The sequence below is a fragment of the Strix uralensis genome, chromosome 15 (genome assembly GCF_047716275.1).
Source record: "Strix uralensis isolate ZFMK-TIS-50842 chromosome 15, bStrUra1, whole genome shotgun sequence".
Lineage (NCBI taxonomy): Eukaryota > Metazoa > Chordata > Aves > Strigiformes > Strigidae > Strix > Strix uralensis.
In genome coordinates this window covers 21,161,425-21,232,895 of record NC_133986.1, presented here as the reverse complement: position 1 = coordinate 21,232,895, position 71,471 = coordinate 21,161,425, and the positions used below count along the sequence as shown (strand labels likewise).

General features: G+C 42.5%; 1 protein-coding gene across 6 annotated transcripts; it reads left to right on the top strand.

The window, feature by feature from the left end:
* Positions 1–20,914: 20,914 nt before the first annotated feature.
* On the top strand, positions 20,915–51,776 carry KMT5B (lysine methyltransferase 5B). Of its 6 annotated transcripts, XM_074884252.1 has the most exons (10): positions 20,915–21,612; positions 29,514–29,759; positions 30,569–30,716; positions 40,419–40,584; positions 41,837–41,946; positions 43,906–44,072; positions 44,694–44,713; positions 44,882–45,018; positions 47,438–47,634; positions 48,928–51,776. In XM_074884252.1, the coding sequence occupies exons 2-10, from the start codon at positions 29,600–29,602 to the stop codon at positions 50,394–50,396; spliced, it is 2,574 nt and encodes an 857-aa protein (XP_074740353.1). In that variant the 5' UTR covers positions 20,915–21,612; positions 29,514–29,599; the 3' UTR covers positions 50,397–51,776. The 6 variants fall into 6 exon arrangements, with proteins under 6 accessions (XP_074740353.1, XP_074740358.1, XP_074740357.1 ...); XM_074884256.1 differs by lacking the exons at positions 20,915–21,612; positions 29,514–29,759; positions 30,569–30,716 and adding exons at positions 35,614–35,659; positions 35,978–36,101 and having other exon boundaries at positions 40,419–40,519; XM_074884253.1 differs by lacking the exons at positions 20,915–21,612; positions 29,514–29,759; positions 30,569–30,716 and adding exons at positions 35,614–35,659; positions 35,978–36,101.
* The last annotated feature ends 19,695 nt before the right edge of the window (positions 51,777–71,471 follow it).

Here is a 71,471-nt window from a genome sequence, read left to right as displayed (position 1 = left end):
AGCCCAGGAGTCTGGGTCTAGGAGCTGGACCCTGGGTCAGGCTCTGCTGATAGTTGTCTGGGCCATTAGGGCAAGTGATTTCTTGGTCTCACTTTCTTCTGTCATTATTTGTGTTGTGTCTTGCAAGAGCAAGTTCTCAAGAACAAAGCGCTGCAGAGAAGCAGTTAATATGTACCTACAGTGCCTTCCCCCATGGCACCCTAACCCCAAGTTTTTCTCCAGGCTGTACTGTAATAACAGCAATGTACAGAGATTAGCCAAGCCATGATACCAAAAGCACCTTGAACATGCTAAAACAACTTCCAAGAGAGCAAAGTAAAAGGCAAATAAAAATGATGTATTTTGCTTAACAGCCACAGCAACAGCATCGAACCCATCAGCGAGCAGGAGATTTAATAGCCAGGGTGTTGTCTCATTCAATAAGCAGTATAAATATGTATTAATTGGCAAGCTCAGAATAGAATTCCTTGAGTTGGGGCAGCAGGGCTTCAAAACAGAGGAAGGTCAGCACTTGAGCTTTCTCCAGTTACCTCAGTTTATTTAAAGTGTACCAACTCCTTACCCCATGCAGGTCAGATTTGGATTCAATGAGACCCAGGGTTTATGCAGGGCTGCAAACTCTGCATTCCTGCCAATGTTTAGACAGGATTGCTGCTGCTAAGTGGCAGTCCCCACAGAGTGCAGTTCTGTCTGCCATTTCATGCATCGTATCATTGAATGTAATCTGACTGCACAAGGCACAATTAAAGTACGGAATGACTCTTGAGTACTGGACGTCCAGCTTTGGACGTGCGTGTGTGCAGGTGTATGCTGATTCCTGAAATAAATGGAAAGTGAGAAAGTGCAAATATTTAACCTCCATTTTCCTGCCTCTCCATAAGAAAAGTGGTGCAGAACAAGGATTGCACAGGTTTTCACTTTTTCCATATGAAAATCAGAGGTCTCAGGGTAACATAAGAGCAAGCTGAGAAGGCATGGGCAAAACAGTAAAATTAACAAGTAGATATCGTGAAAGAGCAAGACCTTTTCGATCCTGCCTCCATAATCTAGCTGGAGCATCTGCTATCCAAGTTGACACCAGCAGTCCGTCTAAGAAGAAATGCCTCCTGGCCCTTACAGCTTCTGCTGTGCTGCATCAAATGCTGTCAGTTCAAATTAAGCAATGCTGTTTTCACACTGCATCCTGCCCGACTTGCTGCACTTCAACATGCAACTGCATTGTACCCTGGCAGAGGCTGGTACTGCCCCGCTCCCTGGAGAGTTTGAGGAAGCAGCATGGCCAAGTCAGCAAAGCAGTGCAGTAAGGATCAGACTTGCCCAGCTCTGCAGCTCTCTGGAACTAGCCCCTTCACTCCCGGTTTCTCTCCAACTTTTTGTTTAGATAGAAAGACCGCTAGCCATTCAGAACAGGAGCCTGGGGCTTGTGCAGCCCACAGCAAACAGATTTCCAGGCTCAGCTAAGTACATGGTCCCAAATGAATAGCAGCAGCCCTGAAAATAAGTGGAGAGTGCCCAGCTTCTGCTACACTGTGTGTTTAATAGTGTTCCATGGCCAGATGCTTCTACTTTCTCCACAGACCATTTTTCCATTAATTTGAAATGGCAACAGGGAACATTCAAAAGGTACAAATAGATGCAATACTGTAGCAAGGATTTTTGGGGGAGATTAAAAAATCTCAACTGTCCCGGTGTAAAATGATGTCCTTTTGAAAACTCGAGGAGACAAACACCATACACAACCTCTCTGGCCCCTGTGGCTTGCCCTCCCAATCTCATGGTCAGTATCTTCTTGGATCTTGAGATTTCCTCTCAACTGTTAAATGAAATTACTCGACTGTTGAGCACAAGAGATTAGATCACATCAAACACACATTTTCCCTCACTGAGGATCATCTTTTACACCATGCCAGACTCTTAAGGGCTACCAAACTAGTGCTCTGTTTCATCTCCTCAAACTAGCAGACACTGAGTTTCCAGGACTTTTAGAAGCTATATGCACAAGGTTTCAGCCTGGCTATTTTAGGAAGACAAACATGGGCCTTTTGCTTCAGTGTGGGTTGGAAAAAATCTTTTCTCTCTCCTGATTTTAGAAACCATCATCTTTTTCCAGATGCTCCAATAACATTTTAGGGCTTCACCGGTTGGACAAAATGAAGTCTACTTTGCACAGCTACAGATTTCTTGAGCCAAATCCTTATGTTCAGCTGGAAGGTGTTGCTCATTCAAACATCCTGCCTTATGTAGCCATTGACTTCAGCTGCAATTATGCCCCTAGGTTCATGCGGCGATGGGAATTTCTTCACAATACTTGTATTTTTTATGGGCCACTACACTTATCTCATAGGAGGAATTCCTTGCCAGAGCATGTTTTATTTCTTCTTTGTCAAGACAAAGAAGTTCTTCACTGCAGAACAGTTCTTTGTGGAGTGTCAAAGGAGGCTACCTTGTCTCACAAGTACAAAACAAGTGTCTCAGGAGACATCTCTTCTCACATTTTATTCATGAAGCCTAGGACACCTGCCCCAAACAAAAACAGATGGACAAAGGTTTAGATGGTTTAGGTCCCTTAAAGTGTCCTGGGAATTATATACACTATCCATTTGGATAGAGTCTAGTGTGATATGATGGGAAGCACCACTGGAGTCCCTAATGAGCCCATAGCTCACATCCTAGCAATTTTCCAGCCTAAACGTGGAACCGTAGTCTCTTGACTACTTAAGTTGTATTTCTTTTTGCAAACTTTCTCTGGTTCCCAGTGCATTAATTTATCTTACCCACAGACCTGAAGAAGCTCTAAATACTGTCTTCTCTGCCTGCCTCCTCTCAGGTGGGGCAATGCCTTACACCTGAAGACTTCAAGAGGGTGCCCAGTCAAGTAAAAAGTAAAACTTGCACTTGCTGGGACTTGCACATACAACCACACCCTTTCAAACCACTTGGAAGGAGTGGCTCAGAGCAGGTTTTCCCACTGAGAGACGTGATCTTCCACCAGTTGACCTCTGGCATGGAAATTAAGAAGGAACCTGTCTCAGTAGACCATGCAAGTGTTGTGAGAAACCCTGTTCCTGCTACTGCTGAGAAAATCCTCTCCTCCTCTTTTCCTTCAACCCTTCTTCCCAAATTGGAGAACACTTCTCATTTGGCATGTCTATTACATTTACAGACAACCTGCTGCATAGGAAAGGGTGACGCAATGAAAGATTTCTGCTGTCTCTTTCCAGAACTTCATGGTGCTAAAACCAGTAACACACATTTGCCATGGAACACAGAAAAGCTGGGAACAACCCAGCTCAAACTGGCCATGACGTAGGAAAAACCTCATTTACAGCGAAATGGAGATTGAAGACTTGTGGGCTTCCAATGTTATCATAGCATGGAGTATTAAAATAGCTAGCTCAGATCCTGAAAGCCATAAAGCATAATCAGCATAAAGATTCGTAGAGGCTAATTTACAACTTCTACTCTGCAGTTAGTTCAAGTATCTCTGTGGAGTTTCAGTGAAGACAACCACTAAGAGGAAGAATGCCAGACACTTAACAGACTTCATCCTACCAAGATCTTTCTGTGACCATTATTCCAGAATAAATGGTTTGGAAAGAACAGGCAAGAAGTGTTTGTTAAGGCAAAGGAGGTTTGGATTTTAATCTTCCCTCTGATTTTTGCATAGTTTTGGCACTTATATTTAACAACTCTGTTCCAGTGCCTCTCGCTGAACAAGGAGCTAGGTGTTACAGTAAGCCTATGTCAGTAATCTAACTAAACACTTGTGATCCTGAGCAGATGGAGAAATGCAGCTGCGTGGTATCATATGCATTTTACTCGTTTCTCCTTTCCTCTTCTCTCCTAGTCTCCACTATCGAAATAAAGATTGCTGAATCCACTGAGTCCTGCACCATTTAGGGTCAATACCCAATTGCTTCTGTAACATTTTCTAGTGCTTTATCAGTCCAGTCCTACATGACTCATAACAAAGCTTTCATCACTTTCTTCATGAGATAATTCAACAGTCTCCTAGACAACATGATAGCAGTACATAGGTCCTAAAATTAAGCAAGAGAAGCTGTATTCTAATTTCTCTGTAAAGACATCCTGTGAACGAACCTGGCTCCACAACTTTTCTCTTTGCATTTTTCAACCCCAGATAGTTATCAAACCTCTATAGTATAGCCAAGCTCTTCTTTATCTAGTCCTTTTTTCTCATTGTCTTGTTTGAATGTAAATGTGACTCCTGGTTAGAATCAGAAGCTGAGAGTTCACAGTGCTGTCTCTAGGTAATTTTTAGTCTTGTTCCACAGCCGCTAAAGTCACCAAGCATTTCAATTTAATCCAGATGCTCCTAGTTGTTTGTTGAAAATTGCTAAGGCAGATTTGAGACATTTTTCTAACCATTCCAAGTTGCTCTCATGTTTTCTCTGTTTCCTGTCTAGGTCTTTTGCATTCAACAGAGCCCTTCCTCTGGCAGAGTAAAGCATGTTGGATCAGACATTAATCTTTTTTAAGATGACTAGCAGTTGGTCTTGCTAGATCAGAAATCCAACAAACCCAGGTAGAGAGAATTCCTAGCTGTGTAATAAAAGGTCCTTGTTTAAGTCAAGATTGTAGGTATGAGCAAAGGCTTCTACAGAGCTGAAGTTGCAACGTTGCTTAGTTTAGCAGTAACCACACATTCTCTGGAAGTCTTCAGTGGCCCAACCCACCAGTGGCCTAACCAACCCTAAGAGGTTGCTTAAGCAACTAAGTGGAAATTAGAAGTCTCGTTAGTCATGGATCTGTGATGAAGTAACATATCCAAAGTGGTGACATTTAGCATCTCTGAAATTCAGCCACGCTCAGGAACTTCAGGTCAAACTCTATTATAAAACAGGGTGAGTCACGAAGAATACAATCACCTTGAAGGTCTCTCAGTTAGAGACCACTGGGAGCTTGGCATGCCTACACAGAAATAATGAAAAATAGGTTCATCCTTGTCAAGATTTGAACTGCAACTCTGTCATATAAGCAGCTTAGAATTAGCTGATAATTATTTAGGTAGGTATGCAATAGTGTGCGCTACATGTTAATATGGGGACTCAAATCAACATAACAGGAAGAAGGTAGCAACTGGAAAGAAAAATCAGTGGAGAATGCTGACAGGATAGTATATCTCTATCATACTTATTAGTGAAAGAAATTGTCTCAAACAGACAAATACGAATATAGACTTGTGTCACTCCTGATCTAGAGAAATTTAGGTTCAGTGCTATAACATGAATCTGTAACACAAAATGCTTATTAGGTAGAATTTACTAAACTGCTTTGATAAATCTGGAAGATGATTGCCCAGCCTGTTGACTTTGAACCATTTCCATTGCCTTTAAAAAAAAGAAAACTTAGTATCTTATTGTTTCCCCCTACTCTTGAAATACTTTTCTTCTTCTTTAAATGGGGTTGTCACTGGGAATTGCAGAGAGATGCACAAAGCAAGAAATGGTCTAATGCAAGCATCCATTTCACCCTCCATTTAAAACATACTACCTATTAAAGGTAGAAAACACATCTATCTTTTTTGTAAACTTATTTTAGCTTCAGCTCATCAGTAGTTTGCCCAGTCGATTCAGAGATTCAGGAATTAGTTCATCTACGAGAGGGGAGAACAAAATGCTGCAGATGAAGGGGGGGAAAAAAAGGGAGGGGAATGTTAGATATGAAACATAATATCCCTCAGGCTATTATGTTACCTAATTGTGTTTTCATTAACATTCACTATTTCTTCTTTTAACTTGCAAGTTGTATGCCCCGTATTTTAAGGCATCAAATTATACTGCCATATTGAGGATTATTTAAGCAGTCCCAGTAAGTAGGTCAGCCAGTAATTTACTCTTGGTTTATTAGAGGGTGCTAAAATAAAAGAGCAACACCGTTATTTGTTAAATGAACAGCTGGACCCAAATTGTTGAGGGAGAAAACCCCATTAGTTAAGAAAGTGTTTTGTTAAGATTTCTAGCGTAAAGGAAAGTATGGCAAAGTCTTTGTTTGCCACACAAATTTGTGTAGCAAGCAAACACAATTAGAGCAGCTTCTTTTGCACAGCAGGTTAGATTAAGCATCAGGAGGAACAATGCAGAGAAGAGCTCTGTATGACCCAGGGGACGAAGATGGAGGATGCATTTGGTTTTGTGTAGCCTGATTAGACTAGGTTTTTCCCCAACTGTGTTACCAGTCCAGAAAGCTGCCACTGAAAGAAAGAGAAAAGGATCCCAGTCAGATTTCTTTATAATCACAAGGAAGAATCATTCAGTTATGCATTTGACATACATAAAAGCAAAAATTATGAAGCTGTGCTCATGAAACTAGAATAGCCTTCTGGCACCAGACCTTACATATTTACTTGTGAACTAATCTCCAATTTCCCAGTGTTCCCACTGGAAATTCTCTCCAGTACGTCAAATGAATTTTAAAGAGAAGGTATTGATTTTGATGCGTGGCTGTAGGTAAATATGTAAGGCTAGCATAAAGCTTTTAAAAGACACTAACTGAATGGCATAGAAGGGGTGAAAAGGGCAAAGAGCTGGTCTTAAAGCTGTCAGATCAAAGCCCTAACTCTTATCCTTCCTTCTGAAAGCAGTATCAGCAGCTCCTCCACATGAATACTCTGTGGTGAGGGATTTTCATGAGTTTGGATAAAGATGAGGGTAATGTCCTTACTGTGCATCGTCATCCCCAAAAAACTGTCACAGTCACCCAGAATGGGCAATTGTGTATGTTCATACTTAGCATTCATAAAGGAGGTAGATGGTAATTCTCCTGTCTCAGTTATTTTACAACAGTGCAACTGTGCCTGGGCTGTGGTGGTGAAAAGTTTTGCTGATGTTGGCCTCACGGTAGCTCTCAATTACAGTTTGTCTTTTCCTTTACTTAGGAACTTTGCTCCTTAAAAACAAGTTTTATTCATGAATCTAGCTCTAGCTGGCCTTCCTCAGTGCAAGAGACTGATTTCAGAAGTTCAGCTTCCCTTTCCCCTTCTCTCTCCCTCACAAAGAAATTTTTTTCATAACCTCCGGAGCAAAAACATCATTAGATTTCCAAATCACTGCTAGAGGGTTTTATTGGAGGCTTAACTTTCCAAAGGAGCCTGCAAGAAATCACAAAGAGGGTTTTATTAACAGCTAATTAAAAGTATCCTGGTAAATTTTCATATTTATAAAAATGCAAAGGTCATGTTGCTCTGCTATAGAGCAGAGAGAATTTGGGGCAGTGAGCAAGAAGAAATGGGTATTCAGAAGGTCAATATTGGGACAGTCCCTGGTCTCTATTTAGTTCTCAGTTTTCCAAGTTCATAGCTTGTGGTGGATAACAGGATGTTCCTATTAAATACTGGTGAATGTTAAGCAGTTACAGAATACATTTTTGAACATGTTACAAGGACCAGCTTTCCACAGAAGGCAGCATGTCCAAGTCCCCACTGTTCAAAGCATTAGGAAACTTTGGGCAAATGCATCCACACAGGCATCCCCATTTTTAAGGGTTCAGGAAAAACAAGTATAGACTCAAAATATGCACTGAAAGTCAATAAATTAGGGCTGTACCAACCTGATGGGGGAAACACATTTCATCACAAATTCCTCTTCAAGAAAAGTCCTAGATCCTTCTCTGGCAACTGTCTTGTGACTGAAGAGTCTATTAGCCCAGAAACCTCAGACAGTCTTGTAAGCAGCTGTATCAGTCTCTCTCCTTCAGGCAGCCAAGAGTCAACCCATTCAGGACATCATGCATCACATTCCATCTGATAATCCAGAAGCCAGCAGAGATTGCACAGCACAAATAGTTGTTTCCTGAGGAAAACTCTGCAGTCAATGGGCAATCATTATCAGTTGGAAGTTCATGTCTAGTCCTAAGGCACAGCCCTATGAAGAACCCACAGTTCATATGACATCCTTCAGGTGGCACAAGCACGGGCTGCTGCCTCATCATGTTCTCCAAATTCCTAACCTAATTTCATTGCTGACAGCTGTGGCCACCTTCTCTGTGCCCCGGCCCTGCTGCCAGCAGGATATTGCATAACTGATCAAGCAAACCAAAACAAGAATAAGAAAGAATAAGGCCATTAAAGAACATGTCTAAGCATGTCAGTACTTCCATGGTCAAGAGAATCGGAGAGAGATGACCCAAAAGGATCAGTGTTGACAACAGGGAGCCAAAAAACTAATGCAGTCACCCACAAACTACCCAGGCTCCAGAGAGTCTCCTAAAATAGGAGGATTAAGAGTAGAATCATAAATAAGATTGCAGTCTGTCCTGTGTACCTACTGTCTCACCACAAGACATTACGGAGACACATGCAATCCATTAATAGATTCCCTCTGCAAAACTCCACTTCAGAAAACCTTTTGCTTCCAAAGAAACTGGAATTTTTATATCAAATCATCTTACCCACAAGATACGACAAAACCTTCCACATCAAGAAACAGATAGATGAACAGCTAGGCAAATGCAGCTGGATTTGGCAAAATGTCTTCTATATAGTCTGATACCATGAATCCATCACTAAATTACTGGCTTATGACCTGTGGAGTTTCCATTCCCTTACATAGCAGAGGAATATGGGCTAGAACATGCTCTAGCAGAACAACTCAGTAGCACAGCACTTAGACACTAGCCACAAAATGCTGCTGAAAAATACACCAAAAGTAGAACCACCCCTGTTCGTCCTGCAAATACCACTTGTACTTTAATCAAATAGATTTTTCTGCCTTGAGTAAACAAACGTATGAGGAAAAACTGAACAGCTAAGAGAGGTTTGTTTGTTTTTTTCCTTTTTAATGTCTAGTTTAAGGAATAAATAGATCGCTTCTAGACTGATGACTTCTCAGTCAGGAAGGGCCATTTGGTTTTTAAGAGCTTACAGGGACTGTAGCTAGACCACTGCTGCTTGCTTGTCAAATGTAGTTGTCACTTAAAGTTTCATCCCCAATACAAAGCAACTGGAAGAAGAATGCAAAAAAGGTATTTGCATTTCTCTGGGAATGCAGAAGGTATCACCTGAAATCCACACACAGAGCTTAGGTTCAAAGATGCAACAGCCTTAAAGTATTGCCCAACCTGAGGAGCACCAGATGGTCAGAGCAGCTCTGGAGGGAGAGGCCATCAGTGTGGAGTGGCCTCTTTGGGGCAAGGATGCATGAGACTGGCCAGCCCTGTCCTACTAGCCCTGCCTGCTATGCCTAATGGATACTGGATGAAAAGGAAAAAGACCTAGAGAACAGGTTAGCAGTTATTATGGGGTGCAGTAAGCCTGGCAGACTGGGGACCATATACAGACTGTAGCCTCCCAAAGGAGCTGGTGCAGGATAGGATCTTGTGAGCTAGAATTTTGGAGTTCAGCATTAAGCTTCATTTGCAACCCAAATATCACTTTAAGCAGGTTTAAAACTTTTTTTTTTTTTTTAAGCATCTATATTTTAACTGAAATCATTGGTCTGTTTGTGTATCTATCCTTTCTGGACAAAAAAGGATGGCGGAAGCCAAGAGCATACCTATATCAGATATTAGGTGCTACTATGAAAAAATGAAAGCAAATTTATATTATTTGACCATATTGGAAATAAGGCCTGTCAGGGAGCTATAGTAAAGAACAAGTTCTGGTTTCAGTCGTGCAGTCCTTTAAAGGGGTTGCTCTTCCACACCAGCTCTTCTGCTTTCTTGTGGAGATGAACACACTATCAAAAGCAAAGCTGGACTGGAAAAAAGGATGATTATTCTCTGCTTCCCAGTTTCAGCATAGAAGCTATTTCAAAGTGAAGAATAAACTTGTTGTATTTCTTGAGGCAGCTGAGGAAAACCTTCACGGTTTGCTGTCAAGGTACACTAATCCCTCTGCATTCAGCACAACGCTGCACATGCAGCAACATCTTTGGCAGCTGGGATTTACACACAGTGCCCTTTATGCACAGGAACACAAGGCAGTCCTTAATGCCCGATCTGGAGCCTGGAATTCTGTTGTGAGTACATAAGGCAGAGTCTATCAGCCTAATTAGACATTTAATAAGGCATTGCTCTTACCCTCAAGGTCCTCAGTGAAACCAGGGCCTTCCCACTGCCTTCAACTTTCCCTAAAAAAAATCACAAGCTGTACGCATCCTGCAGCCACCTAGACAGCTCTTCCCTGCCAACTCCCCTGCCATGTCGCCTACAGATTTGAACCTAGTCGTCTTTCCTTGGGACTAAGCATTTATTAGCTGCCTGGAAGCCAGCAAGTAGTTATTTTTTCCAGGGTAATTGGGATGTGAAGAAGGCTGTATTGATAAATTGGGCTCTGGACTCCCTGAGAACAGTCACTCTCTGCTCGTGGCAGGTCAGGCTGATATGACCTTTGATGTTGGCAGACATCTGTTGGAGAAGCAGCTTTCTGACAGGATGGTACAACGGACTTCTGAAAGCAGAACTACAAAGTTCCTCTTCATGTGAAAAACCACTGACTAGAAAAGCCAGGGTGTCCTTAAAAGAAAAAGGGGCTTCCCATCAACATTCAGAAGTTTCAAGGAAAGTTTCCCTATCGTCAGATGTTCTCTTGCATTCAGGTAGTAGCAATGAGGAAGGACAGCAAATCACAGACAGGAAAAGCAAGAGCCATTTGCTTTCTGTATGTAGACATGTGTGCAAGCATCTACTCTGATCATCCATGCTCTCACTAACCTTGAACATGAAAACTCCTTGTTTACCCTGGTGCATTACTGAAGAAGTTTCTCTGTTCCTCTCCACCTCCCCTCAGAGGCATCTTGGAGTTCTTCAAAGAAATAAATGGGTTTGGCATTTAAGTGACTGGCCTTCAGCTACAGACTCAGAGCCCTGAAGTATGTGAGCCAGACCTGCCCTCAGTCTTGGGGCACAGGCTGCTTCTTTGTCAACACTTCATTAACGCAGTATCTGCACACTGGGGCCTCCTTTCTCCTGCTGGTAAAACTACACCCTCCTATAAACCTGATCCAGCTCTTCAAAACCCGCAGTGATTTCAACAAAGATGAAAGTGCCAAATCAACCTTCATCTTGCAAGACCCATCACCTGCACTGCTACCGCCATGGTTACTTCTGTCAGGAAACTGAGAAGAAATGTCAGAAAGTCACATCAAATCAACGAACATATGTGGGTATGATCTGCATTTGCAATTGAGGAGCAAGTCTCCAGATTATAGCTTCAATACTTTTACTTCTAGATGGTCTGAGCAAGAATGACAATTTTTGTCTCCTAATAATACTAAAGAACTTTTTTCCCCAGCTCAGATAAAAAGCTGGATGAAAGTCTATTCTTCCTCTAAATAAAGGGAGAAGAGGAGAATGTGAAAGGCTGAATTTCAGGAGGACCTTTTACTTCATTTGCAATGCGCTTTTAAACACTCTTAAATCACATAGCAAACTTTTGGGGTAGATTTCATTAACTTCCTGATAGGTATAAAAAAGAGGATTAGAAAGACAATGAACTAATAGAGGGAGACGGGAGATTAGTGAAGTGTTTCACAGGCAAAACTAGAACGCATTGAGGAATCTGTCATCCCAGTCCTTCCCTAACCTCTAATGGCACCATTTTCAGCAGAAGGAGCTTGCGTTTTCATAATGCTTCCTCCTGTAAACTGCTAGCACTTCACGACTAAGTGGAAAAGCAGACAGACAGCTTTTGAGATTGACCAAGAGAAAGGTGTCTTCTGCAGAAAAACAAAGTCAGAAGAATAGGCAGGCACACCTAGAACACATTATACCCCAATTTTTTGAGTTCGATCCCATCCTTCTGTCATTAAAAGTATTAGCCCCACTCACCAAGTTCAGGGCTTGCAACACTGTCTCTTACTTCTGCCATTTTGCAGTTTCACACCAAGGCCAAAGTCATCAGCATGGAGCCCATAAAGGAGAAAAAAACCCTTTCAAGCCAAAAACTCCTTGTTGCCAAAGTAAAGCCCAGTCCAGATGTGTTGGTGATTTCTCACTTGCCTGTATGGAAAGATGCGTATAGCCAAAATTTCCATCTCTTGCCTTCCATTCAGCCTCAATGACTAACAGAGTCTTTCCAAAGCTTAGAACAAAGCCATCAAGCCACCTTCGTATCCATCCATGACAGTAGCCAGATGCTTTTCTCCAAACTTCAGTTCTAGACAGAACTGAAAGGAGAGTGAAAAGGCCATTTCCAGTGACATATTTCAATGTGTTTTACAGTCAGCAGGAAGCAGGTCAATTATGACAGCTCCTGAAGTAATAATAACGGAGGCAGATTTATTGCATTGCTCTTTGGAATCCAGAGAGACTTTCCGTCATATTTAAGGAAGGATGTTATCAAAGCTGTAATTCCATTGCACTGAGATATATATTCTTATCACAGGCACACTGAGTGAAAGCCTCAAAAGTAAGCGTAGACAAATGAGCTATTTTTCTTTCCACTCTGAGTAACCAAAGTAACTCATTATCTATCCCAGAGACTCCAGCAGAACCCACCACTATACAAACAAAATAGCTAACCGGGCATTATGACCAAAATTTTCAAAACCAGCTAGAGACAGAGTGCCCACTTTGTGACATTTTACAGCGATCTCTAATTACAGAAAGAGCAGAACAACAACCTCTCTCAATCAGCCTAAGCTTGGCACCTTAAATAGCTAGTGATTGAGAAAATCAAAGGGAAAGTCACAGAAAATTCCATCTCTACAGGACCTTCATGGACCTCTCCTGAGGCTGAGAAGGTACTTCTAGGGCCAATGTCCTGTAAAAGGGTGTGACGCTCCCATCTGCAGAATTGTAAGGGTGGTACAGCAAAGCAGATACGTTGCACCCATAGAATCGTATCACCAAGGAAACACCAAGATTGGTGTATGTCTTTCTACCTCAATTAAAACCAAAGTGGTTTTTCCCACATAACTGATAGCTGGTTACTGTATCCAAATGCCTAACAAAAACCCTCTGTCTTTTAAAGAGAATTTTTTCTGGCTTCCTTCCAACCTGGTCTCAAAGCTACCTCTGTAAGACGTTAGCCTCCATCATAACAGAGATGCAATAAAAAAAGATGCTCAATAGTAGCACATATTAAATCCTGAGCCATTTTCATAGCATCATACAATCATAGAAAGAATGGTTTGGTTTGGAAGGGACCTTAAAGATCATCTAGTTCCAACTCCCCCTGCCACGGGCAGGGACACCTTCCACTAGCCCAGGTTGCCCAAAGCCCCGTCCAACCTGGCCTTGAACCCTTCCAGGGAGGGGGCAGCCACAGCTTCTCTGGGCAACCTGTGTCAGGGCCTCACCACCCTCACCGGGAAGAATTTCTTTCTATACCTAATGTAAATCTACCCCCTTTCAGTTTAAAACCGTTACCCCTCATCCTATCCCTACACCCCCTGATCAAGAGTCCCTCCCCCCTTTCCTGTGGCCCCTTTCAGTACTGGGAGGCCACTCTAAGGTCTCCCCGGAGCCTTCTCTTCTCTGGGCTGAACCCCCCCAACTCTCTCAGCCTGTCCTCATAAGGGAGGTGGTTTTCTTCTGTTGCAGGTGTTGATAAATCATCCAGTCCAAACTTACTTCAGCTCATACTTTTTTATTCTTCCCCAAAACAGATGAATGAAGGAGACAAGGACAGAATTTTTTTAATTCCTCATCCTTCCCTCCCCTAAATTAACCTCTTGCGCGCTTCTGAAACGTGTAATCACATTGTGGAAGACAACCTTTCCCCTTTCCAAGTAAGTCATGAACACAGTAAATTTTGCTTGATGGGAACACTGCAGAGATGCACTCATTCTTTGACAATTGATAGAAATGCTCCATTTTTCTAATTTTTAATTTTTTTTTTTTTTTTTTTCCGGAAGAGGAAAGATTCTTATGCCACCCTGGGACATGAAGTTAAAATTACAGGCACACAAATTATTCTCCTCTCACTGCACCATTGCTGGGTAAAGCAGCCTCTCTGGAAACAATAGCTAGAGCTTGAGGTATCCACAGGGAAAACAGAACATTGTGCTTGATTTAATGTCCTTCTCAAGGGATTTACTCTTGGCAAAGTGCCTGTGTGGTTTCTGTCAGAAGGGATACATGATTCGCATGTGGATCCAGCGCTCACTGTGAGGTAACTCTTTAGTACGGATAGAGCATAAAAGGAGTCAGCGTCCCATGAATTAAAAAATAAATGCACCTGAAAACCACCCTCTATCAGGAGGAAACCAAAGGCCTGCCGGACTCTGGTAGGAGAGGGAGAAAGATGAATATCCACATATCTCTCCAATATAACCAAAAGAGGTGATAAGAAGAAAATACTATTAGGTTCTACAATGAATAATGAGCAGAACACTGTCAGTGCATGAAAATCTGCAAACAAAAATATGAAACAAGCACGTTTTGGGGTCTTTTTTTGCCCTTTTTCTGCTCTTTGGATCATTTTAGAAACAAACACTAGTTTTTCTAGGTGTCAGATAATTAATACAGGTAATTTATATGGACAAATAATGCCTTGATCAGCATGCTCTGCAGTACTCATCAGAAATTTTCCACGATCCTGTACTTTAAAAACAAAAACAGAACCAAAAACTTTTATAGTAACAAAGCTTGCAAGGTAAAGAAATGTGTTTGCTTCTGTTCTACCACTTGAAACAAAGCATCCCATTGCTGTCCACGTGGCTGAAGACTCTGTTCAGTAACAAAACTGCAAATACCATAATTTTGGATTTAGGAATCTGTAGTGGATGAATGAAATTCCTTCCTTCCCTATAACAGGTGCAGTCCAGGCAACTCAGAGAGACTGCATGGCAGAACCTGGTCCCCTGCTACTTCCCGTGGATCTATAGATAATACATAGTACAGTGTTTCTTTTGGTAGCCATTCAGATTAGATCAGCTGTCACAACCACTTCTGTTTTGCCATTTAGAGGAATCGGGGGCAGCTCACTGTTGTTTATGGAGCAAATCATCTCAAAACTTGCAGAAATAATGCAGGAACAGGCAGAAATACTGTACATCATAACTCCTTGGGACCCCACAGTCTCACAGTGATTTGCCAGGCTGTACAGGGAGGAAAAGCCTGGCCATAAAAGGGACAAGTGAGAGGTGTTGATGCATAGCACTCGTACAGAACTAGTAGCCTTCCTTGTTGGTATGACAAAAGAAAATTAAAAATCCCTGTCGATATAATAAAACTCTGAACGACAATGGAGCTTTGGGAAGACAGTAACAACTCCTCCCTCCAAAGCATAAAACCAACGGAGATCAATACAACTTAAGGGTGATACCAAGCTCTCAATTTTTTTGCACAGCATCCTCCATATAAACTGGGTCCGAAGTAAGCAAGTAAACATGTAGAAACAAGAAAAAAAAAAAAACCAATCAACCTAACTTCAGTTTGGCAAGGAAAGAGGTGGATTCCGTTACAATTTGAGAGGAAATGAAGGAGCCTGTTTCAGAACTGACCTGGAAGTTGCAAATCATGGACAGACTGTGGTCCAGCTGGTCATCTGCTCTCTGTATAATTCTTACACAGTTAAAGGTAAGCAAGGAGAGTCAAGCTTTTGGATATAGGCTACTATGGATCCATAAGCAATTTTAAAAGCATCCAAAGGACAGCATTTCATTCCAGAAAGTAGGAAAAAAAAAGGAGGCTATTTTTTTTTTTGAAACAGCTATTTTTTCCTGTCTCTTGATGCTTTTCTGTGCGTTTGTATAATATCTAACATAGTGGGATCCTGATGTGATTGCACTTTGTCCATGACACTGTAAGAGCAATAACAGGCTTACTGAAATTAGTAATGACTTCAAAGGGCTTTGCTTCAAGGCAGTGAACAATTTATGGAGCCTGTTTTGCTTCAAATTCTAACCTTTATTTTCTGTACAAATATCGCCTTACTTCTATTCTTCAGTAGAGACAGGTCACTCAGACAGACACTGGTGAGGGAAAGCAGGAGTAAAGCAGTATTTGTTTGGTACCAAAGCAGTATTCCTTGCTAAGGACAGTAACTGCAGCACTCTCCCAAGGACTGGCAAAATCTAACTATCAACAAACAAAACTAATCTTGGAGAAGAGAGAAGGCTGGAAAGGTTTTCACTGGAATCTAGCTGGCATCCAAATATTCACTGTGAGTTCCATTGAGAAATTCTGTATCTTTATCAAAAATAATATGCAGAGTTATTTGCAAACGAATTCTGATTGTTCCCTCCTGCAATTCTTCATCATTTATTCTCACTCATCTCCCTTCTCCTCTCCGTTTACAACTTGCATTACTTTTTGGAAATGTATCCCTTGTTTGAGAAACAGGATTTAATATCATCCTCATCACCTCCTATTTTGGGGGGAGGGGGAAAAAGGAATGGAAATTAATATTATTTCAATTGCTTGCATATGCTCACACGTTAAAAGGGTGTGGTAAACCTGCGATCCATAGTGAGAAAATTTTCCCTTTCACCATGCAGGAATTTTAAGGAGGAAAGGAAGGGTTTTCTCTGTGAAGAGGGATAGTGTTAGGAGATGGGACAGTCTCTTCCCTGTACACAAAGAATTTTGGTTTCCAGGTCCTTTTTCTAGTCTTCTGGATCTGTTGCCTTCTTCCTAAACAGAAAAATCCAGTTATTATTAGAGATAGCACTTATTCCTGTTTAGCACCCATCCCTCTTCTTTTTGTTTTAGACATAGACCAATGTGCACAGAGGCAGTGAGCACAACACTGAGTGACAGAGGTTCCTGGATCAGAAGGTACTGACATTACTTTGGGGGGGGGAAGGGGGCGCCGACGACACAGGGGACGACCCCAAAACAGGACGTACATAAACCTCTGCAGGTATTGATCAGCTTATTTTAAAAATAAAGCGTTGCTGTTGATATGTGCTAGTGGAGAAAATCTGCCTTCACTGCAGGCAGGGAGCTGAGCTTTTATACTCATCATTTCTGCACCATGCCCCTGTATTAGAGTCACAGAAAAGATGCCTATAATAATGAAGAAATACAAACCTCCGTATTTTATAAATAACAATCTGCAGACCCGAAGTGAATACAAGGATGTAATTCACTCCAGGATTTCTGCAGCTGTTAATAAATCACTCAAGCTGCACTCTGGCAGCTTATGACATCAGCAGATCCCCTCAAGTGAATTACAGCCATTAATTTACACAGAGGAGGCCATCTATCATCTATTATTGACCATCTGCTACTAAGAATATGTGTATTTTTTATAAATTAATAAGATTTTGATAGAAAACATCTTTAACTTTATTCCTATATACATTCATTTGCGATGTTCAAAACTCTGGGTTTGTAATTGTCAGTGAAACCTGACTTGTGACATCAGCCAGAGGTGATGACATATTGATTGCAATGGTACGCCTCACAGCAAGTTCAGCCAGGCACCGTGGCTAGTGCTTAAGGTCACGCTCCTGCACAGATGGAAGGGATTGATCCTCTCAAAGATGTCACAGGAAGATACTTACCCGTTCAGCATACAAAGGAAACAAATTCTCTGGGTGCCCGTGCCAATAGAAAAGTGTCATTTGCAATGTGAAACCTGTTACCCCTTTGCACAACTTCATTTCTTCCCAGCAGTAAAAATAACAGCGACAGAGCATCTGTAAACAGAAGATAAAACATTACCATAAATGAAAGATCAAGCTCATTACACCTGATGATTTACTTCAGCTCCTTCCTCGTATTTCTTTCCGTTTCCTCATGCTTCTACCTCAGTGGGTGATATCGCTGGGCTATCGACAGAACTGACAGTAGAGATTTGGGCACAGTATTTCCAGTTTAAAATTCCAACATAAGTTATACGTAAGTTATAGCACAAAACATAGTTGTGCTTTAAAACTTTCACAGCACCAAGGTGCCTTATAGCCTGGCAGGCCTGCTAAAGAGCCAGAACATATATAACAACTCGGCTTTGTCACTGGCACATAAACATTCCCAGATGTCCGTTTCAGAAATGCTTACGCTGGGTCTATGTAAAAGTACTGCAGAATAAAAGTAAGCAAAAAAACCCCAAATGCCTGCGTGGCTAAGTAAAACTGTCAAGCGGGTGATGGACTTTTCAACTGTAGTTATATGTTTGTAGTCCTCCAAATTACCCATTGCCACAGTATTTAAGTCAGATTTGCAAATAAAGTAAGAATGGACATACAGGCATACAGGGACAAACCACCATTTGCTCAGCTAGAGCTGTATCTTTTTCAGCTTAAGCTGGATTTGGCTTCCCATCAATGGCAAGGTTTTGTTGCAGGGGTGGTTTTGAATAGGGAGGCTTAGGGCTGAGGGCTGGATTCTGACCCTGCAGCTGTGGGCAGAGGTCTGGACCAGCGCAAAGCCCCAGAGATTGCGATGCAGCAGCAGCTTCTGCACGTAACTCAAGTCTAAAGTTCAAGTTTTGCTTCTTAAAGATATGGTTTTTACAAAACCACTCATCACATAAATATTTTAATAACTACAATTTTTCAGTGAAAACTGAAAAATGTTTGCGATATTAAGACTGTACTGTCAGAGCATATACGGGATATTGGAAATGTAAAAGCTACTAATCCCAAAGTGGGAACATCTACAAAATCAGCAAAAGGGGATTTTTTATAATTGTAACAATTCAGGAATACTACTTTGGGAATTAAAGACTACTGATTCTTGCCAACGCGTGCTGAAATAAACTCATCCATTGCCTGGCGTATGCTCAAAATCTTTCAGTCTTATAGAAAAAAAATTTTTTCTTCAGAAAAAAATTCCCCAGCAGAAGTCACAAAAATCACCCTAGATACAGAGTAACATGCGAGTGAATGAAATTTTTACACCTTTAAAAAATAATGCCATCATCACCATCCTTTCATAAGCAATTAGAAAACAATAAAAGTTTATTATCTGAGACCTTTCATGTTCAGGTGAGGGTGTTGCCTGATACGGTAGTATTAATTTAGGAAGTGGAACTGATGTTGAAACTATCTATTGGTCTTTCACAATATAAAATATAATAAATTTCTGAAATTACATTTATTGGAGCTAGTCACCATGTATCTGCTGGTTTCCAGAAGAGACATGGGCACTCAAAATTCTTTAACATAGTAAGTTTATTCCTGAAGCGTCCTATCACAATTTGACCACCCAACTTTCTTCTTTCCAAAGACAGCATTTTGTTTTATTGAGTGAAACACCTACAACCGGAAAATACTATAATGGAGAAGAAATAACAAACCCAGCTCTAATCAAACTGGAAACAGTGCTTATTTTTTCTTTAACTTTTATAATTGTTGCCAGAAGAGGAAATAAGTTTTCCATTAATGTAGTCTGAAAAAAAATAACATCCTTTCGGACATAGCCAGGGCTTTGTCACCAGGTCACCTGCTGGAGTCTATGGTGGGGATGTAAACAGGGGTTTCTGTGCGCACATGGACTCTCCACCCCTTGTTGGAGCTACAGAAAACTCTTGTTGCTGTTCAGAGTGAAGTCAGCATCTTCCAGTCTAGCAACACCTAAACTTACGAGACGACTGTAGCCATTCCCATAAATATACAGAGCAACGTGCTGCATCTATAAAACAATATACAAGCGTTGTTACTAATATTATCGCAGTGTCGCTGCTTGCAAAGCTATTAATAGTCCATACCGGTTTGAAATAAATCTTTCAGACATTTATAATTTAACTGTAAAAGTCTGTGTTAATCTGGTTTAGCAACAGGGCATGCAAAAATCTCAGCTTCAGAGGCAATTTCTTGTTATCAAATTACAGTAAAATCCATTTAGCTAGCAATTCCATTTGTTGGGACACATGCCATCTCCAGATAGTGTTTCACTTGTATAATCAAAGCAAAATTAAACTCAGTTCCACGCAAAATTATATTAAAAAAACCTTTAGCATCCTACTAGGAGTAAAACTGAGGGTTTGGTATTCCTGGTGAGTAGCTGTTGGAAGATGTTACATGGTAAATCATGGCAAATCTCCTCCTCTTCTAGAAACATTTGTGGTTGCCTTAAAATGAATGCAATAATCTAAAAGCGGCTAGTAAATTTATAAAAATGAAACTTGTATTTGAGAGCAGTCCGCACTGTAATCAGCCTATCATATGACAAGAGACATAAAGGGCAATACGGAATATTGTAAGTACGTAATAAAACTTCTGAACTTTGAGCAGAAAAACGTTTGCCTTCGAGTTTTCCAACTCCTGCAAACGTAGAAACGTTCAGCGGTTATTGCATGAGCAAGTTTGGGGTTTTTTTTCTCCACAAACGCGTTTAACCGAGCCCGTTTCTGCTCAGGGGCGGCCTCGCGCTCGCCACCCCCCGGCTCTGCGGGTCCCTCAGCGGCGGAGCCACCTTTTGTTCGGTGGGGGCTGCTCCCCGGGAGCACCCTGCGGCTCGCCCCCACGCCCGACACGCGGGTGGGGAGAAGGGGCGGCCCCGCTCCGCTGCCCCCGCCGGCCCGGCGCGGGAGGTGCCGTCCCAGCCCCTCCAGGCCGCGGAGGCCATTTTTAAATGCCTCTGCCGGGCAGCGGCGGGGGGAGCAGGTGCCGCAGGCCGGGAGCTCGCCGAGGCGCTGACCCCGCGGTCGCCGCTCCCTCAGGCGGAGCGCAGCGCAGCGCCCCGCCGCCTCCCGCGCCCCACGGCGGACGGGGCGCCTCAGCCCGCCCCGCGGAAGGAGCAACGGCGGCCACACGCCCCCGCGGCGGGGAGTCCCTGGCATTTAAAGGGCAGCACCGGGCGGAGGGATCCCTCCACCGCGTGAGCCGGCCGGAACTTCTTCCCGCACACACGGCCGGGCGGCCGAGCCGCGGGGCGGCCCGGGCCTTGTTTTCGTCTTCGCGAAATCCCTCCGCCGCAGCGCCGCGCTGAGCGGTCATGGGAGCTGCGGCCCGCGCTGTCCCTCCTCCGCGGGCGAGGCGCGGCGGGCGGCGGGCTGGCGGGCTGCCTCTGCGCCCGCCGGTGTGAGCGGCGCCGGCGGGAGGAGGCGGGGAGCGGCGCAGGCTTGGGGGGGGGGGGGGGGCGGGCGGCGTTTCCTTCGAGCGGTGTATCCTTCCGCGGCGGCGCGCGTAAGGCAGCGCCCGGCCGCGGTGTCCCTCCGCCGCCAGGAGCGCAGGGGCGGGCAGCGTCTCCCCGGACGGGGCGAGGAGGTCGCGGGTCTTCGCCGGGGAGGAAGAAGAAACTTCGGAGCGCGGCGGCCGGTGCGGCGGCCCGCGTGGCTCGGCAGCCCGGCGGAAAGAGGGCTCCCCGCAGAGAAGAAGGGAGAGGAGGAGGAGGAGGCGGCGGCAACGGCGGCCGGTCCTCGCCGCCGCCCCGCGGGGTCTCTGCGAGGGAGCCCGGGGGACTCTTTCTCGCGGGGCTCGGCGGAGGGATCTCTAGGCGGCTTCCCCCGTCGCCTCCCCCCTGTACCGTTCGTCCCTCGGCGCCGCCATCTTGGATTTTAATCCGCCATTTTTTTTCCTCCCCCCACTCGGAATTATTTTTTATCACTATCGCTGCTTTTTTTTTTTCCCTCCCTCCTTAATTTTCCTCCCCCCTCCCCCGCCCTTCCCTCTCTCAGTCTTCTCTTCTTCCCCCCCCCACCCCTTCCTCCCCTTTTTTTCCGCTCGCTCCCTTCCCTTTGATGATTCATTTTCCCCCGGTGGCGGCTGGGGCAGCGCCGGCGGCGGCGAGGGACCCAGCGCGGAGAGCAGCCGGGAGGTGAGAGGGGGGGTGTGTGTGTGTCTTTGGGGGGGGGGGGGGGTGTCGCGACTCGCGTGGGCCCTGTGAGTAGGGTGCCCCCGCGCGTGGGAGGCGCCAGGGGCAGCCTGTCAGCGGGCGGTGAGGCGGGGGCGCCCGGGGCTGTGCCCCGCAGCTGGGGGGGGGGGGGGCGTGGGGAAGGGTCCCGGTGCCTCCCGCCGCGGGCCGGCCGAGGGGAGGCGGGGGGGGGCAGCGTGCGGGGCCGCCGGCGTCCGCCGCCGCCTCGGGCAGGGCGAGGGCGGCTTTGGGCGGCGCTGACAGACGGCCCCCGCGCTCCAGGGTGGTTGCGGGGAGGGGGGGGACCCGCCGCCGCTCGGAGAGAGGGGCGTCCGCCGGCGGGGCCGCCTCCCCGCCGCACCTGAGGGCCGGGGGAGGCGGGGGGCCGCGGCGGGGCCGGGCCTGGTGGCGGCGCCGGCGGGCGGTGAGCCCTAGGGGGCAGCACGGGGCCGCCGAGGCGCCGCCCGGCCCCGCTCCCCGGCCGGCCCCGCTCCCCCCCGCCGCCCGCTGCGCCCTTGGGGCGTTGCTGGGGTTTGCGCCGGTAGTTTCGGCGTAGGGGAGGCGTGTGGGCAACTCGGGAGGAAGCTGGAGGGGACTTGGCAGTTGGCGGCGCTCGGGCGGTCAGTGGTCCCCAGGGCACGGCTTCCCCTCTGTGAGCCCTGGTCGGGGTTTTAACCCGGGTTCGTACCGTTCTGAGTGACCATTCCGGGCGCTGAGCTCGCTGCAGTTAGATCGAACCGCCTGACATCTTGGGGGGGGGGTTCTGATTTATTATTTTTTTTTTCCCCATTGCGGACTATACGCTTTTAAGGAAGGGGTTAAGCACATCTTTGTCTAGCGTTTATATCTGAAACTTTAAAGTCAAATTATCTCCAACGCGTTACTCTGAAAAAGTAAAGATGGGGGGCGAGAGAGAGAGAGCACGTGGTGTTTTGTTGGCAGTATGAGAACCTTAAGTATATAACCTGCTGTAGTTTTCTGGTGAGTCGAATTCAGCACAGGGCGGCACATATGAGATGGCAATCTGATCAGAGTGTTCAAGAGTGTAACTATAAATATATAGTGTGAGGTTTTAATCAGTTAGGTTAAAATGTGTTACAGAACTAAGTTCACACAGTCACGTCCTGTGTCCGTAACCTGGTCACTATAGCTGTGCATGCATCCTCTTCTCTTTTCATTAAAAAGGAACTTTGTCGTGAATTCTTGAAGCCTTCTTCCTTGCAAGTAACACTGTGTGAGAAAATCAAGACTGACTTGATTGAAAAATGGGATTTTTTTGTTTTATCATGCTGTTTTGTTATTAGAGCCAGATAGACACATACAGGCATCTCCGCTTTATACCCGTTTGGGTTCACAAGCTGGAAAATAAGACTTATTTAAAGCAATTACTTAATGCATTTAACATTAAATGAATGAGTGGGATGATGTATCCTTGTACGCTCAGTAACAGGACTGAACAGGGCTCTTGAATACTTGCTTTGCTCTGTTAGCACTATCCTATTGCAGGACTACAATTCCCAGTATTCTTTTCACTTCAAACACCGTTGTGCTTTAATGCAACAGACAGTTGCCCAAATTAACATAGTAAGTGTAAGGTATAACTTAGGTGTAATGTTCTGCTGCTAACCAGTGAATGCAGAGCTGTGGTTTGAGAATGCAAAGCATTTGGGAGCAGTCCCAGCTTAAGTGCTCCTGACCCCGTCCCTAACCTTGTGTCCCGTCCGTCCCCCCCACCCCGTACCATCCTCTTGTACCGTGGCTCAAGCCAGCGAGGTTCAGACGTTTGTGGCTCTGCAGTTGTTTGGGTGGCACAGAGGGAGGATGGCATGGAAGTGGGCACAAGCAGGCGAGGGGGCTGCAGGGCTGCTTTTGGCGTTACGCTGGTTTGAAGTCTTCACTGAACTGTAGTGCTGTTTGTGCCGGCTGTGGTGGGGCTGCCCTGAGCTGCTGGGTTCAGCTGAACCTGTGTAAGTCCCATAGCTAAACTGTTCCAAGTGCTGATGCTTCTCCTTCCCCTTTCAGTGCTCCTGCTGCAGCTCCTCCAGTACATTCTCTCGTGCTCTAGCGCTCATTGGATCCTTTGCTAAACCTGCTCAGCACATTAAACCAGCAGAAAATTACCTGCTCCCCCCCCGCTCACCCCGTTGGGTTAATGAGGCTAAATTGCATTGTGTAGAGGTCCACTGAGCTCCGGAATTGGTGGAAATGTTTGTGTGGCAAGGGAGAGGGAGGAGGTTCTCCCTCTCCTGGAAGCAGTGAGCTTGTGGATTGTCTCTGAGAGTCTGCTGAATGCTGTGGTTGCTGCAGTGAGTTGGGGGGGATCGTGCAGGCTTTAGGGTGCTTTGCTCAGCTGGTTGTTGAGCTTCATCCTGAGAGGGCACGTACTGGAGGAAGGGGGGCAGGGGGTAGAGAAGGGGCAGGAGCTGCTGAAGCGCTTCTGTATGTGCGTTCCCTCTCTGCCACGCATTTGCGCTGGTACACTATTGCTTCTGTGCCTGCATTGTACTTGGATTAGTATCCGAATCGACACACGAAAATCACGTGTCTGCAAAAGAACTGGCACAAGAGAAAGTGGGAATGTACAGACTGAGCTATTGATGGGGGATTGAAGCCTGGGTTTGGGTCACTTTGGGATCCGTGTGTGCTCTCACAAACCTGCATCCTGGGCTGCACTTCTGCAACAGTTTGAACTGACCTGAGTCAGCCTCCCACGTGCTGCTCTTAGCCCATGTCCAATTCTGCACCGAGCTTATTCAGAGAACTAACCAGCTGGAAAGTAACACTCAAAAACCAATTTTGTTTGTTTGTTTGTTTTTGGCTGGTGGTTTGATTTACTGAACTGGTTCATCCCAGGGGCAAAGAAAGTCAAAAGTGGGTGTGAAATCAGGGGCTAAAATAAGCATCTGCAGGGGTGGGACTGAAGTAGCCCTTCTTGGGTAGCTTTTATCCTTTGAGGAACTGCAGCCTCAACTCCAGAATATTTGAAGTCCTGTGGGATCACCTGACCTTTCCTTAAGATACAACTTTGACTACAGATTGTGGAAAAGTAAACTCCAAATACCTTTTTTTTTTTTTTTTCTTGTCACCTTCTGTGGCTGCAAAGACCTCTGTTCCATGCCTGGTTTTGCTGTGTTTTAGTATCATCAGTAATAATTTGTAGTGTAACACAGAACATTAGGTTCCTGTTTAAAGTGACACTGTGCATTGGCTTCACTCCGTCTGTGAGCCAGAAGCATTCTGTTACCTCCCTTTCCTCTCTGGCTTAATGGTACTTGTCTGAGCTGTCAAAAACAGTAACCAAAACAAGGTTTTAGGCTGTTTTGAATAACTCCTTAAAGCTGTGCAAGTTTTCATTCATCTTTGATTTTGCTCAGTCTTTCATATTCTTAGAAGCTTGAATGCTTTTTAGGGAGTGGGTGGGGTTTTTTGTTACCCAGATGGGGTGGCTGTAGCAAAATCAGCTACAGCCTGGTGGTCCTGTAGAAAACAGGTTGCGTAGTTTTGCTCTGCTTCCCAAATTCAAAGGTCTATTGCTTTTTTTAGAGTTATCATTAATGAAACATAGATCTTTTCTCTTGATACCGTTGATTTGTCCGGAAAAGCTGAGGCTGTGGTCATTGGGTCTTTTGTTTTGGTTTTGTGTCCTATATTTGCTTTAGGCCACTGTCTGAGGAAGACTTTTTTGCAGCTATAGTTAGTTTAAAAAAAAAAAAAACCCAAAACACCAAAACTGGTTTAGATGTTTGAGTTCTTAAAAAAAAAAAAAAAAAAAAAAAAAAATTAAGAAACTGTATTTTAGAAGGAGGTCCTTTGCCTGCCTGTGTACTGGAGACCATGGGAAAGGGGAGGATGACCCTGCCTGTTAGGAAACCTGATCCTGGTGTCTTTGCCTGTGTCCTGGAGAGGGATGAACAAAATCCAGTGCCTCTGTTTAGAAGCTGTCCCTGTCCTTTAAGTAATAAAAATTTATATGCAAAACCTGTGTTATGGAAGGCTAAACTAAATGATACTTGAATTTCTTATGGTTACTGATGTATGTTTGTATGGTTTAAGGTTTTATTGATTTGGTTTTGTGCAGCTTTTTTCCCCCCTCACAAGAAGACTTTTCTGAATTGACAGATTTTGCAGATGAGAGCCCAAAACCTGGGAAGCTCAGACAGCTTTTGAGATCCATTTTAACAGCCACAGAATTTCTTTACTCAAATTCATAGGGATTTACTATACTTCCCAGTATAAAAGGGGTAAGGCTTTTCTTATGTGATATAAATCTGAGTGGTACTGTTTGATCGGTCTGGCAAACACTTCTGGATAAATCTGGCTTTGTGAGTATCTTAGGAGATGACAGCATTAATCATGTTTGTGCTTCAGTTGTTGATTGGTGCTTCCAAATGTTACTGAAGTGTAAATAATGCTCAGAAAGTGTATTAATAGGTTTAATAAATGTAGAACCAGGTAAATGAAACTTGAGTTTTCAATTTTGGGTGTGCCATTGCAATGAAATGCTAAATTCCTCAATGAGAGGTGCCAAATGCAATTGAGCTATGTTTTGGCACTTGAGGAAATATGCCTGTAAAACTACTGTGATAGAATTGGGAAAGGGAGTATAATTATAAAGAGTTGTGGTATACTTAATATAAGGGTTAAAACAGCAGTGCAGACATTTACCTTGAAATAAAAAAGGTCTGTTGGAAACCCTAATTGTGCTGGTAAACTTACCAGTATAGATAAACCTGAAGTCATAAGTGATCCATGCATGATGTTACATTATTTCATGACGGAGCCCTTTAACAGGAATTTCTAAGTATACGGATGTTTAAGTATATTCCATTTTTTTCTTGAATAGGAAGATCGCATTCATCCCTTCCTTTTCTCCCTCCGTTTCTAAAGAACGTGTCAGCATGAGTCTGATGTAGAAGGTATTGAGAGCAAATCACATCTGAAGATCACATGGTGGTGATGAGTGGGGCATCTCTTGCTCTCTTTTAGGTTATCTGTTGGCACTAGGAGCTGTGATACTCACTCGGAAGGGAATCCTGTCTGTTGGTTCTGGCTTTTGATAGCAGTATTTGTGTATTGGGAGAAGGAATAGAGGCTGAAGAAGCACACGTGCAGTCTTCAAGTTTGTTGTTTGGCTGGCATTAGAAAATCAAAGGCAGCAGTAGATGGAGACAAAGGTTTTCTTGCTCGTTAGGCTGCTAGGCTCAAATAAATAATGATTTTTCACAAGAATACTTGCTAGGCTTTACTAAATGACATCTGATTTTGCTTGGGGACCACTTCTGTTGTCATCTATATCAATATATTTTGCAGCAAAAGCAAGTATTTCTCCTCATGCTTAGTATGGTTTGGGTATTCTTCTGTGTCCAAGTTCCTTCTTACCTTTGCTGCCATACTTTCCTAGTCATCGCTGTATTTGCTAGGCAGAAGTGTGTTCACACAGGTAGTACTCACCCTCCCCAAGCTGGACTTCGGAAAGATCAGTTTCCTTCTTTGTGCAGAGTGTGCCTTTTTCCAGCTGGAAGTGTAGCTACTGTACCTGTTAATTGTCAGAAACACTACCATATTGAATGTTTTTCCTCCCGATTGTTCCATACCAGCATTCATCTACAGTTGGGACTTCATGGTAGACTTCCTTTGCCTGTACTGCTCTGGAACTGTAGCACGCCAGAGTGTAGTTCACTCCTGGTTTACAAAGAGACCAAGATTGAATTTAGTGGAAGTCTTTGATGTAGTTTCTGTTTTAATGCTCTTTATTACCACTTGTACAAAAATGAGGAACAGAGTTTAATTAGCTTATGTAGAGCCATAAAATTGATTGAGAAGCAGAAAGGGAGGTTTAAGAGTGAATTTGTCATTAAGTGTTTATGTGATAGTGCAGATCTTCACAGGGTAGCTGTCTTCTGAAAGAAGTTCAGGTGGGATGCTTAACAATACAGTTTTGGGGTTTTGTTATGTTGTTGTTTGATTGGTTTTTTTTCCTTTTTAAATGTATGCTATCAGGCAAGCTCTATGAAGGAAAAAAAAAAAAAGCCCCGCATTGTCGAGGACAATTAGCTGCAAGATTTCCAAGGTTTTTTTTTTTTTTTTTTTTGGAGGTACTACGTAAAAATGTCTGTTTCTACGTGTAGCTAAATGCAATGATTAGGGTTTTCCCCAGCAAATTTTCAGTCTGGTTCGTATTCTGAAGGCTGTATCTGGTAACTTCCTAAAGAATGCTGTCAGTATGCAGAGTGACTTCTGTATTCTGGTCGTCAAACTGTTTGGTTCCAGCTCTGTTACAGAGCTATGTAAACACTTGCTGGTCCAGTAAAACAGACGTGTAAACCTTTTTAATCTTGAGGTCAAAGCCAATCCCTTCTATCACCGGTAGCAGGAAAATCCCTTGTCCACTGATAGTTTACCTCATTTTTTTTTTTTTCTTTATGTTGAGGCAGTAGTTCAGGCAGCTTTTCCTCAGTAGATTCTGCAACACTTTGTCGATAATCTGACTGTCCTTCTGTGACAATTTGTAAAAGATTCTAAAATCTGTAGATTTCTGGATGATAGTTCTAGTAAGATGTTTGAGCCAATACATCTCTTAAGTCACTTGCCTCTACTGTTTTTCTCTAATACCTCAATCTTCTGAATCTCTGTAAGTAACTAAGTTACTAATCATCTGGCCATAAATATTGCTGTAGCTCTAAGTAGCTAGGTCACATAGGTGTCTAACACAAATCCCGTATTTTGCTACTCTTAACTGATTAAAAGCAGTAATTCTACAGAAGACAGTATTTCAAAACATCTGTTATTTTGTTGTGAATTTCTTCCCACCAGATTGAAATGCCTGTTACTTGATGCCTGTTATCTGCTGTGAGCAGAGCATTAATGCTCTTTTTTTAATTACAGTAAAAAGAAAAGGCATGATTTATTTCTTTATGAGGAAGCAGTAGGGAGGAGGAGGATTTAAAACTAAGTAAATGAATTACTAATGCATAAATGCAATTGTAAAATAATTGTGTAAATTGGTGTTGGATTTTTTTCCTGCAAGTTGTACAGAGATGCAACTGTGTACAAAAGCATTAGTAGCTTTCTTATTTACGTAAAAGGCATTGAGGCTGCAGACAAAAACTAGCATGTGCTTTGCTGGCCATTTATGTACTGTAAAATTTCAGCTGTACTTGTGACCCCACTTACTACTGGCCCATTGAGCCAGGTGTGTTTTGACTATTTTTTGGTTACGTGGAACAGTAAAAATAGTAGCCTGGGTCCTCTAATCATCATTGAGGGGTTTTTGAACTCTGCTTTTTAAATAAAGATTTAACATCCTCCCCCTGTTCAAAAAATGGTCTCAGTTTTGTGGTTGGGGTTTTTTTTTCTGTTGTTTTTTTTTTTTAACTGTGTTCATCTTTAGTTCTTGGAGGATGTCTGTATATGCTGTTCTTTGCTGTAGAGTTCCAAGGTTACAAGTTTTAATTATTAGGAAATACAATCTTAATTCGGTGTGTATTTGAAAACAGTCCATTTTTGGAGTCACAGAGCTGTGCGTGTTTTTATCCATGTGTATGTGTGCCTATATAAATACATAGGTATATATGTGTGCATAGTCCAGCTCTTAAAATTGCATTATCCTTAGCAATTCATCAGCTTTAGAATGCTGTCTCTGCTTCCAGATGTGGTTGTGAGTTCTAGGTCAGTACTTCAGCTGTGGATATCTGTACTTGCAACAGTTCCCTGTACTAGTGCTAATGAACTGCTTTTCTTTCTTCCTAATGCAAATGTAGACCACCATCTCCCCCCACCCTCCCTTTTTTTAACTTTTTGTTAAAATCTCTGTCTTGGAAACAGTTTCCTAGTAAGTTCTAATCATGTTTATGTTTTGCTTTCAGTTGGAATTGGAACTGAAATTATTCATCCACTTCTCCAAGCCTTTTGAAAAGTGACTAAATGCAACTGAGTCAGATTGTCTGTGGGAATGAAGTGGCTGGGAGAATCCAAGAACATGGTGGTGAATGGCAGGAGAAGTGGAAGCAAGTCGTCTAATGACCATGCGCAGAATCAGAACAAATTGCAGCATGCGGGAAAGGAGAATCCGAAGATGGGCAAAAATGGAGTTGAGAGAAGATCGAGCAGATGTATGTATATGTTTATGTGGCTGAGCACTGTATGTGATTCATCTATCAGTTTGCAAGTCAGGCTTCTGTCTTAATTCATGAAGGAGGTCTTCATTCAGCATGTAGCTATTAGCAGAAGTGCTAATTACGTTTGTATTTGTTGGATGTGTTAACTCGCTTCAGGAATATCAACCTCTTAAGTGAGAATAACTGGATGTAAATTAGTTTTGAACTGGTATAAGTATAAAATACATGATTGGCACTAAGTGAGACCTAATGTGGTTGGAAGTGGATAACATAATTAGAGTGACTAGCCCAACTTTTAGTGAATGCACACGTAGAATTAAACCCCATTTTGAATGAAGTCACATATATCAATAGTCATTATGAAACAGTTTTAAGGAACATGACTTTTTACACTTGCTATTGGTCTGGGATGAACAACTAAATACAAATTCAGAATAAGTCCTTTCAGGTGTGAAATTTTCATGGCTTCATCATGTTTATAGGTCAGAAACTTCAGAGGCAGGTATAACTGAACTGTGTAGTCTGGAGAGATGCCTGAGGTTGGGATGGGGAAGAGAGAAGAAAAAATTACTTGAAGACACCCCTAAAATATGTTCTAAAATACTTTCTCCATTGGCTGCTACAGAAACGAACAAAAGCAAGAGTGAAAAATTAACTGTGCTCCTGCTTCTTCAGATAGGTTATAATCTTCCTTAATTGTTCTGTATTTTTTTGTCTCCAACCTGTGGCTGTCAGTCCCTGAGCATAGCTGGGCTTTGTAACATTCCTTAAATGATATCTAATTTATGCTCTCTTATTTGCAGGTAGCGGTGCTTCAGGATTTGAGGGTCAGAGTCGTTATGTGCCTTCCTCTGGAATGTCTGCCAAGGAACTGTGTGAAAACGATGACCTAGCAACTAGTTTGGTTCTTGATCCCTATTTAGGTTTTCAGACACACAAAATGAATACTAGGTAACTTGTCTTTATTTTTCTAGAAAAGAATCGCTCTTCTTAGTTGATGTAATCAGAGCAAAACTGTGGAATTTCTTGCATGTTTACAAAAGTCTGAAAAAATGGCAATTTGTGAGTAGCTTTTGCCTTTAAAACGGTGTTGCATGTGAGACTGGAACTCGGAGCTCTGTGGCAGCGTGCATTTGCAGTGCTATCAGGTCTTTCTTTTAGCCCTCGTGTTTATGCTGTAGAACAGATGGTTAATAGACACTATTTCGTAGCTTAAACAGTTAACCAATCACAAGTTTTAAGCCATCAGTCATTTGAAATATTTCAAAGACAGAAGTTAGTATTTGGGGACTTTTCGACTTTTTATTTCATGTGCCTGGGTGCTTGCTTTTTTTTTTTTTTCCTTATAACATCACAAAGATATAGTTCCTGAGCACTTCAGCACTGGTGCTGCTTGATCTTAAGTTGTTGCAGACCCGCACTGAAGGAATGCTACTCAGACGTGTCTGTATGTATAAGATAAATTAATGTGCACACTGGTTACGTGCTTACCAGAATTGCACATACTTTTGTACCGTTACGCACCTGTCTGAATGCTTCTGGTCTAAATTCGGTGTGGTTGTAGGGTTTAGTTGTTGCATGCTTCTTCCTGTTCTATAGACGTACTGCTGATTATAAGTATATTCTATAGATCTCTATTAAGCTTTTGTTTGCATACAAGATTTGTGTTGCTAGCTTAATGGAGAAGCTATATACAAATGATACGTTTCTAAGGGCAGGAACTGTGTGCTTATTATTGTACAATAATAAGAGCTGGGGTTTCCAGGCAGCACATCATGGGAAACAGGCTGCTCAACCCTTCAAACTGTTGCTGTGGCTATTTTTAAAGAACAGTTTACCTGTGCAGCATGGTCACATAACCAGAGTATCAGTTAAGTAGATTTTGTATGTATATAACGAGCTGGTTGCTTCAGAACTGACTGCTAGATTAATTGGTGTTGTCACGTAACATAAATGGTTGCTGGTGTAACCTGACAGCGTGAGTTGCAGATGAAATTGCAGCAGTGTGGTCCTAATAACTGTGAAGACTTGCTCTAAAGAGATTTTTCTTTTTTTCTGGAGAATGCAACATCCCATCTTTAAGAGGAACGCTTGAGTTCTTCCTGTTTCTTCCATGCTATTGGTTACAGTGGCACATTGTGTCTAGGTAGATGCTCTTACTGTTCATTTTGGAGTGTCTTTGTATTTCCAGCAGTTAATCGAGCTAAATACATATGCTCAAAAGACTTTTTGTTTTGTTGCATGAATGGTAGTCCACAGGTTATGCACAGGTAGTTAATTCTTATGCTTTTTGCTAAGAAAATGATGTATTCATTTTTTAATAGTTGGAGAAGCTACTTTCATAAATGTTTTCTGCTGATATGTTTTCAACACCTGAAATCCTTTTTTTAATTACTGCTTTGAATCAAAAGACTACACAAAGGCTATCATCATGTATTTCTTCCTTTCTCAGACTTGGAGAACAGTTACAGGCAGTCTTCAAGGACAGTAGTTAATAATCTTGGAGCACTATGGGAAATGCTTAGGTGAGGCTTACAACTTCTACCAGAAACACATCATCTTCCTCTTTCACAATGTCCTATTGAGAGAGTTTCTATTGTTGCAGTGAATTAAAGGCATCAGCATAGTTCTTATTTACCTTTTTAGTACAGTGATGACATGTACTTGTTATTGTAGCTGTGATGCTTAGATCTTCTTCCTTCCATGTAGTAAGCCGTAGTCTTTCTAGAGCTCCTGAGATTTATTGTCATTGTATGGCTTTGAGGGAAAGCGGGTGGAGGGGGAGCAAATATGAAAAGACTAGACTGTTTTCAAAATACCAGATGCCAATACCCAAATACGTGGTTGTAGTAGAAATTAAGATTTACAGCTTATGTTTGGGCATCTTCTGCTTTGGTGTGATGAAGTCATATTAGTTACATAGTTTGGGTATTGAGGTGCACTTAAAATAAAACAGCCATTTATGATGGCAAGCAAATATTTCCTGTTCCCTTGTTCCAATTTGTTTGAAGACATACTGTGGAAGTGACTGTGCCAGCATTCTGCTTTGCTGTTGGAAGCACATAAGAGGTTTGTATTTTTGCAACTAGCAGCCCAGCATAAGCTGATGACACTTACTGGAGTTGTAATTCACTTTACCAGGGCACATAAAAATAAAGTCCTGCAATTCCTGAATGCCCTCTGTCTTGGGAAATGGGCTATTACCTCTGTAAGCTGTCAAGTCAGTAATATCTGAAAAAGCTGAAGACTAGTTCTCAAAAGATTGCAATCAGATCCTCCAATGAGTTTGTCCAGTATTCCTCTGAAATATCATCTTGTCATCAGGGATTTGATGGACAGCTTAAAATGTAGCTCTGGAAATGTCTTTAGATGTCTTTTACACCCTCTTGGATTTCCAAGAGGAAGCAGGTTGTTTTCAGAGCTTCTGGCCCTCTTTACAGGCCCTGCGGTCATTCTTTCATCAAATTGGTAGCTCTTACCTCGATAAAATAGCAGGTCAGCAGTTATTAAAAAAAACCCCACCCATACGTTAGGAAGTATAATCTTGTCAAGTATAGCTGTTTGAGAGATTTTGTTGCTGCTTGTACAAATCCTGTTGTATCAGTCCTTTTCTTTTGTGACAAAGGCTATCCTGGCTGTAAGATTTACTTAGTCTTGCATGCCTGTCGTTTTTGTAAAAACAAAACTGATTTTACCAGCTATTACTTCCTGGGTTGAAGGTTATCTAACACTAGAGATTAAAACTAACACTTTTAAAAGGCCAAGTGAATTCTTGCTTAACTTACCATCTCTTATGTTCAGATGCTTTTCCCTAGGCTGAGCACTGAGTCTTGTAGTTGCATGCCTTCGTGCCTTAATGGCTAATCCACTCTTTACTGTCTTGCATACAAATGTGTTAGTAGTAAATCTTAAACCAGACTCCTGATCATAGTGCTGCTACTGTCACTGTTGGGTCCTCGTTCCCTAAAGCACTAATATCATGCTAGGGAATACTGAGAGCAGTTCCTCTAAGTTCACCAGTGGTTTAGGAAGTTGAACACATTGTAGTCTGTTTTAGGAGAATCTAGGGGTGTTTCCTAACTCCGTATTGATGCTTTCAGTGAAGTTACAAACTGGTGTGTGATGCGGGTGGTGGTGTCTGATAACGTGAGACTAAAGGACCAAGCTTTAAGAATTTCCATGTGTTCCGTAGGAAGCATGAAATGTTTAGGGATGATGTACCAGAAGCTTTCTCTCAACACTGCACCAAGAGCAACTGCAGGCCTTGGTGTAAACCGTCAGTCATTCCTGAACTTGACAGGGTATGTCACTCTTTGTCCCTTAAAGTCACTGTTGAGCAATAAAGATAAAAAAGCAAAGCAGCTCCATGTCACTCGCATTCAGAGGTCTGTGCTGAATCTATTCTGCCCTTAGCTCGTTTCAATATAGTAGTTAAAGGACTCAGTATTCATCTTGAACAGGATTTGGAGGTAGAATGAGTTACGTGGCTTCTGCTAAATAAGGTTACGTGGCTGTATAGTTCAACTGTGGCGTTGTGGCACTGTGGAGACACTGGATTAGAGGTACGCAGCTCTTACGTAGTGACACCCTCTTTCAAAATGAAGCTTTTACACTCTCCAGACCTCAGTGTCTGTGTACTTTCCAAAATTACTTTGTTTGACTTTTGAGTACAATCTGGTTTCTCCATTATTTTCTTTCTAATTTTTGCTGATAACCTGATTGAGTAAAGTCCTTTAGCTTGCTCCTGGTTGTCTTCCTTAACTGTGTGTAATCACACACAGTGATTACATGAACTAACTGTTTTACTGCTGCTGAATGTTTTGGATTTAAAAAAAAAAAAATCACAACCAAAAACTCCCCAAACAACCAAACCACACCCCCCCACAAACCAGGACCCATAACCTTACTCTTACACAGCTTTTCTACTTGCACCTTTAACTTCAGTGAAGAGTGTTATATTCAAAAGATGGAGTGGCTTGCACCCGCTAGTCATGGTAACTGCTAAATGAAACTTATGTGGATTGTCAGAATAGGAATGAAAGGAAATGTTGGGGTTTTTTTTGTGTCCCCCATTTATTTTAAAAAAGCATTTGTTTGCTAACCATATTAAGGGGAATGAACTTACATGGCTGTTAGAATTTTCTTTATTCTAGGCTGTATTGGAGTTTTGACCACACTGGTGCATGTATAGTTTCAGTTCAAGAAATTTAAGTAACGGGGGTTACTTTCTTCATTAAAAATGTAATTTTGAACTTTGGCCTTTAAAGAACGTGGGTTTTTTTCTGGATAACAACACTAGAGATTAAACATAGAACAATGTGATTTTTATATAACTAACTTTTAATTAAGATACTCATACTACAGGGTTGGGCAGGGGGAAAAACAAAATGTACATTAAATAAATAAATAGTCTCCGCTTATAATCAGATGATTTTCAACTCTTGTTGTGCTGTCTTGAATGCTTAACAGCCTTGCAGTTTTAGATTTTGTGCTGAATCTCTGGTATTAGATGAACAGTAACTTGCTGTCTTTCCATAACCACGTAAATAAAAATATCATCCAGACAAAGTGCCTGTTGTTAAGAGGCTAATGGGATGCTGTGTTTTGATAAATTCACCCTTCTTGATGTTCTCTAGTCAGAAGTTAAGAAATAGGTTTAGAAGTATAACTCCTTATCGTGCACTGGTACACTATGTGGAGTTCCATACTGGATCTCTTGCAGGATCAGTTTACCCTTTTTGTTCAAACTCACTGCTCTCAGTGACTGAGACTGAGCAAGATACTGTGCTTCTGAACTTACCAGAAACTCTCCTTTAACTTCCTTTATAGGCAAGCATCTCACTGACCTTTGGCTTTATACCTTGGAGTTTCAAGATTCTTTAAGTATTCCCGAGGTAAGAGAAACTCGAGAGAGAGAAAGAGCTTTGCTTCCCCAAGCCATTTTCCTACGTCTTTCTTATTGAGACCACCTCAGTTTGCCCTTAACTGGGATAAGATCATCTTCTAGCTGATTTTGAAATTGCAGTAGCTGTAGCTTATTTGGATCTTGTTGACTAGGGAAAAATAAGTATTTCCTAGGGAAGTGTGAAAAGTTTCTATGCTGCACCTTGTCAAGAAGAGAGGCTATTATTATTTCTTTAAAGGTAGCTTTAAAGTGATAGCTGAGTTTTTCATTCTTAGCTTACTTTTAACAACAGACTGTTTTGCAGCAGACTCTGTGTTCTGTGAGACCTGACCCCTGAAACTGTTTGTCGGGTGGCTTAAGGAGTCTGTGCCTTTGAGCAGATTCAAACACCAGAGTGTCTCGTTCAGTTTCTGTGGTGGAATCTAATAAAGGTACTGTTCATAGGAACAAACCAAAAGTCTGAATAAACAATTCTGTTTTTAATTGACTCTGTGTTTAGAGACTGGGTTGGCTGGTTTATTTTTTTGGTTCTTGTGCTCTTTCTATCTCTCTTTTTCTCTTCTTTGAACTAGTTTCCTGGTTTACTGACACTTATAAGCCAGTTTCTTTGGCTCAGTGTATATATACCTTTACCTGTGGGGTCTTTTCAGGCTCTCTTCATGGTGGTGCTCAGAAACAGTCATGTAGACTCTTCCAGCAGATGCATAGATATTTTTTTTTTTTTTAATGGCATGTGTAAATGAGAAAACCCTGTAACACCAGCGTATAATAGGTTGCTTCTCAAAACCGATTGGCTTTTTGATAGGTAGCACTGGGGAACACTAATGAATGAACTCCTATTTCATGATACTCCTGGGAGAAGCAAAGTGTCTATCAGCAGACCCTGGGATTCTTAAGGAACACTTGACTTCTAGGCTTTCTTGGCTTCCTCAGTGCCTCAAATCAGAAGGTACCTTTTAAAGTATCTGTGGAGATACACCTGTGAAAGTACTGAAGCTTTCATGAGGAGTCTGGGCTGTAGTATTCTGGATTAGCTCATAAACTTTATATGCTCTTTATGTGCAGTTCACATGTGCTGCTGAGCTGTGAACAACTCAGGCTCAGGGGGCCAAGGCGCATTCTGTTTCACTCATTGGGGAACCCTTGAAGTGAAATGCTGTACATCATGATGTTGGTTTCTAGCGCCTTTCCATGTTCTTGTGGACACTTCTTGCTTGTTTGGATTCCTGTTTATCTTTTCTCATTGTCTCTGTCTTATCACCATGTAAAAAATACCAGGACAATGTTTTGACAGAGATGCTGCAGGAGGTCCTTGCTATTAATTTTTGAACGCTTGGGTGCCGAGAGTCTCATTCTTTGTAAAACCCAGTTCCCGTTTCAGGTTTCAAATGCCTGGCATACGGTGTAACATTCATCTGACCTTTTAATGTTTTGAGGTTTTTACAATCTCTTCACCCCCTTCCTGTTTCCAGCCTTCTTTTGGGCCTTTTCAAGACTTGGTCATACACTAACTATTCTACTTCTTAGGAACTATGTTACATGAGTTTCCGTTAGGCATTTAAAGGAATTCCACCAGCAGTGTGGAATGCCTGAGATGAGAATCCGCAGAAACATCTGCTGAATGTGATCCATGGGGGTATGCAGGTGACTTCTAAAGGGTTGGGGTTTTTTGGTTGGTTTGGTTTTTAAAGGTTCTGAGCTACCTAAGGTAGCTAGTCAGGTAGACATCTAGTCAGCCTCTGAGAGTGGTATGTTGTGAAAGACCTGACATATGAGCGTCACTTTGGGGCTATAAAATGTGCCTCTAGTTGCTGGAAAATGTAGGGTGTTGATTCTTTTTCTGTAGGTCTTGAGAGCCGCTGTTTACACTTAGCATCTGCCCTGCTTGCTTTTTTTTGGTGTGGGTTTTCCCCCCCCCCCCTGCTGGTGGTTGAGTTGGGATACTGCTTTCTTTAGCTAGCCTAGACCAAGCTGCTTCTTGATGATAAACAAGTATGACAATGTCTACTGGCACATACGTTGCCTGTCTCAGGTGCTAATGCAATTTTGAATGTGATGGTTTTTCCACCTGTCTTTGCTCCTGCAGGTCACTTAGCCAAAAAAATGGTGCGTTTCACCATATAACATAAAAAGTAAGGGAGCGGGCAGTCATTCATTTAGCCCAGCAAGAACAGACGTAGCTGAAGACCAATTTCAGCTGTAAATCCTGTGGCTTTTCCTCCTGTAATGTTTGTGGATAAAGATGTAAACAAAATGTTGATCTATTGTGTTTGTGCATACTGGGGTGGTTTGTCCTTCTCGTGATGTAAGTACAGTTGGGACAGCTGTTTCTGATTGTAGATGAGAGCAAGTCCTATTCTGAAACTAGTCTGGTTCAGTTCAGACTATATCATTTTAAATTTCCTTAATGTCTGAGGAAGCTCTGTGAGTTACGACTATCAAATCTGGGAGAAGTTTTTCTGATTTTGGGAGAACTGGATGATGCTCTTCTTGTATCTGACTGACAAGATGAGGGAGACTTTGCTGTGCTACAGAACAAAAAAATAATAATGATCATGTCATCTGTAGGCTGAAGGGAGTTTTATTTCACGATGAGGTCTCAGCAGCTTGTTAGGCAGTTAGCTTTTTGGGGAAATGGGATAAGTATGTTCTTTATTAAAGAACTTCATTTGAAACTTCTTGGCATGGTATATACTACAGTTCTAAGCGGGCATCTGTTTCTTGTCTGGCTCTTGTTATCTTGTTAGATGTTATCCCAGCCAGAAGAAAACTTACCTAATGTCTTCTCAGAACCACTTACTCTGTCTTCCTCTCTGAAAGCTCACAGGTTTATGCTGATAATTTTTGCCATATTCAAATAAAGCTTTGAAAGATTGCTTAGTCATTATATTACAAGGAAGTTTTTCAGATAGAGAATGCAAAGAAGATGTGTAAAAGCAGTAGCATGGAATGCTGATAGCCTGCGCTGCTGCGGGAAGCCATACTGCTGTTAGGAGGTCTTTATTGTATCAGGAGCATAAATACAGCATTTTACTTCTAATGAAGAAAACTGAATCCTCATCATTATTAGTTACTTCTGATTAAACTCTGACTATTTTACAAGGTGAAATAAAATTGGAATGTGCAACACTTAAGGTGTTTTGTTTCCTTCGTACAAGTTGCATAGAAGAAACAAATCTTATTTGGTCATCTGAAAAGAAGTTACTTGCAATGTTCAGCGTTCTAAGATGAGGATAAGCCAAGTGATATGGTAATTTAAAAAACATCAGTGAGGGACTTGATAAGGTTTCCTTCCACCAACTTCAGGAATTTATTTCTCCTTGTTTACTTCTGCTGTCAGATACAGACTTCATTTGGTAAATAAGAGGAAAAAGAGTCAGCATGGTAACACATTTCAAGCAACAAGTAATGGGACTTAGTCTTAATCAAAAGCTGTTAGCTTGTTTTGTCATACGCTGTGTAAGCAAAGGTAGGAGTTGTAAAAGGAGCTGCAGAAAACTGTTTCTCACGACCCTAGAAAAACTTTGGTTTTGTGAAGAATCCCCTGGGGTGTGTCACACACTTAAAAGTGCACACACCCCACCTCCACCCCAAAGCAGAGCATACATGGGAATGTGCTCAGTCAAAAGCAATTAATAGAGATTTGACATAATCTCTAAGTTCTGCTTTCCCTTGGTGGTTTTGCAGCTCAAAAACGGAGCTTCTGCTTCTTGCAGTCGTACAGGTTTTTTTCTGAAACCAGTTTTTTCTGCTGAAGATATGAAGAATAGTTTTTCTTAAATGTTAAGCTTTGGGAAGAAGGCAGAATTCTCTGCTAATGTACAGGGGTTGATTTTCATATTTTATCTCCCCATGATTTTCATCTACCTGTTTCCTGTAGCCAGTATTTTGGGTAAGAAGTCTTACGATCGCACTAACTTGTGGAACTTCAGTCTTCCACAGATGTAGTATCTATGCTGTGTGTTACTATTTATAGATACTTCTTGTGTAGCCATTAAAAGGTGTGTTTTATATGAATACAGATGTTAAGTTTGCAATCTGCATAAACCCATATAGTGCACTTGTCAATATAATAAGGCTTTAAGTTGGGCAAAAGTTGATTTGAAATCAGTCTTCAAGATAGTTGCGTGTTTTTTCCGTTTTAGAGATTTCTTACTCAGTCTTTCCAGTTGTGCTAATTGTTTGCTGACTATTTAAAAAATTCTAGTGTAGTATGTGAGCTGGTAGAGCGCTTAAATTTAAAATCACACACGCACCCCCAACCCAGCTACAAATCCAGAACTGTGCATAGATCCCTTGATACCAGTGTTAAGTAGGAAATTTAACAGCATCCAGTTTATTTGCTGGATTTTTTTTGCACAATGCACTTAGGAAAGTAAGGACAGTATTTGGAAAGTAAAGACAGTAATATTTTTATTATACTAGGCTTTGTTCCAAATGATAGGTGTTGAAAACAGCAAAATATATTCTGCATTGGTTAATCTTAGCAGAGGTTTGGTTTATAAATAAATTGTGCTTCTTGGCAGAATGGAGGGTTTTACCATTCCAAGTAGTATGCTTGGCTTTACCTTACCTCTACCATTACCTCAGAAAATGAGGACCTGTGATTTGAGTACATAATGGGCAGTTTCTTTATGCTAGGAGTTAAATATTTATATGGCTAGCAAAAGAACTCTGTGCTGTGAGTAACTGAGGAAGAGTTGAGAATGAATAACGGTGGACTGGAATAGCTTTATTCTTTATTTCAGATTTCGACCTATTAAAGGAAGGCAAGAAGAACTAAAAGAGGTGATTGAACGTTTTAAGAAAGATGAGCACTTAGAAAAAGCCTTCAAGTCCTTGACGTCAGGTGACTGGGCCCGGCACTATTTTCTTAACAAGAACAAAATGCAGGAAAGGTTGTTCAAGGAACATGTAGGTGTATTTGTAATTAATGTGCTTTTTCAGATGGTTGAAAGGCTAAGAAAATGTAAAAATTTCTTAGGAATGTAGCAGTGGTAGAGTAATCCACTGCTCTGTTATATGTTACTTGTTTGATTGCTTTTTAATGGAAACTTCCTTTGTTTGTTAAAACCCAGCTAGCTCCCCCCCCCCCCTTTTTTTTTTTTGAGTTAACCCTACCATTGCCTTTTACTTGAGAGACATGTAGAAAGGAAAACACATTTGCCTCTCTTGCTGTTGGCTTAAGTCACAAGAAAAAGAGAGAAGACCTACTTCCTGAAAACAAGAGTTTCAAGGACTTCTGTCATTCTTTGAAAGGGGGGTTTTTTTCACTCCCTTTTTTTATTTGTTCTGTGTTGGTTGGTTGTTTTTTTTTTTCACTTACAGCTATTGTAAATCAAATTGTGTGACAAAGAAAGGTAAAGGAAAACAGAGAAGCCTTCCTATCTAAAAATACCTCAGAAGTTTTTGGGTATAGGGGCTTTATGTGGTAGTGTTATTCCTCTTCCTCAACTTCCCACACCCCAGATCCTTTTTGTATGTAGCATAAAGGTTGCTGACTCTCAAAAGTTGCAAGGGAATCACAGTACTTTTTTTTACTTTAAAAAAACCACCTCCTCCTTCAGGAATGAGTGCATTGTTTTCAGATACAACCAAAAGGAATTTGGCCTACTTAAAAGTGCATTAAATCTGGTAGTGTAGAAAAAATGTAGACAGCAAATTCTGCTTTCCCAAAGTGTGTTTTGAGTAATACAGCAGCACTTTAACTAAAAAGAATTGATGTGGCAATCTCTGAATTCAGTATCTCAGTAATATCTTTTTCAGAGCTGGAAAGAATACAATTGGATCCTGTAGATTATTAAGTCTCAGTGGTTCTTAAAGATCTGAGAAGAATTCTTGAATGTGACTACTCAGTGACTTTAAGAAGGAATTATTCATTTTCACTGGTTGGGCCAATTTTGTGCCATTCGAGGCATCTTTAAATTTTTTAAACAATATGTATAGTCATGTTATCCATGTGAGGATTCCTGCAAGTCACTCTGAAGAAATAACATTAGCATGTATAGCTAAAATTTATAATCAGAAATGCATTTCAGCAAACAGTTGCAATATCCAATTTTGTGTGGTTTTTGTGCAGTTCACTGACATTCATTATTTTTATATAAAGTTCCTCACTGCTTTTGTTTTGCTTGTAACAGAAAAGTACTGTTTTCTTTCGCTGCAGGTATTTATTTATTTACGAATGTTTGCAACTGACAGTGGGTTTGAGATACTGCCTTGTAACCGGTATTCTTCTGAGCAAAATGGAGCCAAAATTGTTGCAACGAAAGAATGGTAAGAAATATAGTTTACTGTTGCATTCTATTTCTGTCAATTACGTTGAAAGATTCTAAAAAAGGTATTAAAAAAAGTATGATTTAGAATTAAAACTGCAACCAGTGAAATGTCAGGTTTGTATTTTTACTTACAAATTCAATCTGGTGTCTTTTTTTGCTAAGTACTTAACACAGAGTATATGCAGCTGTAAGACATTCCTTTGTATAGTTGGATGTAGCCATACAGTCTTCAGTATACAAGGTTTTTTTAATCTTGTTTTCGGTCAGATCATTATTATCCTCTAATCATAAGTTGCTAGCCTCCTGTGAGAAACACAACCATGTCAAGACTCACATTATGCCGGATTTGTTATACAAGTAATTGTGGGGGAAACTAGTTTTTCGCCTTTGTCAAACTGAGGGGTGTTATTTGCATATTTTGATTATACAAGATAAATCTCTCCTGGAAACACAGAGTTGGAACACCAGTGTATTTCCCCATCTCATTTTGGCACATCTGAGTTTGATGATCTTTGACAGCACCAGCAGATCCCTGGGTTAATTCAGATACTAAAATAAATTTTCCCCTTCTCCCCTGTCCCTCCCCGACCTTTATATTTGTTTTGCTTTGTGGCAGTACGTACTCATAACAGCACATCTAAGATGATAATACACTATTATGTGCGGGCTAGGATTGAGTGGCTAGACATCATGCTGTCAGTGTACCAAGTAAATGTGCTGTTACTGTGGGGCTACAGCTGCAACATGTGGGAGAATAAGCTTTAAGAAGGTTGCATCCAGTTTCTAGCTCTTCGTGACTGTAGCTGGAAGTTGCACGATCATGATATAATCAGTATTTTTTGGGCTGCTTTTTTTCGGTTTGAATGATGATTGGCTGATTCTTTGGGGTGGAAGCTTTGTATTTAGGTGGGTTGAAAATGAATTAACTTTTCACGCTCAAAATCTTGAGTCACCTGAGAGAGAGCACAAGACAGGAGGGCTGGTTCTTAACCCAGCCAACATCTGGAATGCTACTGAGACTCAAAACCGATAGAGTTTTCAGCACTTTACAAAAGGAGAATTTTGGACTTGAAAGGCTTGGCTTCTAGTTTGTGTCCTTCGTGTATATTTAGTATCTCCATATTCATCTGTGTCAGAGTAATCTGGCCAAAATTTGGAATGGCCACCCTAAGTAGCAGTGGCAACAGTGCCCTTGCAAGATAATGGAAATTGCACACTTCTTGCTAGGCCTCTGATCTGCTCTGTTTATGATGGCAGATTGCCTGTCTGCACATGAAGGCATGATGGTTTTGCTGGGTTGTGGTTGTCTGTCCTGCCATCCCCACCCCGATATGGTCTGTTTCAAGGACCAGCTTGATGCTGAAGAACTACTCACGAGAGAGGAAGACATCTCGTGTGAATTCTAGCCTTTTTTTGAGTCAGTACTGGGCCTTTTTTAAGAAGCCGTGGAGTTCTAAGCATCTTCACTGTGCTGTGTTTTCTTGGCCAAAGGAAGAAGTATAGGAAATGCAAACAAGAGCAGCTGGAGGAAGTCAAAATGTCTTTAAGTGCTGATGGGGAGGGAATGTGCACAAATTAAAAAATCTTGCTTTTGGTTTTAGTGTGCACAAATGAAAAAATCCTGCTTTTGGTTTTAACAACTGTAGAAGCTGAAGTAATCATCTCTTGCAATTTCTTGCTTGCAGTCTCAGGAAATTGTAGAAACAATGGTGGTAATGCCTGTCAGAATTGATGTAATTGATTCTTTATAGTAGCATAAGAACACTTATTTCATGTCTGATAAAAAGTCTATTTAGCCTAATATCCTGTCTCTTAACTGAATTAAAACATGAAGTTTATAGGGGTTGAGAAATGGTTTACAAAACACTTCCTGTTATTGGCAGCTTTTCTTTTTATGAAATTACTTTGAAATTTTGACATACGTGCTCTTATTTCTGCTACTCTTTTTACACTAAAGGAAACGAAATGACAAAATAGAATTACTTGTGGGCTGTATTGCTGAACTATCAGAAATGGAGGAAAACATGCTACTGAGACATGGGGAAAATGACTTCAGTGTCATGTATTCCACACGGAAAAACTGTGCACAGCTGTGGCTTGGTCCTGCTGCATTTATCAATCATGGTGAGTAGTAAGTGGAGGAAGCATGTTGAAGGACGTAAGCAGTTCTACTCAGAAGTGGTGTTGTGTGCGAGCTGAACTTAGAGAAGATGTCTGAATCTGGCATACTGAAATCCCATTGGGATTTTCTCAGACCAGGGCTGATTGGCTGTGATCTGGGAAACTCACAGAAGGTTCTAGGAAGTGATACCTTCTTTCTTCGCAGAGACTTTGGAACTGCCAGCTAAATTGGTATATTGTGGGCTACCTTGAATTCTTTGTGAACTTAGTCAGCAGTAATGTATTTCTTAGATGAACTTCTTTAACCTTTTGCACAGAAGCTTAACGGATTCTGTTGTATCTGTATGCTGAAGGAAAAGCAGGCAGAATTTAAGATAAATCCTGTTACCTTAAAGAGGAGGGAAACTGAACATTTGTGATAGGGAAGAGCTCAGAAACCAAACCATATCAAAATAGGTATCCTTTGATGTATAGCTTTGTGCAATAATAACATAACTCCCAGTATTTAGTTGAGATTCTGCAGTTACTGAAGTCAGAGTGAATCCTTACTTTAGATATCTACAACTATTCATGTTTCAGGTCTTATCAACAGTTAATTGACTTTATCTTTTGGACCTTTTTCAGATTGCAGACCTAACTGTAAGGTAAGCCAGAAATTAAAAGTAAACAAATAAAGAACCCCACATTTTTTTCCCTTTGTCCCTGCACCTTTTCCTCCCCAACTGTTTTACTTTTTTTCCTTATTCAGATACTGTTCAACATTAATGATTAATCTTTTCCCCCTGCCCCCCTCCTATCATCTCCTTCCCCAGTTCGTATCAACGGGCAGAGATACAGCATGTGTGAAAGCTCTAAGAGATATTGAACCTGGAGAAGAAATTTCTTGTTACTATGGAGATGGGTTTTTTGGAGAAAATAATGAATACTGCGAATGTTACACCTGTGAAAGGTATGCATTGATGTAAATACATTTCAAATGGAACTGGGTATATTCATGGTATCTCTTGTGAAGGTGAAAGTCCTTGATTATGAGCACTCAGATTTTTGGAGACATTATAATTGCTTCCTAGCTATTTGTTGTAATGACTTTTTTATGTTGTTACTGAATGGTCGTGTTTCCTGAGAACTCCTGCATTCTGTGTTTCTTCTGATTCTCTGTTCTGAAGATAGCCCAAAATGAGAATAACAAAAAAAGTGTGAATTCTTAGAAATACTTGTACTTAATAAAGTAGAATTGGAAGGAAAAGCATTTGTAGCTTTTACGAGACCATTAGCAACTGACCCCCGACTTTTTGCTCTTTTTTGCACTGGAAAAGGCAAATTTCATTAACGTTTTCTGCATTGACCTGATGTTCTCATCTGCTGGGAATGGGCAAAGTAGTTTTCACTCTGCATTATTAGAACTTGGGGGTTTGTGTGTTTGTAAAGGTCTGCTGGTTTGGACAGTACTTGCCTGTATCTGTCTGTCGCACAGTAGCAGCAAAGTTGTTGTTATATTTGTTTTTCACCTGTGCTGTCCCATCCTAGTTTCTTCACAAAATCAGTTGAAAGAATTTCACAGTTGGTTTTTTGCCATGTTGAAACTTCTGCTTACTGTGAGCAGGGAGGCTCAACATCACTTGTGAGAGCTTCACCTAGTTCCAAGAGGAACTACACAGAACCTATAACAGGTCTGTTACTATTTGACCTGACTGTAGAGAAAAAAAACCTATAAAGGACAAAGTATTAATCATGTTGAGAAATAGCTTAGTGCACCTACATATAAATACCTTAATCACCCTACCTTCATTTTTACTAGCTAGTTTGGTCACTAACAGTTCTTGGAATTTAAGGGAAAACCTTCTGGTGTGGACCTCAAAGCTCATACGATGTTGGTGTATCGTTCTGAGTGAAGGATACAGTCTCAGACTTTATCTAGAGAGCTGCTAGTAAAAATGTGCTTCAGTCCTGGGAGCTGTTGAGTATTGAATAGATGGGCACTGTGATTGTTCTTCCCTTGTTACTTGGAGCAATATGTTTCTTTTTGCTTAGGTTCCTTTGATTGTTGATTTTCATGTAATACAGACATACTTTTAGGACAAACCAATTCCATGTGTTCAAACATTTTCACTAACTTGTCATCTTCATGCTTTAAGTACATGAAAATGTTATATTTTAAAGCTAACATTTGGGTAATTCTAACTTTAGGAAACTGCTTTTCAGGCACAAGGCTGTGTTACAACAATCAAATATGAGAGATTTGAATTTAGGGGAGTTGAGCAAGGAAAAATTAGTCCTTACCAACACTGATGAGGCAACTTGTCACTTTGTACACCACAAAAAAAGTCAACTTTAAGTGACCCAATTTTGACTATGCTGTAAAGGCTGCTAATTTGTAATGTTAAAATGCTAGACTTCTAAGAATCTGTGGGGTACGTTTGGGAGCTGTGGGAAGGTTGGCACTGTACTATTTTTTTTTTTTTTTTCAAGTCTCCAAAAGTCATCACCAAGAAAATTTGCATATCTTTACATATGTGCATGTACTCTTTTTAGGTGAGCCTGCTGTTCATGCTGGCTGAGACAACTGGGCACCAAAGATGACATGTCAGAGTACAGTTGTGGTGTTCATAGCACCATTTCTGATCTGGAATGGCTGGTGCTTGTGCCAAGTTCAGTTTAGTATCATAAACTGCCTGTAACTTGCAGAATTCGAAATAATACTGAAAGAATGTTGCATATCAAACAAATACCAGTTAATTTGAAAACAAGTATTGTGTCTACCTGATAATAAACCTTATTCTTGAGGAGGTTGAGATCCTGTCTGATCTTTTTGGTGCACTTTTGGTTAAGTTCTGTAGATTTGCTTCCAGGTTTGCTCATCCATTTCATTTACATGGTAAATATGTACTGGAGTCCTTCAGTTATGAAGGAACACAGACCTGTGATAATTTTATTCCGTTTTCTGGACTTTTCAACTCTTGCTGATGCAGTAACAAGCACTGTAACTGAAGCTGGCATTTTTTTACTAGCCTGATGTCATTAGGAAAAATTTAAATTATCTAAGCTAATATAAGTAGTATTTTGAACTACTGTAGTTCACTTCCACCTGTATAATTTGACTATGAAATGATACTAAAATAGATACAAAGCAAGCAAAACCTACTTTTCCAGTTTTTCTTCTTCCAAGACATAAATGGAAGGTTTTTCTGCACATCTTATCTCATTTTAGTAAGTGTATAGATATTGGATTAAAACAGCCCCCACTAATAAATTCAGTGGTTACTGGTATGGTTTCTCCCAGGTATACCTGGGATTCAAACTACTGTATATGAAACAAAGTTCTAAGTTTATATTGTTATTAATACATTGTGTCCTCTTTTTCTTTGTAGACGTGGAACTGGTGCTTTTAAATCAAGAGTGGGATTGCCAGCACCTACTCCTGTGATTAATAGTAAATATGGACTGAGAGAAACAGATAAACGATTGAACAGACTTAAAAAGTTGGGTGACAGCAGCAAAAATTCAGACAGCCAGTCCGTCAGCTCTAACACTGATGCAGATACCACTCAGGAAAAAGCTAATGCAAGTAAGTAAGGGGAGTGCAGGATTAAAGGTTTCATGAAAACATGAAAAACTTTCACCGTGATGCAACTCCTCTTAGTGTTGAGATGTGTCTCAGGTTCTGGTCTTTAGAACTGTAATTTATTCAGGAATCAAGGCAATTTAAATAGCAATTTCATGGTTTTCCTGAAGTGTTTCAAGAACAACAGATGGTCTGTTCTTGTTTTATTTATACCAGAAGTAAATAGGGTCATATTTCTAAACATGTCAGTTAAAGTTCTATTAATTATGTATTTTGAACTATGGTAAATACCACATGCAGCAGTATGGTTCAGGAAAGAAAACTTAAATAGTTTGAGTTACCTACATCCTGTTGGAAAACAGTTTTTAAATAAATACTCTTAGAGATTATTAACAAAAATAGTCATTTCCTTTAGAGATCCTTTAAATCGGGCAGATATTCCCTCTCCACATCCAGGACTGATAGTTCAGGTACCTATTCTGAAGTGAAAGTGCACAGTCAGTAATCTCAGAAGAAATTGGAAGGGATTTTTGTTTGTGCTGCTCCTGAGAGATTTCTGGTCATGGAGCAGTGAGTATCATTTATTTACTTTTCCCCCTTCCCCACCCCCACCGCCCTCAGTATAGGCAAAACATAAATAAACTTTGACTTAACTAGAAAACGTGTTTGGGGCCACATAAAATACTATGGTTCCATCTGGCTCCTGTTTGCTGCTGTAATTTTTTTTTTTTTTTTTTAAAAAAAAAGACCCCACTTCCCAAAACCCTCTTACGATCTCTAATTACAAAGCTTTAGAGCTGCAGCTTTGCTTGGGCAGACAAAACTCCTTTGCTTACCACAGTAGGTGGTAGACAACTGGATACCTGAAACTGGAACTATTAACAGTAGTTAAGGTTTTTGGGGTTTTTTCCTCCCCCTGTAGGAAGAAATTCTGGGGTTAATGCTAAAGCAAGCTGATCCTCAGATTTTGCTGGAATAATACTAAAAACTGGGATAATGTGGGATGGATTTTTTTAAAAAATGGGTAGAAGGAAGTAACTCAGTAAAAACCAAACTTGGTAGATTGGGGGCAGCGAGGGAAGTGTACCTGGAATTCAGGTGTACTTTTGACTTGTTTGACAATTCTCTTCATGTCTGAGTTACAGGTTAAGCAGTCTCGCTCCTTACTGCATCCTACCTAGCCTGTTTCACAGATTTTGATGAAGTGTTTAAAATAAATGAAATAACTACAGTATTTGAGAGCGGGAAACTCAGGGTGAAGCAGTGTCATAACAAACCCACTTTTTTCTTTTGCAGCTAACAGAAAATCTTCAATTGGCGTAAAAAAGAACAGCAAAAATAGAACATTAACAAGACAGTCTATATCAAGAATTCCAGCATCATCAAATTCTACCTCATCTAAACTAACTCATATAAATAATTCCAGGGTACCAAAGAGACTGAAAAAGCCTGCAAAGCCTTTACTTTCAAAGATAAAGTTGAGAAATCAGTGCAAAAGGCCAGAGCAAAAGAATGCTTCTAGAAAGCTCGAAATGGGAAATTTAGTTCTCAAAGAGCCTAAAGTAGTTTTGTATAAAAACTTGCCCATTAAAAAGGATAAAGAATTGGAGGGACCAGTCAAAGTTGCAGTCTCTAGCGGATGCTTGACAAGGCATGCAGCCAGAGAACATAAACTGAATTCTGTGAAAGGTGCTCACGAGCATGGTGATATACCACCCTGCACATACATAACGAGGAGGTCAGTGAGAACAAGGATGAATTTGAAGGAGACCTCTGACATAAAGCTTGAACCAAATATGTTGGATAGCTATAAGAATAATTTGACCAGAACGCAATTGGACATTTTAGAGCAGCAGTCTCATGTACTAAATGAAAATGATGTGGCTCATGGACCATCACATAAAGGGGAGATTAGGTGCCAGAAAAACGATGCAGGCATGTCAAAAAAGAAATCTCGACAAGGAAAACTTGTGAAACCATCTGCAAAAACAGAAGAAACTGATACTATGCACAATACACCCGTGAAAGATGAAGTACCAGATTTGATCAGTTCTCATTCAGAACTTGGAGAGAGGAATAATGTGGTGGACACACCTGTTGGCTATAAAGACTGTATCCCTGGAGCTGGTGGCTGCTCTGTTGTAACATCTGACAATTTTAAAGCAAAAGACAGCTTTAGAACTGCAAAAAGTAAAAAGAAAAGACGAATCACAAGGTATGATGCACAACTTATCCTTGAAAATAGCTCTGGGATCCCTAAACTGACTCTTCGTAGACGCCACGATAGCAGTAGCAAGGCAAATGACCAAGAAAGTGATGGAATGAATTCTTCAAAAATAAGCATCAAATTAAGTAAAGACCATGAAAAAGATAATAATTTATATGTAGCAAAGCTAAATAATGGGTTTAACTCAGGATCAGGCAATAGTTCAACAAAATTAAAAATACAGCTGAAACGAGAGGAAGAAAACAGAGGGACGTACCCTGAGGACCTTCATGAAAACGGTATGTGTTGTAGTGAAACTCTCTCCCTTTTGGAGTCCAGAATGGAAGTAGATGATTATGGTCACTATGAAGAAGAAACAGCAGATGAATCTTCATCAGAAGAGGACGATGAAGAGGAAGATGACTATGATGATGAATTTGATGACTTTATTCCTCTTCCTCCAGCGAAGAGATTAAGGCTTATTGTTGGCAAGGATTCAATAGATATTGATATTTCTTCCAGGAGGAGAGAAGATCAGTCTTTAAGGCTCAATGCATAAGCTTATAGGTCTTAAACTGACCTGGATGTCATTTTTAAATAAAAAAAAAATAATAAAAATAATAAAAAAAAAAAACCCAACAAAAAAACCCCAACAAAAATTCCATTTGATTATTCCTCAACTGAAGAACTTTCTGAAGAACTTAGTGGCAGCACTTCTTTATTGTTTATTCACCTATCAACGTAATATTGTAGAAAGTGTACAGCATACTGACTCTTCTTAAGTCTGATTTGTGCAGATTTTTATTGTACTTTTTAATAGCCTTCTTATGTGCAATTCTGAGTTAGAGGTAATGCTCTGTTGTAAAATAAAGGCTCAAGCAAAGTTAAGAAATTGCATCAAATCTTTCCATGCAGGACAATGAGAATACAGTGTGGCTACATAATTATTTTTGATCAGTAAGAGCATTAGTTTGCTCTCACAATATTTGACTAAACAATTTAAAAAAAAATCATAGTAGCAGCATATTAAGGTTTTTCTAGTATATGTTAATATCACCAGCAATGATCTACAGCTTTTCGATTTATTTGCTAGATGTTTTTTTCCCCCTTGGAGTTTGTCAGTTTTAACACTGTATGCTGTCCCAGACGTACTGTTTGTGGCCTTTGTTATAGTAGCAAACCGTTGGTTGGAAGTCAAATTGATTTCTTTAAAAAAAAAAAAAAAAGAGGAAAAAAAAAAAAGAAAAGGTGTTGACAATTTGCTGACTTTTTAGTACATTATATGTACAAGGGTAGCAGTATGCAGAATAAAAGTTTGGATATGGTGTATTTATTGCTTGTTATGTAAATTAAACACCTTGTATTTAACACTTTTCAATACTTTTAGATAAAATTGTTCTTTGCAAGAATGATTGGTGCTTATTTTTTCAAGAATTTGCTGTGAAAAATGTGATTACAACGGGCAACATTTATCCAATGAACTGCAGCTATCCTAAATTGGTTCTTCATATTTTTCTGTTGCACTTGTAAAATGCTACAAGGAATTTAAAGAAAATCTATTCACTTTAACTTATGATAGTTTTATGAAATTTAAAAACAACTAAGTCACAGCTTTTGTTCTGTGGTAACCTATAAATTGTTTGTCTTTTAAGAACCAGTTGTAAAAGACTGAAAAAATATGTATATGTTGTAAATATTTGTGTGTTGTGAGAAATTTTGTCATAAGAAATTGAGATAACTTGCCAGAAGGGTTTTTAAGTTTAGAAATACATCCATGCCAATAAAATAGGAAATTGTAAACCTAGTTTTAAACTCTGCATCAGTTGGAGTTCTTTGCTCATACGTAGTTCACTTAATACTTCAGAGTCTGCTTTATAACAATGAAGAGCATCAGGGCAATCTTTGGCTCTTTTGTTTTTAATAAAAGAATGTTAGGAAACTTCTGGGCACACTGGACTTGTTTGTACATATAAATCTGCTCATTTATAAGCCACTTCTTTGGAACAGGTCTAAAATGTCACAGTTGACATAACTGTGTAGCACTTTGGTCTGTGGTACTTGTGTTCTTACTCAACCATGGATTAAGCTTTAGAGTTTTTGTACCTAGGGTGTAGAAACGTTGTAAAACACGTGCTGTTGGATTAGCTAAATCCACTGTTTCCTGCACAGTATTTTCATGTCAAGTCCAACCCTCTCTGCCCAGAAGACCAGGAGCTTGAATTACATGAGCGCTGTATTACGCAGCTGTGAAAGCGTTAATGGCCACGGGTGGGGGAATTTGCACGTCAGCTGATCATAATGGTTTGGCCCATTTTTCTGACCCTCACAGAAATGAAGAATTTTTTCAAAGAAATCGTTCCAAATGCATCTCAGTAATTTGTTAGACTGCAAATCAGACGGTGGAGTCTGCCTTTATCTCCCTTCCCTTCTGTATTCTCAGCAGAGAATTAAGTGTAGAATTAAACATAATACTTGTAACTTGTTTTTTACAATGTCCAGTCTCTGTTAAAGGCTCATGGACAGAGTGTATATATTTTTTAAAAAAAGGGTAGGCCTGTATGTAATGCACAGTCTCTCCTGTCAGACCTGGGCTTTTGGTTCCCGGAGGACTGAACACAAAAGCTGTGATAAGTATGCTGACACTGTTGAGGTGGATTGTCTCGTGGGGTTTTTAATTGTACCAGATCATGTAAAAATGGGTTATTAAAGATTGGGTCACAGGGGAGAGAGCTGTGCTGTCAAGGGCTTGCTTTGTAGTGGCAAGTTTACCAGCAGTTGATGGCAGATAACAGTAATACAGCTCTTTCCTCCAGAATTCACTCACGTTTTCCCTGCAGAGATGTGGCTGTATCAGCAGAAGCTGGGAAGAGCCGAGCGGAGCTCTGCCCGCGTGCTCCTCGCAGGCGACTGCCGTAGCGTGCTCTGGGACACGAGTTCCCCCGCTCTGCTCCATAGTCAGCTTTTCTGGCAGCTCGGGTCTCCCTGCTGCTCCTGCCCAGTGGGCCTCAGGTAGCCTTGGTGGTTCTAGTGGGGGGTGGTTGGTTTGCAGAAACATAATTCACCCAGGTGTTTGAGGGGGGGGGGAGCAGGTAAACATTGCAGCCGTTGTTGGTATATACTGCCCAGGGAGGTGGTGGAGTCCCCATCCCTGGAGGTGTTTAAGAGTAAGGTTGACTTAGCACTTAGGGATCTGGTGTAGTTGGGAACTGTCAGTGTTAGGTCAATGGTTGGACTGGATGATCTTCAAGGTCTTTTCCAACCTAAGACGATTCTGTGATTCTGTGACCAGTGTGCTCAAGAGCAAGTTCAGGGCTTGCTAAACCAGCATCAAGCAATGAAAACACATTGTGAAACAGCTGGTGAAGAAATGGCAAGAGAATTCTGCCCTCAGAGGTGGAAGCTGTTTTCCTGGAGTGGGTGTTTCTACTAACCCACAGTTCAACCAACCCCTCAATGAGAGCTGCGCCGCTGCTTCTCTGATGCAGAAATAAGTACAAGTAGCTCTTTGGGCATCAAACTCTGGGTTGCTCTTGTTCATTGAACAACCTTCTTGTCTTGGAGAATTTGGAACAAAAGCTTTTAGTCGTTTCCAGGGTAGACAGGCTGTGTCCCACACAGATTTTTGGTCTTACAGGCGCCTTGAAACAATTCTACACGTTCCCCCAAGTTGATCGGGTAGGCAGGGGTTGCACAACCCCAATCTCTTCTGCCCTTCCTCTGCTCCAGAAAATGGGGGTTTCTTCATTGTTTATACGTGAACTGGCAGATCATGATGTTTCACTAACCTTACAAGTAGATGAATGTGTCACATCTATGAGAACCTGCCAACCTGGGGATGGTTCTTGCTACCCAGTTCTAAACACAAAGCACTGCGAAGTCAGTAGTGAATTGACCCTGGGACCCTCTCTAACCTTTATTACTTGACAGGGACCCTGTTTGGCCTTTATGAATCTCATCTCCCAAGGTACTGGTAAAAGGTGCAACAGCTGGGTAGGTTTAGTGTGACCACAGGACATCTTTTAATGGGTTCAAGAATTAGGGGAAGTGTGTTACTGATGGGCTTGGTCAACTACTTTTGTGTTAGGTCTGACAGGTTGTGAGGCTAAAAAGGAAATATTACAACCACCGTGCAAACGGCAGGTTGGCTGCGGATTTGTGAGCATCTGCTGTACCGTTGAGGACAGGTTTAGTGTGATGAGCTTTTGAACGTTTGGGTAGCAGATACAACTGTTGGCTGACTCGCACCCTTGATGTGGTGAGTTAATAGGGTAGGTGCAAGGGTGTTGATTCTTCATAAGACAAAAAAACCCACTGTTTCTTCACAAAACAGTGTTACGGAATTGTGTTATTTTAAAAAAATAGTGTATGGGAGAGGGGACATGCCTTAGCACTCAGCTCAAGTAGAAGCTTGTGTGGACTTACTGTACAGTCAAATCACTGCAAAATAAATTAGAGGCAGTTCAATCCTATTGGATACTGTTCATGTTGATCCCAGAGAGACAGAAAAGATGATTACTCAGTGTGTTTCCGTCTGCCTTGCATAGGGCAGTCTAACCTCTCCCATGTCTCTTTGGAGCGACAGAGAAAGGTACTTTACATTTATTTAAGGAGTGATTTGACTGGAAATAACCAAACAAGAGTCAAGCCTTTCCTGCTTCACACATACAGGGACATTTCCCTGGACGTTGGAGAACTTCTGGAGAGTTGCTTGTGCCGAGAAGCAGCAATGTTTCTGCAAACAGCAGAAGCTTGTGATTGTCGGATGTTACTGTAATGTTGTCTAAAATTAGTCCCCCTCTGAGCTAATCAAGTGTGATCTTTTCTGCTTCATCTGTAACTCCAGTGTGCAAGCAGGGGTTTTGGACTTGAAAAAATTTGATAAAATTGCTGTGGATTCTCTGCAAGATGAACATGGATGTCCTGTCGCTGTCTTTTTTTCCTTTTTTTTTTATATGCTTTTTCTTCTTTTTCCCTCCAGTGGATTTGTTGGGCATTAGGTGTTGTCTCCATACGTACTCTGAATGCTCAGGTATTGGGTTATGTGAAGCTTACCATCCTTGCTCACAAAGCATTGGCTTTATTCAGTTACACTCTGTGTTAAACGCACCCAAGGTACTCCCCAAAGTGTCTGCTTTCGGCTGTTTTTTTTTTTTCTGGTTTCCTTTTGTCCGTTCTGCCTAGCACTGCCCGTCCATGCTCTTTAAAATAAGCTCGGAAACAGAATTCCTTTGCTCCCCATATTTGTATGGTTGGTTACCCTTTTTGCAATGAAAGGGTGAAAGTTTGGGAGCTGTGCAGAAAATTAAGTCGCTCAAGTTTGCATTATATCTGCTAACATCGTGTGTTTTCCTAAATCCCCTTCCTCTTGTTTGGGCCAGGTCATAAGTAAACCTATGGCCTTGCAGAATCCATGTTGCCCCTTCCTAACCTCTTGATTTCACAAGTCAACAAGGTTATGGTAGGTTGTATGTCTTCAGCAACACTATGTATCTGCTCTTGTTTGCCTGTTGTAGCTGCCGGTTTTTACCCACCAAGGGAACTTCTGTGATCATCACGCTTCAGTTCTCACACCTTATTTACACTGATCCCATGAAATATTTTTATTATTGCAGGGTATACATGGTTGTTGCAGTGTTACTCCTCCTCCCCACAGGCAAAGAAAATGCGTGACTTCTTCCAAGGCAGTTGCATTTGATTTAACTCTTAATTTTACTGATTCATCCTTGCATGGAACGCGATCAGAACGGTTCCTGCCACAGAAACGGTGCCTCAGGTGGTGGTGTTGGAGGACCCCTTGTTGCAGGTACAGGTACGTCAGTGCTGAAACAGGTATGGAGCCAGTTCAACAGTGCTGCTCAGGAATGGCTTTAGCTTAAACAACGATTAAACAATTTGGTAGTGCGTTTCAGTCAAGTGTGGAGCTGTCAGCGGGTCCAACAAACCATAGATTTTTCCACTGATGTTCATCAGAAGTCAATTCTATTTTGTAATTGCGTTTATAGGCTTTTCTGCTCCAATTACTATGTTTGGCTGCAACAGAATTGGTTGTAAATTGGTAGATCCGAGGTAGAGAATGGCAATCATAGAAATGTGTTGGATAGGACATGATTTTATTAATGTTTGCATAAAGCAAATGTGTACAGCATTAGGGCAGGACTGCGGGGTCACCAAAATTTCTTGGCTAACGGTGAGATGCCAAGACAGAAGGACAGTCTTTCCAGATCCAGAGATTTAAGTCCTCTCCAGTAGTTCAAGTGCAAGGCCCACCCAAGCTGTTTCAGAGCCAAAGGTCAGCCACGGCCCATCCAGGCGCAGCCGGGCGGGATTCCCTCCCCGCAGCGCCCGGCGGCTGCAGGGTTAACGGCAGGTGTGGAGATCCAACCTTGGCTGTCAACCCAACCTACACGCTCCCAGAAAGGAAAACGCTCTGCTGATGCCTTCGGTATTAACAGTAAGACAGGGTTTACAGTTACTTTTAAGAACCAGATTTAGGCTTTTAAGTGACTTACATACTTCTGAAAGTTTTCTTCTTGGCGTGGCACAGAGCAGTCATGTAGAGTCCAGCTGTTTTGGATCTCCAGTGAAATCCAGCAGCCAAACTATTTGCATCCTATTTAAATATGGGACCGAACATAGGGTCTGAGGTCATGTTAATCACTCCTGAAAGCTCAGAGTGTGTTTTCTTTATTTTTCAAAGTTGTGTATCTGATAGCTGAATAATACATGAGTTTTTAAAAATCTTGAGTTGTTAAAAATCTGTAGATGTCCTGAGCATTATCTGCGTGCTGGCTTTCATTTAAAACCATTTTGAAATGAAAAAATATGTATATTTCTGTTGGGGGGGATGAAGGGATGTATTTTGAAGCAGAATAGGTTTTTATCTTTTCCTGTACCCCTTCAGCTGCCTTGTTGAAATTGTAAAATCAAGTGGAAAAATAGTTTCTCCTCAAAAAAAATCCACGCTGTTCCATGCTGCATTGCGTAAGGTTTAAGCCTAGAGCAAGTCCTCTTCTGCAGAAGGTAACTCTGAATTCTGAGGCTGGTATTGAGTAGCAGAGATAAACCAGCTGTCTGGAGTAAGTGACTAATGGGGAAGGGTTCCAGCTTCGGGAATATGTTGTGTAATAAAATGAAAATCTTTTCAGGTTTATTAGATTTCTAGCAAAAAGCCCAAGGCTGTGTTGGTATATCTACTTTTAATTTACAGCACAGGATGACAAATGTAATTTCTGGTGAAACTAACCATATGTGTGTGTCAGTTATTTTGGTAGATACAAATAGGATCAGGTGTGAACTCAAGATAGAAGAAAAATAGCAGGCAAAAAAATGGGAGAAGGATTAAGGAAAGGCTAAGGAATTGAGATGAAACTGTTCTGAACATTTTTTAAAGTTTAGAGAAAGACTGAAATGTAGCATCTCATCGTTTTATTGAAAAAACCCCCAAACATCAAGTCTTATTTTTTTTAGAAAAAATACACAAAACATTAATATTTTCTAGGTTTGTAGCACAAATTCTGAAGCTGTATTTACACCTATGAAACACTGATGGTAGTATTTGTGAGTGGAGCCACTTAACGGAGTGAGTTTACACCGCTGAGCTTCTGTCAGTTGTGGGGAAACAGTGGAATCATTGGGTGATCAAAGGGGTGTGTGAACCTGCTCCCTGTGTGCCACTCTTACGTCGTCAACCACTGTCAAGAGGTGGCACGCTGGGATAGACGGACCTTCTTTGGTCTGAGCCGTTAGAGCTTTGCTCATACAAGGTGTGTCAGGATGGACAGGACATAGAGGACTCTGAGAGGCTCAGAGAGGGGGACCCCCAAGAGGGAAGAGCGATGAGGAGTGTTTGGTAGGAAGGGGAGTGATTGCTGTCAGCTAGTGGGAGCGCACAGCCAAGATAAGGGATGAACTGTCTCATGCCTGCACGTGTGTAACAACCCCCAGCAGCGCTACAGGCTTGGGGAGGAGTGGCTGGAGAGCTGCCAGTCAGAGAGGGACCTGGGGGGGTTGATTGACAGCCGGCTGAACAGGAGCCAGCAGTGTGCCCAGGTGGCCAAGAAGGCCAATGGCTTCATCCTGGCTTGTGTCAGCACTAGCGTGGCCAGCAGGGACAGGGAAGGGATCTTGCCCCTGTACTCAGCACTGGTGAGGCCGCCCCTCGATGAGTGGGTTCAGTTTTGGGCCCCTCACTCCAAAAAGGCCATTGAATGACTCGAGCGTGTCCAGAGAAGGGCAACGGAGCTGGTGCAGGGTCTGGAGCACAGGTCTGATGGGGAGCGGCTGAGGGAACTGGGGGGGTTTAGTCTGGAGGAGGCTGAGGGGAGACCTCATGGCCCTCTACAACTCCCTGAGAGGAGGGTGCAGAGAGGGGGGATGAGTCTCTTGAGCCAAGGAACCAGCGCCAGGACAAGAGGGAATGGCCTCAAGTTGCGCCAGGGCAGGGTCAGACTGGCTCTTAGGAAGGATTTCTTTGCAGAAGGGGTTGTTGGGCGTTGGAATGGGCTGCCCAGGGCAGGGGGGGAGTCCCCATCCCTGGAGGGGTTGAAGAGTCGGGTTGACCCAGCGCTGAGGGATCTGGTGGAGTTGGGAACGGTCAGTGTGAGGTTCATGGTTGGACTGGAGGAGCTTCAAGGGCTTTTCCAACCGAGACGATTCTGTGATTCTGTGAAGCTTCTGTGATGGTCCTCGCTCTGTCAAAGCCGGGATGTACTCCCCCTGCCCACACACAGTTGTGATGGTTAATCACTAATGGGAAAAATGATCCATCAATCTCCCTGTTTGACTTGGCCTTGTGAGTGTGTGTACACAGAGGGTGACCCTTATTGGATCTCTGGTCTTGCTGCAGACAGAGGGACTGCTTAGATGTGTAGCTTTGTGTAAGACCCTTTGGGGTAAGATCTGTGTGCTCAAAGTGCATTTCTGTGCCACAGTCAGATTTCTTTTGAACATAACTTGAATTCTGAATTTCCTGGGTTTATCACTCCTGCTCTGAGAGAAAAACAGTATTATCCTTGTGGCATTTTAATCCTTAGAGTACCTAGCTGTAGTCTTAACTTCAGAATTCAGGTTACTGGATTCTGATTGTGAGCAGTTTTCATGAACAGGATACTCACACCCTGTTCCTTTCCAAGGTGTTTGCAAAGGAATTCATACTTTGCTACAGAAATATTTTCCAGAAGCTGCTTTTTTTCCCTCTTTTTGTTTTGTGAAGGAACCCTGAAGCGAATAAAACTCAAAGCAATACTGTCTCCAAGTCTATAGCCAGCTTGCAAAAATATTCCAAGTTATAAAGAGATTGAACTTAAATTGATCAATAGCAGTGCAAAATCTTTTAGGCTGACTTTGAAATGCATTTTCACCCTGTAACAACTCCCATTTCTGAACAAACAAACAAAAAACATTTCCAGAAGGCTGACTATGCTAAAGCTCCCCTAAAAATCAGTGTAGAGAAGCAGGCACTTTCAGAAGCTCATTGGAGGCACCTCTGTATAAGTTGACCAGATAACCAGTCTTTAGAGTAAAAGCCTCAAAGCGAATTTAAAGAAACAAATAGTAACTCAAACCCTGCTTTTCTTTTCCCCTAGAAAGCCAGCTGGCTTCTCTCACCTGCACGTTGTTTTAGGATAGCACTATTTTGCATGTAGAAATTTCTCTGTAAAATCCTTGTGGCATTTTACTGGTTCATCTTCCACACCTGTATTACTTACAGGCTTATCTGTTGCAAACCAGGCTGCAGTGTGGATGTCCGCAACACTCAGCAGAATGTTACCGTCTGAGGTGGCACCTTGTTTCTCCCTGGGCTTGTCTGTGCTGAGGACAGGGGTGGCACCTGCCAGCTGTAGCTGCTGGGTGGGGCATGGTTAGGCTCGAGGTCTGACTTGGCTGGATCTGACTTTGTGCTGCTGTTTAGGGTCGGAGCTTATCTGCAAGTAGCTGCTCACTGTAACCCACCTTTCCCTTCAAAAAGAAGGATCTACCCTACAGCAGGATGTTGAGGGTGATGCTGGTTGGTACCAGAAGGAAAGATCTCCAAAAGCCAAAACGCCTAATGCAGCTTTGCTCCAAAGATGGCTTCTCGCCCCCCTTCTCTCGTCTTCTTTTCTGGACAAGTTGGTTTTTATCCACTGACTGTTGCTGTTCACAGCACAAGGTGGCACTCACATTCCAAGGGAGGGAATTCTCAGCCCTGCAGCCCCTCTCCCTCTCAGAAAGCAGTATGCATGAGTTACAAGCTGTTTGGCCATTTATTGCTTTTTACTGTGTGATATCCCAGGAGCATCTGAATGATACCTGGGGGGAAGAAAACAACCAGCCAGCGGTGATCTGGAGGGAGGGAATGACCCAAGTTACAGAGCAATGCTCGGCAAGGGGAATCGGGGTTATAACTTGATGCTGAATGCAGCTGTGCTCTTGCTAGTTTTAATCCTTTTGCATTCCCCCTTCAGCACTTTCCAGCCTTATCCTGTCTCTTGAGTTTCTGCTGTTTCCATTAGTCAGAATAGCTGCTGCCAAGGGCGGGCAGGCTCTGTGTCCTGCTGGTAGCCACTGGCCACTGTGTTAAAGGTCCTCAGACAAGGGGAAGTACAAGTACAGGAGGAATGGGCCTAGTGGGGAAACGAGTGAAAAGAGGCAAGCAGTGTAACATCCTCTCATCCGCTGAGTCGGTAGGAATCCTTTCTTGGTCAAGATCCAGCATTAACACTTGCCTCAGGAATGCTGTATGTGTTCGTTGGGGGGGGAGGGCTTGTTGGCTGGTCTTACAGCTCCCAAAATCAAGCGAGAGCAAGTTGGCTGCTGCCTGTTCTGTTGCTATGCAGTACTTTTAAATCAATGTTTGCTCAGGGGTTGCACCTCCGTGCTATGTGCTGTCATGAGTAGGAAGCTCCTAGGCCATCTAGTCATCACCTCTGGAATACTGAATGTTTGGTTTACTTGATATTCTCCCCCACACTGCTGGGTATTTATTATCAAACTGACCTAGTAGATTAATTTCTATGAAGTCTTGATGAAAACTGTGGAGGGATACAAATAGTGAAAGCCGTAGCCAAACGCTACCCAGACTTCCTTCAATCTGGGCTATTTTGCCCTTTTTCTTTGTTCTGCAGCCCTGGCTTGCTGCTCTCACAGAAACCATGGGGTTAAGTCTCAGGACTCTTGCTTTTGCCCATGTCTTTTTTGGATCAAGAATTACCAAGAACAATGCAGCAATAATCTACCATGTATCACAGGGATCAGAGAGTAGAGTTGCAGAGGCGCTGGGTGGGGCACAGAAATGTGAACTGGTTTCCTTAAGGGAACATAGCAAAGAAGTGACAGACTCTGAAACAGCACTTATCTCCTAAACACTGCTTGAAGTGCAGAGAAAAGACTTGATGTGTCACCTCCTGTGCAGGTTTAAGCATTCCCTAACACTGACTGGCTGGTCCAACGGGAGGACAGCAGTCAGAGATGCAGGAAAGCTCGGTTGGCTGTTAAAAGCTGTTTGTGTGCCCTTGAACTGGGCCCCAGAATCTGAATTATACTTTTGTAGAAAAAGAGAACAGAACAACAGCAAAATGCTGATCTGCTCTGAAAGTCTGGCTTAGATTGGGTGCTCCAGAAAGTCAAATTGACCCATGGGAACAAAGGTGAGGAGATAGGCGACTCTGCCAAATCCAAAGCATACACAGACGCTTTTAATCAGTGAAGAAGTAGTCGTAGATACCGGTGGGGTAAGGGCCCTGAGAGCTGAGCCTTTCCAGAGCTTACCAAGAGAAAGGCCTCTGACAGAAGTAACAGGCCAGGGGAGGCAGGAGGGAACCTGCCCCCCCCGCCTCGGCCACCCAGCGTGCATTCATGACCTCCGGCAGCGGTGGGTCAGTGGCGAAGCGCGGGCTGTGCGCCGTGGAGCCCAAGGCACCGGCTGCCGTCCCCTCCGCAGCCCCACGGCAGGGTGGCAGTCTCTGGGGGAAAGGAGCGGCTTGTTTGAGTGCCCAGAAATCAGACTGCTTGGTTGCTTTGGTCAGGGAAGGCTGCAGTGGGTGTTATTTTTTATAGTCTTGAAGTTTTTGACCTTATATTAATTACTTCTCCTGTTCCTTTGTGTCCTTCCTACTTGCCCTACTAGACTTGCCTTGGCCGTCACCAAAGCATTTGAAGTCTGGCTCCTGATCTGTGTTCTGTCTGTGAAACAGGGATCACAGAATCACAGAATCATTCAGGTTGGAAAAGACCCTCAGGATCATCGAGTCCAACCCTCAGCCTGACTCTACAAAGTTCTCCCCTACACCACATCCCCTAACAGCTCATCCAAACGACCCTTAAACACACCCAGGGATGGGGACTCCACCCCCTCCCTGGGCAGCCTATTCCACTCTCTGACCACTCTTTCTGTCAAAAATTTTTTCCTCATGTCCAGTCTGAACCTCCCCTGTTGCAGTTTAAAGCCGTTCCCTCTTGTTCTGTCACTAATCACCTGTGAGAAGAGACCAGCACCAACCTCTCTACAACGTCCTTTCAGGGAGCTGTAGAGAGTGATGAGGTCTCCCCTCAGCCTTCTCCTCCTCACACTGAACAGTCCCAGCTCCTTCAATCTCTCCTCACAGGATTTATTCTCCAGGCCCTTCCCCAGCCTCGTTGCCCTCCTCTGCCCTCGCTCCAGCACCTCGAGATCTCTCTCGTACTGAGGTGCCCACCTGTCCCCTAATAAACCTGTAAGTCTAATAAAGCTATAAGCTGCTCAGGACAAGGACTTTTTCTAGTTATGTAAACTTTTATGTATGTATTATGTGTCTTGAATTAGGTAGCCATGTCTCCCACAATTAGAAGAGTAGAATGATGAGAAGACCTTCTTCTGCTTTTAGCTTGTAGAAGAGGTAGGGCAACAGTAACTTCCCTCTATTCCTCTGTATCTTTTGGAAGAGGTCTTTCCACCCCCTGCCCTTCCATACAAGCCTAGCATATCTGTAAAAGTGAGACTTGCACCCCTCTTACGTTGCCAAGCAGCTGCAGTTGCAGTCAGTAAGAATCTATTTACGCTAATTACATTTTGCAAATCCATTATTGTTCTCTTGATGGTGCCTGTAGTCAAAAGCATGGTGTGCCTCTTCCAGGGCTGACTGGTAGGGCTCCCCGGTGCTTGGCAGGCAGGAGTGCTGCTGCACTTGACTGCAGAATGGTTTAAGAAGGAGTCTTGACTCTGGAAAGCGGCTGTAAAGCCAAGAGGAATGGCTGTATGTCTTGTGACCTTTGATTGCGTGATTGCCCGCCATGCTATCATATGATGACTCTCATAGACTATTAAGAATCAAGCAAGGCCTTTTTTCATCCTTGCATCACCAGGATGAAAGCTTCCACAAAGCTGGCAGAGCACGTGCAACTAGACAAGGTGGATGGATAACTTCGGTCAAACTCCAGGGATTTGGAAAGTGTTGGGTTTTTTTCACAGCCCTGCCACTGCTTCCTGCTTACAGGCAGACCTGTCCCCCTTTTCCCCCTCTGTAAAACGGAAATAATTCTTCTCTCATTTTTAATCGTGTGTATTTAAATCATAACTTTTCTACAGCAGAGGTCATCAACTGGGCAAGGAATCAGAAGGAACAGGCTAAAGGGGCATTAGTTGTACACCAGTAGCAGGCAGTATGGTATATGCTCATGAGCTGTTAAGCTCAGCAGAGCCTTTCACCTCTCCAGGGCTGCTTCATGTGGGTATTTACTGGCTGCTGTAACATGTCATTTTTCACCAGCTGATTCTAATCTTGCTGCAAGATCTTCTGAGCTAGCTTCATTGTGAAGATTTTAACTGGACTTTGGAATCCTCAAGGAGTAAAGGGTAGGTAGGTGGTGAAAGTTTTCCCCAGGAGAGGGAGCAGTCCACGCAAATGATGTCCAGGGGAATGAATCCACTTGTTCCAGCTCCAGCATCTGCTGCGTTGCTGTGGACACCTTCTTCCTTCACACTCATCTTCAGCTCCTCTTCCTTCACCTTCTGACTCCTCTCATAACACTGCAGTGCCTTTGTCCGTGCTGGTGTTTAGTGAAGATGCTTGCACCTCTTCCCTTTCTAAACTGCCCCCACAGTGCACCCCAAGGCTGCCTCCGAGGCCCCGTCCCACAGCCCAAGTCTCCATCACTGGTCCCCGTGTCCAAGTCACTCCTCCCAGCGCTGCGTCCTGTTCATCCCTTCCCCGAGCTGCAGAGCGATGGCTCAGCAGCAGCTCCTCCAGTCACTATGGTGATAGTGAGCGGGCAAAACAGGACATCAGTTAACTCGGGAATTTGGGGCTGCTTTGGTGAAAATCTCCTTTTGACTCTAGCAACAGTAACTTCCAGAGGCTTGCTGCTGCTTAGATATCTATTTGGAGGTTGACTGTTTCCCTAGCAGTCCATTATATTTCCAGTGACACATGCATAGAAAACCAGAGGAAAATTAGGGGTTGTGGAGTTCAAAGCCACTGCTGCCAAAGTTCCTGTCTTCATGGTGGCTTTTGTTCTATCAGGAAAAGTTCCAAAAAACAGTAGCCTGGTTACCGCTTAAGGAAGGGTTTGTGGTTTCTTGCTGAAGAAGTCTTTCTTTCTTTCTTTATTCCTTCCTTTCTTCCTTTTTTTTTTTTTTTTTAATTCTAAATAACCAAGAGGGGATACAACAGAGCTAACCTTGGGATAATCAAGCCTCTGCTGCATTGTATCTCAGTACATCTGATACAAAAACATCTACTGACATGTGCTGTGATTCTTAGTGCTGCTGTAAGCTGAACCGCTCTGGGAAAATTTCCAAGGAATAATGGGCAGAATTCTCAAGGACAAGACGAGGAGGACAGCACAAGGTATCTGTTCAACAACAGTCCTGGGAAACTAGTGTGGCAGGGAGGCTGTCGTAGCAGTGACTGGCATTAATAATACCCTCACTCTTTATCTTGATATGTCAGTGGAAAGATTTAGGAGGTTTTGTGTGTGGATGACCCTCAAATTAAGGGCAAAACTTGAGTAGTGGATTTTGCAGCAAAGAGTTGAAGTTATACAGCTGTTAGGGGAATGAAGTATTTTCACTGGAGTGAGATCTGCAGCTGTCTGCTTGGAGATGGTCATCTCTGGTAACGACAGACCCTGAGACAGAAGCAGTCGGGAGCATAGCTGTGACCATTACAACTCTGCTGTGTGCTATCTCTGAATGTTTGATACAAAGAAGTCTACAGACACATGCTGTGATTTTTAATGTTACTGTCAGCTGAACCACTCTGGGAAATTTTCCAGGGAGCTTCGGGCAGAGTTCTGAAGGACAGATTGGGAACAGTGCAAGGTATCAGTGCTAACAGCAGTGCTAGGAGACTACTGTGCTAGAGACATAGCCTGAAAGGGGGTAAACTTTGAAGTGTGTAGCTGCTTTTAGGTTAGCAGAAGCAGGCATGATCGAGTGCTTGCAAACAGTCTGTGTTACAAGCAGCCCCCAATACTCCAATTTAACAGTATCTAGGCCCATGCTTAAAGTCCCCTTTTGTGTACATGAGTGAAGTGGGATTTCAGTTATAAAGCCCTGTGTGTCCTTTCTTTGGGTAGAGGAGTATATTACACCCGAATGGTGTTGCAATTCACAAGGCAGTAGTTGGAGTATGACAGTTTACTTCTCTAGTCTTGCTCTGTTTGCTGTTAGTGAATGTTATCTAAGCCCATCAGATGATGTAGTTCATGTTGGTTTTGGAGCCTGGTGGGTGATACCCAGTGGTCAGAGTAAACAGTTCACACTGCAGCCAAAGTTCACTCTAGCAGGTCTGAGTTGCCATCCCTGCTTCCAGTTTGCACTGACAAAATGGTATCAGAAAGGGAGGGGGCTAGTGGAAGTGGGTGAGGCAGTTTTACTCATATTGTTGATGTGTCCTTTCAAAGGGCAACATCAGAGTCAGCTGAGCATGAGTAAATTCCTCTTTATGAGGGTCTGACCTTAGACTCTGCACTTCCACAGCTGAAGAATCATAAAGGGCTGCAGAGTTACATGTCCACTGAAACAAGGATGACTTGAACTTCGATACAAATGCCATGTCCACCTCGGCTTTGTAATGTGCTCAGAGATAACAGCATGTGTTACTTCAGAGGAATCTGCTTTGCCATCTCACCATAAACCTGTTGGACGGTACCATCCAAGGGCCAGTGCTCTTCCAGAGCTTATCACCTCCAGGACTTTCTGTTCAGAAGACATCTCTAGGCAAGGAATTCCTGTTTCCTCTTAAGGCTGGGTCTGCAGCAGATTTTGTCAGTTGACATTGACAAGTCTCTTCAGGCTTCTAGTGCCTTTCTAGCTCTTTGCTGGGATGTTTCATTACTTCAGTTGTGTGTCTTAAGTTTTAAAATTCTTTTCAGATGGTCTTTCTACCTGCCGGCTCCACACTGCCTGGATATGACTGTGTCTGAAAGCACAACAGCGATGCTTAAACTGTGACAGTCATGCAAGTAGGTCTCCCAGGATTTTGATTTCATCACTTTTTGCTTGAGTCTGGGCACCTATTTAAACAAGGAGAAAAACTACCAAACAGGATAAGCTGTTGCAAGAAGCTAAGTTCAGCTGAAGTTTGGGATGAGGCCTTAGATGGGTTCTGACAACTAGTGGGGTCTCTGACTTTCACTTGGATGCAAATCTATGCAGAGGAAAAGTCTCAATTTAAAGGGTTGTGATTTTGTCCCTTTGTGGAGGAGTCTGGTTAAAGGGTAGATCTCAAAGTGCTGTTAGAAAGAAAACTACTTTTGTCTAGATAGCTCTTCTCTACTGCCTGTCCTCTCCCCAGGGCTGTGGATGAAAGAAGTTTTCAATTCTCCTGTGGGATAGAGAAAGCAGCCCAAGTTCACAGAGCCCAAGGGTGGCATTTTTCGTTAGTACCAGCTGCCACATAAGCCAATGGCAGATTTGTCCCTGACCTCCATGGTAGCCGCTCTAGGCCAACAGCGTAAGCTCCAGCAAATCATCCCCTCAGGCTCTGTAAATCCTGTGCTGTCGTCCTGCTTCTGGGGCAGTAAGAGGACACCCTGTGTCACTCGTGCTCCGAGAGCAAACTACGCAGCAAGAGTGGCGACAGTGCTTTAAGCTGCTAAACTCAGTGTGCACGGATGGAGCCAAATACCTAATTGAGAAATACCACACTGGCCAGGCCACTGCCAGCAAGTGAGGATCACTTGTCCCTTTTGGCCTTTGCAGAAGCGCATGCTGCCGGTCTAACTGCGGAAAGGTGGTAAATGGAGGCTTCTTCATCTGCTAATCGGAGACAGAAACACAGCAGCTGACACTATGGACTGCCCTTATTCTTGGTTGGAAATACTCTTTGCTGTGATTCAAGCTGAACACAGCCTTCCAACCCTTTCTGCTATTATATTCAGCATGCACAAGCCTTTTTGTTATGAACTGAGACTATTTGAGAACACATCTTGACCCAGAGCAGAAGGGCAACAAATCTCTTTGCAATGACTTCCACTTACGAGGGACAGCAAAGACACTGGTCCTGTAGCCAGGTTTGAAGCCTTTGGTTTCTCTGATTTCTACCAATTTCCTCTCTTTCAGATGCTTTGGAAATGGATCAGGACTGGATGAGTTAGCAAGTGAGATAACAGAGAGGCTGAGTGGCACTTGCATGAAAGATGGCAACAGGAGAAGGGTGGAAGTAGAAAGAATGGGACAAGAACAGAGGTAAGAGTGACCTTGACAGGAGAGAATAACAGGCAGCGATGGCCCAGGAGATGGAAGTGCAATAGGCAGAGGAAAGGGGAGACCTTGGAAAGATTAACAAGACTAAACTGTACTGAGGAGGAGGGACCTTGCCCTGAGATTTCCAGGCAGCTGTGCAATCATTTTCTCATGCAGTGAAGGAGATAAACACATGCACCATGTGGTAGAAAGCAGAAATCTAAGAGTAAGGGATTTTTCTGTTTCCTCCCCCAATTTTGTGAAAAAGTCTGCTCTTTCTCTAGCGTTGCTGACTTTCCTTCTAGAAGCTACTTCTTCAGAAGGCATGATCAATTTTGCAGTTCCCCAGACTGTGGATTTTAATTACACGTGTCAGTATAATCCCTTTGTTTGGAGAAGTGTTGTGCAAAAATAGAAATCTGAGCTTTTACAGCTGGTAGAGCAATAACGATACAAAGGAAATTCCTCTCTCTGTACAAGTCAAGGCATGCCAAATTCACACCCCTCCCCTGAAGCTTGTGTCACCATCCATGCAAGCAGGGCAACTAGTCTGAGCAGGTGATATTCCTCATCTGCTTTGAAGTTCCAGTCAGTGGCGGATCAGACCCACTGAGGGACTGGGTGAAATCTGTCTGGTCAACTCTAGCACTCAGCAGGTTCACAGAAGACTGGGGGTGGATGTCACTGCACTGTTGAGTTAGTAAAACCTTGAAACTGCCCTAATTTTGCTGATTTCATTCTGTCTTGGTCCCTAGAATTGGCGTGCAAGAGCTCAGGTGGCTGTTTCTTACCTTTTTCCTCAAGTTCACTCCGGTGCACATGGAGGACTGGCCGTACTTTCCCTTCGGCAATCCAGGAAGGGCCCCATTACTCAGCTTTACTTTGAGGAAAAAATTGAGGATGGATTCTCTTGCCTGCAGGAGCACAAAAGGGTCATGAAGCGCCTGGACTGGACACTACCCACCCTCACTACCCACCCTTCATGTCCACCACCATCTTCCTTGGTATTTCCAGTCAGTCCCCACATTGAAAGAGCTTGGAGGTAGGTTGATACAGCCAGAAGAAAGCTGGGGTTCGTTCCAGCCGCTCCTGATGGGCAGTGCTTCCCCACAGGATGTGTCCCGCATAGACAACGACAGCAGCTCGCAGCTTGCTCTGGTCTGTCTGACAGTTGGCACAAGCTCAATTCAAGATGTGCAACTTTTGGGCTGCCTTTGGCCCAGATGCTTCTCAAAAGCAAGATCGTGAGGCTTGGTTGGTTTAGAGTGACCTTGGTGAAGGCCTCTTAGCATTCAGAACAGACAGTCCCTCTGGCTAAAGAGCTTTGGCACGCTTTCATGTTCATTTACTTTGCATGAGAGGGGGCTGCTTAAAAGACTTAAAAACCTGGCACTGTAGACAAGGTGCTTTTGATTCTGATTACTTTTACCTTATTAGAAAGCTCCTTTCCCCCAAATCATGGAGGACTACGCCTCACTTCTTATATCCTCTTTGCTGAGATTTTGGGGTTACTTCAGACATTAGAAGTCAATAAGAAGGCTCCTGTTAATCTGAATGATTGCCAGCTCAGGCCTTTTGCTGTTCAATGCGCACTACACCCTAATCTACTGAAAGAGAACCACGGATGGAGGGAGCACCTGGTCCAAGAGGGCTGAAGAGCTGGAACCCGTGTGCTGCTGATTGCCACAGGCTCCGAAAGAACTTGGCTGTGAATTGTCAAGGGTTTTGCACAAGTTGTGAGCATGAAAGAATAACATTGGCCTTACCTGCCAAATAATGAACTCATTCAAGTATTATAGAGACACCTAGGACCTGAGAGGACCCTTAATACTCCACACCATTGGCTGCAGGTAAAGTAGTACCTGCATGACTGAGGTGTAGATAGGAGTCAGCAAAGGGATGCTTTTCTCCTTTTCTTATGCTGAATTGCACCAGAAGAGTGAGTTGGATCTCTAGTACAGGATGTAAGAGCCCTGGGATACTCAGGGAAATAGCACAGGAAAGAGGGCTAGAGAAGGAAAGGCAGGAATGAAATGGTCTCCAAAGAGGATACAAAATATGGAAGGGGAAGACCTGCTCTAAGGCACAGAGATATCAGTAAGCACTAAGGTGTGTGCTGATAGCAATAAACACACTGTATGTGTTTCAGGCGAGGGGACTTGCCTCACTAACCTCAACTGAGACCGTGGAAAAAAAAGAGCAACAGAGCTGAGTAAAGAATGGGACACAGAGAGCAGAAAACAGGGAAGCAATTGAATTACTATAGGGCAGTACAGGAGAGTCAAAGGGCATAAAGTAGTGGTGTGTAATCACAGCTAAACAGCTCTCATCAGGCAGATCATCTGTCTTTCAGCCTGCTTTTGTTTTTCATCTCACTTATCTCCTCCTCCCCCAGTTCTTCTTGAGTCATGAAGTGGACGTTCTGCTTACAGAAGTGGATGTTTCCTCAAGATGAAGTGCTAAAGCTGTACATCACTGCTCTTGGGTGCTCCCCTTGTGCATTTGTTTAACAGCGGCAAACACTTCTCAATTAGAGATGCTGCTGTCGTTCAGAGTTTCTCTGGATGTGTCCTTGGCAAATGGATTTCCCCATTTGCTCGGGATTTGTGTGTGAAATTGGGTCCCAGAGGAATAGCTACTGCACAGCCTCTGTGCAGGGCATGCTCTGTACAGCCCGTCTCTGGGCACACAGCGTTTGAGAAACCCAGCCAAGGCAGCTTGCCTGGCATGTACCCCACCTCCCACCGCTGCAGGGGCTGCGACTTCAGTACTTGGGCTCCTCGGCTGAGGACTGAAGTTTTGTCTGTGTAACTAACACTGCCACTCTCAAAGATCCGTGATGCAATTACTTTGTTGGAGCCCCTTTCCTTCTGAGCCCCAAGCAGCAGCAGCTTGTCTTAGGATGGGTTTCATCACGCTGAAATGGAGGCATCCTATCCCAACAGCCTTTCTGTGCTCTACACACCTGGCATGGATTGAGCTGCCCTCTGCCAGTGCCATAGATTGGCCATGAAGATGAATGGGTTGAACATTGGAGGAATCTCTCCTTTGAACACCGAGATGACTAACTTTTAGTAGATACCCAACACAGAGAAGACTTGCATTAAGTGAATTTATTTCTTCCTTTTCCTATTTCTGTGTTGAACTAATATTTTTCTGTTCAGTCGGTCAATTAGCTGTACTTGCCACTGTGCGAGACACATTGGAGTTTGCTTTAATTCTTCTTTCAGAAAGTTCTGCTTATCCTGCCTATGTACAAGATATCTACCTACAGCTTACTTAGGAGGCATCTATTTGCATGTAGTGACTATAAAGTATTTCGGAATAGCTGGTTCATTTGTCCGTGGTAGTGTTTTCCTGACACAAACCTCATGAATAGAGCAGACGGTGGGTATAAAAACTCTTTCAGAACTTGCAAGTGTTTGGTTTGGTTGATGGCATCTTGTCTTAAGTGATGCAAGTGCTCCTGGAGACAAGAAAAGAGATGTTATTGATTGGTCTGTTTCCACAGATTTACACTACTGAGTTGGCAACTAGCCCTGCTTTTATTTTCCCCAAAATTGATGCATCTACACTTCATGTCCCTTTTAGTGCCAGCTACAGTGATTTACAATCTTTCCTTCCAGAAGTGAAGTTTCTTAACCAATTATAAATGAGCAGAAAACGTTTCTTGACAGTCGTTTCATCTGTCCAGAAGTGATAAGATTTAATCTGATGGACAGAGGTATTTCACACTTAGAACAGTTTGAGAATCTTGCAAGGAAGTGTTTTCTGAGGAAAATATATATCTTTAGGACTTGATATGAAAAAGGGCTCTGTGCTGTATCTCCTTCTTTCCCAGAAGAGCCCTGGACACTGGAGTGCAAGTCCCTACTATTCTTGGTGGTACCGGTGGTGAGCGCAGGGCTGGTGGTTAGTGGGGTAGGGACAACCTTCTTTTACCAAACATTGCTTTGCAGAGGTGGGAAGTTTAAAAGACAATGGGAAATC

Coding starts and splice junctions, on each gene's coding strand:
- KMT5B (XM_074884252.1), top strand. CDS start 29,600: ATGAAGTGGCTGGGAGAATCCAAGAACATGGTGGTGAATGGCAGGAGA. Junction 44,073..44,693: donor TGCTGCATTTATCAATCATG/GTGAGTAGTAAG, acceptor GACCTTTTTCAG/ATTGCAGACCTAACTGTAAG. Junction 45,019..47,437: donor GAATGTTACACCTGTGAAAG/GTATGCATTGAT, acceptor TTTTCTTTGTAG/ACGTGGAACTGGTGCTTTTA.